The 72,089-nt window shown below is 39.0% G+C and overlaps 2 protein-coding genes across 2 annotated transcripts; one reads left to right on the top strand and one right to left on the bottom strand.

Annotated features, from left to right (window-relative positions):
- Window positions 1-14,397: 14,397 nt before the first annotated feature.
- Window positions 14,398-25,216, top strand: ZNF518B (zinc finger protein 518B). The gene is made up of 2 exons (XM_062492675.1): window positions 14,398-14,505; window positions 21,497-25,216. Exon 2 carries the CDS (start codon window positions 21,699-21,701, stop codon window positions 24,909-24,911), a length of 3,213 nt encoding a protein of 1,070 aa, XP_062348659.1. The 5' UTR covers window positions 14,398-14,505; window positions 21,497-21,698; the 3' UTR covers window positions 24,912-25,216.
- A 3,344-nt stretch (window positions 25,217-28,560) lies between these two features.
- Window positions 28,561-56,901, bottom strand: CLNK (cytokine dependent hematopoietic cell linker). The gene is made up of 16 exons (XM_062493235.1): window positions 56,862-56,901; window positions 53,255-53,289; window positions 50,671-50,833; window positions 48,896-48,972; window positions 48,575-48,617; window positions 46,393-46,421; window positions 46,024-46,043; window positions 44,436-44,564; window positions 41,492-41,519; window positions 38,974-38,992; window positions 37,866-37,929; window positions 36,750-36,790; window positions 34,195-34,328; window positions 33,808-33,885; window positions 33,519-33,674; window positions 28,561-28,689 (listed from the first exon to the last, which is right to left on the bottom strand). Exons 1-16 carry the CDS (start codon window positions 56,884-56,886, stop codon window positions 28,561-28,563), a joined length of 1,170 nt encoding a protein of 389 aa, XP_062349219.1. The 5' UTR covers window positions 56,887-56,901.
- Between the last annotated feature and the right edge of the window lie 15,188 nt (window positions 56,902-72,089).

Here is a 72,089-nt window from a genome sequence, read left to right on the forward strand (position 1 = left end):
ATCTCCTGTTGTTTGTTCTGCATCTGCTGCCTGCTTGCTTTATTTGAGAGTAATGCTGCTGTCTCTTGAACTGCAAAACACAATTATTCTTTTATTCTCTGTATTGCTAATGGCTGCAGAGGCCTCCACTGTATTCTGTTCTCAGCACTTTCTTTCTTGTGCTGGTACTTGCTCCTCACAGAGCTGGTCCCAACTTTGATCATCCCTGCTGCCTTTCTCTGAACCCATTCTAGTCCCCGGGATAGAAGAGTCATAACATCCCAGAATATCCAAGGTGAAGGCACATACGGTTCATATAGAGAAAAAAAATAATGTTTCCTGTTATGTCCTCTATTCCTTTATTTGTCATTTCTAGCATTTGATTTGTTTTTCTGACCTGAGCACTTGACATCCGAGCTGACATTGTAATAGAATTCTCAATTCCAGTAGCAGTCAGAGAGGTTATTATTATATATATATATAAGATTTGCTTGTGTGAATCATCTGTGCTTTAATACTTCTCTCACTCTTGGTTTTGCTCCCAATACTCATGGCCTTTGTTCCAAATAATTCAGTGATGATTTTGAAAATCTTGTTTTGGTTCAGATAATTTTCAGTTGCTCCCTGCTTTATATGTTGGAAGTACATATGCAATTATTTGATGTAATTCAAAGCTTCCTGGCTACTACTCAATTTAAATTCTCCTTCAAATGCATGCCTAATTTGAATAGAAAAGGTTAATATCCCCTCTTTTTATGCTGAGACATATTTCAATTCAACCAAGTTTTCATCACACAAGACAGTCCTAAGACTTCTTCCTTAGATAATATGCAGACCTTTTTAAAAAAGAAAATTCCTAATACTTTTTTCTTCAAAGAGATTTCCATATTTTTTTGTAAAGTTAGATTTATCATCTTTTTTTTTTATGTTTCCACTTTGCTTTTGTCATTGAAAATCCTCCATAACTATCTACTTTCCCTTCAGTAGTAAGTATATTCCATGTGGGATCTACTAAGCATGAAATTTCCCTATTTTCTGGATTCTTGCTTTTTGCAAAATTTGTGTTTTCATCTGACAACCTGCACTTGGTCATGCTGCAGCTTTTATTTTTTAGATTCAGGAATCTGAGGCAGTGCAGAGTTCACAGACCAGTATAACATGCTGCATTGACACTAACTCTCCTGTCATTGCCTATCTTGTGCATTAACGCCTTAAGCATATGGATGTGCAAAACATTCTTTTCTGTCAGTGCCACAGAACTGGAAATTGTAACAAAGGCTTTTTCCCTTTTTGTCCTGTTCTCTTCCATAATGAACACCTTCTGCTCTGACCAAAAATTCACCATTAACTGCTTGGTGATAGTATTAAACATTTATTAAAGAAATCTCTCTGGGGGAAAAGGCTATCAATAATTTTGAAGGCACAACACTGGTATTTCAATATGGAGAAGAAAAAGGCAGATATTTCCTGTCCTGAGGTTGTGGATAGGAGTCAACACACTGAAACAATATTATATCTGATTCAGATTGTATGTGCAATTATATCCTAAAGAGGTAGCAAGAAGGTTTTGGAATTGATTTAATTTTTTTATGACCATATAAAATTTCTTTACTGGCAGTACTCCAGTGGAGGTGCACAGCACTATCAAATGAGTATATTTTTCCATTTAACTGTTTTCAGGCTTTCAGGCCACTTAGAATTCTGATTTAGACAATCCCAAGAGAATTAATTTCGTTTTCTATCTGAGTTTGTTTTTCCTCTTTGTGCTCTTGTAGTAGCATGGAGAAAAATATTGTAATGTTGTGGGTGTTCTGTATAGGCTTATTCATCTACTTCAGTGAGTCTGTTCATTGTGCATCCAAGCACTCATTTGCTAAAATCAGCAGACCCTATCTTGCATATGTCTAGACCCTATCTGGTACAACAGCTAATATGAGAACAAATAAAAATTTAAACAGTTTGTATAGATTCTTAAGAAAATAATTACAATAAATTATCATGAATTTTAAACACGGAAACATATTTGGTAACTGACACTGTCATGAATAGTTTCTTCTTTTGTGCTGACAGATACGATATCTGCAATAGAAGAATTTGTGTGCATGTGCTGCTAGGAGGGACCAGAGGCCTTGGGAACTTGTGGCCTTTTCCTCATGAAAGAAAGTGTTAATTGAAGATCATGCTGGGATTGTGAATATACCACCAAACATACTTTCTACTTGCAAATGGCATGGTAACATTCCTGGAGGTGAACATCAACTAGAACCACATGAGGCTTCTATACTGACCCTTAGTAGAGAAGTAAATTCATCAGAGGAATTTACCATCCCAAGTTTTGGGTTACCTTCCTGGACTGACAGCTGATGTAAAAGGTCACTGATTTGGACACAACCAAGATGTGCTGGTTTCTCACAGGAGGTCTCTCACCTGAAGTTTCATGTAGGTTTGTGAACTTGTGAGAATTATGGTTTCTCTTAGAAATGGTGTACAAAGGTAATAGCTTGACTTTTGTTATTCCACATTTCAGAACTGGTGTGCCTGCCATGACTGTCAGCTGCAGTTTGGGGTCTCTCCCTCTGTATGTGGAGGCTCACTCTCTGAACACATTCATTAAATAATTATTGATGTGGCCACTAGCAGAGTCAACACCAGTGGTATGTTTTTAAAGTCACCTAGTTTTACACAACCTATGTAATAATCCAATTGATTGCACTCTTAAGAAAGATATGTGCATGTTGGGGTAGTAAGAAAAAATGGAGACAGTTCAATTGCTGCTGACCTCAAACCTAGAAAGATGTCTGTGAGAGGAAAGGGCAACACCAAGACATTGGGCTGTTGGGCAGAGGAAACAGCTGGAGTCAAGGATTTCCCTGGGTGGTCTGACAGGGCCACCATGTCTCACGCATGACATAAAACTCCTTTCAAGCTTACAGGTCTTCCCACTGCACTCTACAACATTGTGTGCATTCATCCGTTATGCCAGCATCAAAGGTAATTGAAAACAAAGACGGGAACAGAAACAGCCTCATGTTTATTCTGAAATGTTCAGTTTGTAGTAGGTTGTATCAAGAGAAATTAAGATCAGAGAAGGAAGGTAATTAAATGGCACTTGCACAGCGGGTTGTTTCAGGTCAGTCTCTTCAAAATCTGCCTTTTTGCTCATGTGCTCTTTCATCACTGGCCTATTCCCCACAGTGAGATTAAATGAGGATTTTGACCTGCTTCATCACTTCTGTAAACAAGAAGATTCAACGAGTTTCAGCTTGCTCATTGACACCTGGGGTTTGACCAAAGCCTAGTGAAAATCAATGGAAAGACTTCTATCAGCTGTACTGGATTTTGAATCCTGCCTTTGAAACTTGGAATAAAGATGACAGTGAGAAAGGAATATATTTCTGAGCATAAAAATAACGGATCATGCATCCGTATTTTGTTTTGGTCAGTTGATGACTGACTTTTAAACACAGAATTGAACACAAACCTCATGATGTTTCTAACTGTGTTATGAAGTGTCTTGATAAATATTTGTTACAAAAAAATAGGAATATTAAGTGAATTTAATCTTGATAAAATTGCATTATAGTGGAAAAGTGGAGCCATTTACACTTCTTAATTTTAGTCCTGCAGAAATATAGCTAAAGGTACTAGCAATCCACACAGTATTCTGTGTTATTAAATAAGTCAGTGATGTGTGTTGGACAAGGGTGTTAACGTCCTTTTGAAGAAGTAGATGGGGTCTTGGGACCATTCTGATTTTTTTTTTTTTTTTTAGCAGGACCCTCAGAAACTCTCAGTAAAAACATGAAAACAGACTATAAATTTGCTTCTAGAATAAAAAGTCTTTTTAAAGCTACAAGTCCAAACTCAAGATCTTATCTAGAAAAAGAGTTCATTTTAAGGACTTAATACAATTAATCAATTTTAACTCCAGGCCATGTTTTAGCAATAATAATGCAAATTAAAATGCACCACAGTAAAGTAACAGCATAAGGAGCGTCTCTATTGGAGTTTACTGCGCTGGTTCCCTTTATGTTGAATAGTTTCCAGAAATGGGGATGATTACTGTATTCTCTTGAAAAAAAATGCCTCTCTGCAGTTGTTAGGAAATGTATTCTAGTCTTGGAATTCTAACTGGACTAAATTCCCTGTTGAAAACCTCATTATTTTATGAATTACTTATTCCAACTAAAAATAGCACAAAAGATGCCTGTTGAGACACAAAATTGACTTCAAAAAGCTAAATAAGCTCATTAGATGCATTCAAAATATTACCTGCATCCATTATCTGCTCAAAGTAAGTTAACTGACTTAAATTTAAAACCAGAAATCCTTTCTACAACAGTGCACATTTTTTCCAGTGGTGATAACAAGACTGACCACGTGTAAAAAAACCCAACAAAACAGAATACATATATATTTCTTTCTTTCTCCATCATAAACTGTTTCCTTCCAATGTATCTCATAAAAGCTGCAAAAGAAATGAAGTGTGTTAATCCTCAAACAGAAGCCCCCAGGTGTCTAATACTCTGCCAGCACAGTTCTCCCAACACAGTTCCTCTCCAGAGCTGTTCTCTGAACTGCCCAGACTGATGCCATCAAAACTAGTCACAGGCAGCTAAATGGTGAAGCCTAAAAGTCTTGCCCAGTTACTTGTGTAGGCTCCCACAGATCACCAGGTATCTCTGGCCTTTTGAGATTGTGCACAGAACTAAAGAGGTTTAAAGGTCCAAAGGGAAGAGACTAACTTTAGGTATGTGAAATTGAAAGTGGTTATAGTAAAGAGGCTTATTTTTTTGCTTCACCTCAAATAATTTATCACCATACTTCTGGGTACGTGTAAAATAAAAATATCTAGATGCAGTGTATAGGGAGCAAGCGTGAACTTTTTATTAGATCTTACTTTTGATAAACAGAGAGATGATAATCCAGAGTTTATAGCATTCAGTGTACCTGAATACTATACTATTCAGTTAATACTATTCAGTTGTACCTGAAAAAAGTTGTTTATCAGATATGTGAGCATCCAAGATTTTTGAGGCTCTGTTTTGGAGCTGCCTGGTAATGTGGTACAATGTTTCCTCTCACTACACTTATGACTATGTCAGAAGATCAAGGAGTTTGGTAAGATTTCTTTTGTGATTGTACAAATATGAAGCATTTCCTCTCTGTTCCTTAATATTAGATTGGAGAGAGTGAATCATTAACGTAAAAGAGCAAAGAGACTCTTTGAATGGAAATGAAATGTTAGTTCACCACAAAGAGAGTTCAATGGACACTTGTGACTCATTGAAGGGGTATTTAAAATGCATTTATTGCTAAAGATGCCACAGCAGCAGGAAACTTAAAAACCAGATGTCTTAAGTATAGAAAATTTGCGACTCTGCAGCATTATCTAAAATTCAGGTTTTTTTGCTTCAAAAGTAATAGGCTTGCTGGAAGACTGTCCTAAAAGCTACATTGTTCTCTTAAATTGCATAGGTGCAGCACTGGCATCCTTTATCAGATGTCAGAGACACTTCACAGCACCTACAGGCTCAGGAAAAAATGTAAGCCAAAAGCTATAAAAAAATTTAATCTTTTCATCTCTTTCTCGGATTAATTGAAGAAAATTAATTAAGAAATTCAAAGATGTCCCTTAAATGTGATTTTGATCCAAAATGAGGCAGTTTTGATACCACATCATGTCTCAGGGTTGTACTGAAGGACTCATAAAGCACATCTCATGCCATTCATGGTGTTCTGTGCTGACAGAGCAGCTCCAGTGCTTTGGGATGTTGAGCAGCAGAAATAAAATGCTGCTCTCAGGCTTGACGGAAACACATATTTACTAATTCTAGAACTTTGACAATGATTAAAAACATTTCCTTCTACTAATTCTTCACCCTTACTTTTTCAGAAATTAAAATCCATAGATACAAAAGTAAATCACAAGCGATCATGATGTTTTGGATTTCTGAGTTATCGGAGGAAAAAACAAATAAAAAGTGGCCCTGACTCCTATTTTTCCCTTCCTCACTATTCTAAAGAAAGAGGCACTCACTGGGAAGTCTGGATTTGCATCATTACTGAATATTTTTTTAATATGAAACTAGGATCCTTTTAGAAAAAGTCACACAATAAATTTCATTTAAATAAAGGAATGCCATTTTAAACCTCTATAGCTCAGTGGGGTTTAACTACATACAGATTAAACAAGGACAGTCTTCTGCCCCTCTCTAATTTCCTCATAGATGGCAAAACAAAATTTCAGAGAATGGGTAGTTATCTGAAAAAAACACTTGTAGTAGTTGAAATATCTAGAGAAATCTAAGGCAATGAAATTTGAAATCTGAAAGGGCTGAAGACAGTATTAAGACATGTTAATGGGATTTGGCTAAGCACTATTTTTCTGCTTTCTGTGTAAAATGCATTACTCTATTTCAGATTTTTCCTGCTATACTGATTTACAGGACACATCTTTACCATGAATGCATTCTACTGCCTGACGAAGACTGTTACTCTATCCCTAGATAGTTTCAAGTATTTTTTAAGGAATAGCTGTGAGCCACAAAAATAAGTGATGAGGGAGAGCTGTTACTTGTAACTGTGTGTTTTAAATCTGATTGAATATTAATTTTTCCTTTTGCTCACTTCATATTTCCTCCCTGTTCTCTTTTAGGCAGCTGTAAGGTACCCTGGAATGCTCATCACTGCCCATTCCTAACTGGGGGTGCCACTGGAGATGTGCTGGCTGATGGCCACAGTCCCCAGGGCTTTTCTTAGCTCAGCCACCAGCAGGGAACATGGTGCCAGGAGGGCCTCCAGCTCACCTCTGGTGTCTTTCTTGAAGGTAATCATTACTCCCTGCCCTTCAAAAAAGTGCCCAAGCTACCCCCGAATGAGTGGCTGCTCAAAGCCTGTCTGTTGAAAAGCCATTGCAGGAGTTCCAGTCTCCAGAAGTTCAGAACCTTGTCCCAGTTTCTGCCCTGACCACACTCTCAGAGGGCTCTTCTTCAGCTTGACTTTCAGCTGTTGTCCGGAGTGAAGGATCAAGTGATTGCACAGCCCACAGCCTTCACCCCATGCTTAAATCTATTTCCCAAATCAAACAATTTGATAAACGAGCTGAGGTCTAAACGAGAGTGTCTCCTGTAAGACTGCAAAACCAGGCTGCCCGGTTTACCTCAGCCCAGGCGGCCGCAGCGCACTGCTCGCTGGCAGCGCATCCAAGAGCGCCTGGCTCCGAACACGGGGGCGAGGCTCGTGTGCGTGCTTTGGGGGGAACAGGTCCTGTCTGTGGGGTGAGCCCACCGACGAACGGGGCCGTAGGTGGAAATTACTAGAAATGCCGCAGCAAGAGAGGGCAGAAGAACGCGAGGGACGCGTGTTTTCTCCTCCGCGGGGCCCCGAGCGCGATTCCCTCGGGACAGGACGGGACAGGACGGGACCGACGGGACAGGACGGGACAGGACGGGGCAGGACGGGACAGGACGGGACCGAACGGGACAGGACGGGACCGAACGGGACCGAACGGGACAGGACGGGACAGGACGGGACCGAACGGGACAGGACGGGACCGAACGGGACAGGACGGGACAGGACGGGACCGAACGGGACAGGACGGGACCGAACGGGACAGGACGGGACAGGACGGGACCGAACGGGACAGGACGGGACCGAACGGGACCGAACGGGACAGGACGGGACAGGACGGGACCGAACGGGACAGGACGGGACCGAACGGGACCGAACGGGACAGGACGGGACAGGACGGGACCGAACGGGACAGGACGGGACCGAACGGGACCGAACGGGACAGGACGGGACAGGACGGGACAGGACGGGACCGAACGGGACAGGACGGGACCGAACGGGACCGAACGGGACAGGACGGGACAGGACGGGACCGAACGGGACAGGACGGGACCGAACGGGACCGAACGGGACAGGACGGGACAGGACGGGACCGAACGGGACAGGACGGGACCGAACGGGACCGAACGGGACAGGACGGGACAGGACGGGACCGAACGGGACAGGACGGGACCGAACGGGACCGAACGGGACAGGACGGGACAGGACGGGACCGAACGGGACCGAACGGGACAGGACGGGACAGGACGGGACCGACGGGAGCCGGGTGCGCAGCGGGGCGGCGGCCGCTGGAGGGCAGCAGAGGCCGCGCAAAACCAACTCCTGTGCCCGCCAACGGCCCCCGCTCTTCCTCCACTCCAGCAAAGCAGCGACGGGAAGAGATCCGACCCCAGCAGCAACCTGCACCCAAAGAAACCTCCAGAACGCCTCATGTATTGTACGCACTTTGCTCAGCCACTTGAAGAGGGAACATATCAAACGGCATCAAGAACAGCCATAGAAACGCACAGCAACAACTCGGCTGGCTCCTTCAGTTTCAAAGTCCGAGCCCGCAATAAGCGTGGCTGGGAAACTCGGAACTGACATTTCTGCTCTTGCCGTTTTAAATCCTGACTACTGTTATTGTGTGCACGTTTTGGAAAACAAAGACTGTGTTTTTCTAGGTGCTCTGAATGCTTACAAAGTGGTATATTTTTACCCTGGAAGCCAAAATGTTCCTAAAATATAATTTAGCTGTACAAAGTGCATTCCCCGAGTTTAGTAGACTGTACTGTTGCATTATTGCAGCCTAGAGAGTGAAAAAAACATATCCACTCGGCTATAGTTTTATCAGTTTTATAGTTTTGTCCTGAAAGGGGACAGGAGAAGATGTTACAGAAAGGTACTGCAATGGCTCAGAAAGAAATTCTGTTTGTCTCAAAAAAGTACCCTTCTTCATTTTCAACTTGTCACTGCTGTTTTTCCAGCACATTGCATTTTTACTTTTCCGAGGGGATTGTTGGAAATTATATAACTTTCCTAATAATTTTTCCGATTAATTGTTTAAATGAATCATAAGAAGTCTCATTTTCCACTCTGTCATATGCCACTTAGCAAATGCTGGGAGAGAGGGATTAAAAAAGGAAGATTTGGTAAGGAGGGAATACTTCTGCTCAGGATGTCAGTGTGGCAAAACTCCATTCATTATGCCTAATGTTGTTTATCTTCTACCTGTTTTGAGGAAGCAGCACCCTTATGTAGGGACAACACATTCCCACTCATATTTGAGCCTCCTGCTGGGAGAGGGAGCGATCATGGAAGCACAGCCTTGGGATAAACTGTGCGTGTGCGAAGCCCTTTGATATACTGGGGCAGGCAGTGAGCCCCTGCCTATCCTCATGGTCTGCGAGGCTGAACTGAGTCTGACAGAGCCTGTATCCTCATGTGCCTCTGTTTCCTGGGATGAACTAAGCCTGACAGAGCCCCTGTCCCCATGTGCCTCTATTTCCTGGGATGAACTAAGCCTGACAGAGCCTGTGTCTGTGCCACCAGCTGGTGTTACTGAGGTAATGAAATAAATCCACTCTTTGTGCTTCAGCTGGGGCATGGAGATCACCCTCGTTACTTCTGTGCATTGATTCATACAACCAGGTTTGCCGCAAGCTGCTCTAGTGGCAACACAGTTTGGGAAAATTACTGAAACTTTAACTTTCATTAAAACAACTGGAATCAACCTTGATATGCTTCAGTGATTTCAGACCTGGGCTAGAGATATATTGCTGAAACTGGACACTAGAAATGCAGAATTGAGGAACCACAAGGACATTTTGCAGAACCCTGAGATAAACATGAAACTAACAAAGACAATTCAGCAATTGTACTGAAACCCTCTCTACATGGAAAAAAGATAATAAAAAGACTTAAGATATGAGCTAATTAGCATGAGGAGAAACAAATCAATCAACAACCAATAGAAGAAAGAATAATAATTAATGAAGAAAATTATATAAATTATAGCCAAAGAATATTAATTTCTTCGTTTGCTAAAAAATGTACAAATAGCTAAAAGTTTCGAAAGTGCTTATGCATGTTCAGGGAAAGATTGTTGTAATAAAGATTGTTGTAATAAAGTAATGCCTGCAGTCTAGTATTAAAAACAGTGTTAGAGACTTTGATTTATGCCAACATCTCTGGTAACAGAAGGGCTTGTGAACTGAGTAACACACAAAGCTGTTCCAAGAGAAGCACCTAGAGCACCTGATTTATCTTCTAGCTCATTTACTCCTCCTCTTTATTTTCTTTTTTGGTGAACCTTCTCTAAACACAGCTGCTTTATAATTTTGTAGTCGAGATTGAAAGCTGAAGGAGCTGGGCTTGTTCAGCCTCAAGAAGAGACAACTGACCAGAGACCTCATCATTATCTGTAGGTATCTGAAGGGAGGCTTCATGAAGAGATGGAGCCAGGCTCTTCCCAGTGGTGCCAAGCAACAGGACAAGAGGCAATGAAGAGAAACGAATTGCCCCCGAATATTGTGGAAGAACTTCTCTACTGTGCAGGTGACTGAACACTGGCAGAGAGGTTGTGGAGTCTCCCTCATTGGAGATCTTCAAGAACCTGTGCCATGTGCTCTGGGATGGCCCTGCTTGAGCAGGGAGGTTGGACTTGATGATCCACTGTGATCCCTCCCAGTCTCTCCCAGTCTGTGATTGTGATCTGTCTACCTGTGGTTCTCATAGATCCACACGCAACAATCAGCACTTCATATCAGATAATTTTGTTAGAGGATGGAAAGGAATGCAGGATGGCAACAGGTCAAGCAGTGGCAACTGAGACGCCCTTGTGAATTCTTGGTGACAGGACCAATTTCATGGACAGCAACGCTGCAAAGGATGCAGGAAGTTAAAGAGGCTTTTGTTTGGATGCAGGAACTTAAAGAGGCTTCTTGTTTGGATGCTGCTTCTGTTTGCCAGCTAGCAGCACTGCTATCAGGTTTCCTACTTGGGTAACAAGCCTTGGCATTACCAAGTGCTTTAGGAGCCTCAGCAGGAAAGCTCACAAAAGCCAACCAGCACTGCAGGTGGCTGAGTCACAGGACAAGTCGAGAAGGAACAAAAGACCAGGCAAGAGCTAGGAATTCGGAGATCACCAAAGACAGCTTGCAAATGGCAAAGGAAAGGGGACAGATACAGTGGAAATTGCAGGGAATTACTCCCTGTTTGTTCTAAGTGGTTCAGGGCTGGATCTTAAGGAAGAAAGAGGCGCTAAGATCTGATCTGATCCGTCCAACTCTGTCTGCAAAGAAGATAGCGTTCATGTGACATGGAGGGGTAATCCAGTCGCTTTGAATGCAAGGTTAGAAAATTCAGGGGAGGGACTGAATTTATGTACCTGTAAAACACTGAGGAAGAAGCGAATTGTCTCTCAAATATGCCATAACAAAGCTTTTTCTGGATGACATTGTTTCATTTGGCCTTTTTAAAACACTGAATCATCTATTTGCATTTGTTAGAGGAAATTGCCATTCTAACCTCTGAGATGGCTAGCTACACATAGCTAAGAAAGAGGTTAAAGTACTTAATCAGTGTCGAGTATCAGATAACTAATTCCATTTTACTGATACAAAGCATATTTACTGCAGTCTGGACTTTCTCAGAAACAGATAGATGAGATAAGAAAATCTGTTGGTTAGCAAACTGTTTCTTGAATTATTGGGTAAAATATTATAATCTTGTATTTTAGGAATGTTCCTAATTTTTCTGGTTTTGGAAAAAATGATCTGTTAAGTGTAGTTCACTTCTATGAAAGTTTGCAACAATTGGTGCTGACCAAGAGAGCCCAGGAAACAAAATATAGAATTACAAGAATAAATATTTATTCATGTGCATGAGGTGTCCCAGCCAAACTGGGTCATCCTGAATATGGTTTTACACAGGGTTCCTACACCCTTCAACCAGACCAGTACAACATGATTTTGACTAAGACCCACACTGCTGATTTCTAGTAATTTAAAATTTTGCCAGGCAATGTATTTCTGCAGCATTCTTGCTGCTTGTCTATTGATCCAGATGTCCCTGGGGTCAGTTTTGCCAGATAACTCTGGAAGGGTTTCCAAGACACATTACAGTGACTAGAATTCTGGCTTTATCTGGGTTTTCCATGGGCATCCTGTATCTTTCGTGGACAGTTCTATGCTTCCAAGAAGCGAAGTCCTTATTTCCAGGGCTGGGCTGATTAGTATGTTTTACTTGAGTATGAACAAACTCAAAGTCTCTACTAAAATTCCACTATCTCATTCCATTTCACTGTATTATGTGAGCTAATACATAGCAAAAAAGTGAATACATGTTCATATTACAAAGACTGATTTAACGGTTGGGGAATTACACTTTCATAACACTACATAATCACCTTTGCAGAATAGCTGACACCAGTCAGTAATTGCAAATTGTCCCTGGTGGCTTTCATGGGAACCACACACACAGCTTCCAACTGCAACTGCTCACAAATACAATGAACACTCATGATTTTTAGCTCTTTGTTAGATCAATCATTCTTTTTACCTTTCACTGAACCTTTTCCACTATTATTTTGTCCTTCCTGAGTTGAGGGAACTTAGGAACTCAAAAGAGCTTTTAAAATGTGTTAAATCATGAATTTACACAGCAGCATTAAACTGCTTTGTTCTCTGTATTTTTTTCAAATCTCAGCATAAAGCTTACTTTTATCAACTTGATTAAGCCCAGAAGTGAGATTTTCATAGAAATTTTTTCTAAGGCCAGGATTTTGCTCCTGTACAGTACCAGTCAGCTTAGAGTTAATGTCTTTTTATTTGAAGTCAGGATGTTTTTCCTCACTGTCTATCACCTTTATCTATCAAAAATCCAATCTGCCCTTTTACTGTCTAGTTACTTGGCTGCATAAGTCCTTCCACAGATCTTTAGTGGTTTTTTGTCCTCAGGTCCCTCAATAGCTTGGTAAGATCAGAAGGCTGCCACTTGAGTGCCCAGCTCCCTTTTCAAGTCACTTGTATGTTGGCAAGATTGATAGAGCCGTGCACCCACCATCCCTGTGCTACAAGGACCACACACTCACTCCACCCTTAACCAGCTATTCATTGCCAACATATTTGGTCTTACGCCATTACAGTTTAGTTTCTTTGACAGCCTTTGTCAAAAGCCTTCTAGAAATCCCAATCAGACAGCAAACATTTTTTCACAAGTTTAAAGATATTCAGTAGACTACAGTGTTCCAAACTGCCATTGAGAGTGCTTTCTTACACTGCTAATCAAAAGGTGTAACAGACTCTTGAAGACAAGGTCTCATTTTGGAACTAAAAAAATTATATTTGAGAGGATTCTTTTCCCTGAGATTTCCCTGTATACAGGGACCTGAAGAGCCTATCCCAAAATCCAAGATCCCTGAGGATCTATGTCCACGCCTAGACAAGATCAAGCACTCTCAAATCATTCCGGTAGTGAACAGACTGGAAAATGCGTCAGAGCAACAAAGAGCTCAACTTTGAAGACACGTACGAAAAAGCTTCATTTCAAAGACCTCATCTGGCAAGACTTCGGGCCCTGTGTTAGATACGGTTTGTTTTTAAAATGGAGCGATTTGATATTGCATCAACATCAAAGGTATTTTATAGGGCAACATGCAGCCAGCTAAGTCCTCTTTTTCTCCCTTCAAATTTTGCTAGTAACACTTTATTTCAAAAGACATCTGGACTTCATAGGAAATACGAAAACACACAACTGCAGTACTTTACTGAGCGATGCCCGTGAAATGTGTGCCCAACACCATACCCTCGTAAACCACAACGGAACGGGACGCAGAGGTCGCTGGGACCAGCAGCGCATCCTTCGGCCTGTTGTGCCAGCGTGGACGGGCGGCCGGCGGGTGACAACCGGGCTGTGCAGCCCCGCAGGGCCGGCGGCCCGGGGCTCCGCCCGCGGCGCTCCCCACCCGGCGCCCCGCCGCCGCGGGCAGGTGTCGCCGCTCGGTAGAGCTCTACGCGCGGCGGGCGGGGCGCCGTGAGGTCAGTTCCGCCGCTGGGCGGCCCGGCCCGGCCCGGCGGCTCGCTCGCCCTCCCTGCCGGAATGAGCGCCGTAGGGCGGGGCGGCAGCGGCCGCGCAGGACGCGGGGCGGCGCTGCGTTCCTCCCGTGTCCGGAGACAACGGGAGCGGCGGCGGCCGGCGGGGTCGGCGCCGAGGGAGGCCGCCCTTCCTTCGTCCCCCTCGTCCCGCTCCGCGCCGGGCGGGCCCGCGGCTCCCGGCGCCCTCCCTGCCCTCCCGCGCGGGGCCGCGGGGCCGGAGCGGGCGCGGCGCGCGGTGCTGCCCCCTGCGGGCCGGCGGCGGCAGTGCGCGGCGGGCGGAGGGAGCGCGGCCCGCGCTGCGCCTTCCTCCGCCAGCGCCGCCCCCGCGGCGCCGCGCTCGGGGCCCGCGCACGGCCGGGCTGCGAGCCCCGGGGAGCGAGCCCCGGGCTGAGAGCCCCGGGGAGCGAGCCCCGGGGAGCCTCCCTGCCCTGCGCGGGCGGCGCCGCGGCGGCCTGGGTGGGCTGCGTGCCCAAGAAGAGGAGGTTTTTGGTGCTTGCGGTCTCGTGGGCGCCGTCAGGCCGCTTTGGACTCGTCTGGACTGAAGCCGTTGCCCAGGTTTGTCGTCTCGGTCATCCCCCTGAAGAAAAGGAGCTCTCGGGTTAGTAACTGTACTCATGAGCAAAATAGAACATCCTGGGTTTTGTGTGCAAATGAGGTTCTTTTGAGTATTTGGGCATAAGATTGGCTTAATTGAATCCCATATTGAATGTTGTTGCAAGACAATCTATCATTGAAAAGTGTTGCATTGGACACTTAAAATAATTTTGACGTATAAACCGATTTTCTTCTAAATAAATAATTCAGCGTTATCGTAGATGTAGCCAAAATGTCCTGCAATGTACATTTAATTTAAAAAGTCTGTTTTATTTTTGGGAAGACTAATGGTGTTTTACAAGATTTTTCTAGCAGTCTGTTGTGCATTGTTACTGCAGTAGATGGTTACAGTCAAAGCTATTTTCTTGCACATACAAACAGCATGTGGCTAGTTTTAGCAGGAATGAAATATGTGGAAATCAATTTTAACATCTACATGAGTGCTTTGAGATCTGGGCATGAAGGGGTATGTGTTTTTAATGGGACTCTTCTCCCTCTTCTCCCATTTTCTTCAGTGCCATACTTTGCTGCATTTCCTACAGGCCTTAGAACTCAAGAGTAGGCTTATGCTTTATACTAGTTAGTGTGCTCTGGATATACAGAAAGGCTTTGAAAAACCTTTGTAAATTACGAAATGAGCAGCACAGGTTTTAAAAAATTGATCATACATGTAATCATAACTCTCTAAACGTCTCTGAGCACTCTCTAGAATACTGCTTTTGAAGCAGTAGTTATTTGGTGATGCCTTGTTTAGCTTACTGCAGGAAGACCACCAAGCAGTTGAATGATATGACAGAAGTGTGTATCTTTCAGATACAAATAAAGCTAGGCCTTGTTCCCAGAGCTGCAGGGAAGCAGACCTCCATTTCAGTAGAATGCTGCATGGTGCATACATGTACCTGCGTCCATACAATGCCAAGAAACGTTAGTGGATGGGACAGTTTTTCACTTATGCATTCAAAAATAGTGATTTCCTTTCAATCGGTGTTTTGCATGACTTTGTAAGAAACGTTTTTAGTGTAATTGATTTTTTTTCTGTAGAGTGAAAAAACTGTATATTTTTTAATAAAAATGAGCTCTAAAAACTTCGTGCATGGTCCTTGCTCTTCTTAATTGTCTGCATTGTCATTCCTCATTAATTTTGCTTTGAAAAACCTCATGTGAATTTCAGCTAAAACCCAAGAACTGTTACGACTGTGTGATTAGCTGTTGTTGTGAGACAGAATGGCTTCTTAAGAAGAAATATTTGTCGACAGAATTTCTTCGGTGTATTTGAATTGTTTGTTTTTAATACAAAATTAATTATTTTAATGAATGCAATATGTAATACTTGAGTGAAACAATTTAGCTCTCTCCCAGTCATTAGGCCTAAAATTAGTGATTGGTAATTGGCAGCTGTGTAGTTGGGTCAGTAGAATAGTTAACTCTGCTGAACAGAGATAGTCAATGTTAAACAGTCAGTAAATATTTTATGTGTATGTTTGTATATGTATATAATTGTAAAAAACAGGCAAGGCAAGGTAATTTTAAGCATGCACAGAGATTTAAATTTTTCATAGTGGCTCAGATTCTATACACTGCATCCTCTTGATGCAATGATGCAGAGTGTCTTCCAATTTTGATTAAACTTCATTTTTTTAGGGATTACTTACATGGTGTTTTCAGTACCGAAACACATCCCGATTATTGGCTGCAGTCTATGATCTTTGTGTGTGAGAGGTGTGTGCTTAGCTGAAGTGAGGACTCATTTATTTGATCACATAGGCTGAATGCATCCTGCTCATCACACCCTTTTCATTGATAGCAGCATGTAGTTTGAAGTAAAGGAGACTAAAGCCCTGGAATATACATATTCTTCTTTGAAGCAATGAACAAATTTTCAAGGTATTTGAAGTAAATAGAAATTTCCAGTCTGAAAGTGGCCACATCAGTGGTTTGTAACCTACTGCAGTGCAAAAACCCTTGTACTGGTTGAATTTGGCATAGTCAGGCTGCAGAGGATGTTGTGTCCTATTTTCCTTTGTTTTAATGGATCTTTGTTTTTTAGCCTTTATGTACGTGGAATATCCACAGTTTGGAAGGCCTTTTAATTCCTGTGGATCTGTTAATCTCTTGTGTCTTGAGCAGCAAAGTTCAAGATATGATAGTGTTGTATAAAAGGTGGAAATGTTTGTTTTGTTGAATGCCTGACCTTTTAATGTCACTGTATTGCTGGTGTTTGGTAGGAGTGAATAGGAAAATTTGGTTTATCGTTCTTGTGATGTCTTTCTTTCCATGTGCTTCTTCTTTTTATTATTTTTTCCCCAAACTAGGGTCTCTAATTTTTTAAAATGTTTCCTGATTTGGGTACTTTGTAGTGTTTCTGAATATTGTAATATTTTTTTTCCTGCATTCATTCCTGTGAAGACAGTGACTGGAATTGATTTTGACACTCTTAGTGTCTGTTATTTCATTTTTCATCCATTCCTTTCCTGTGATTGCCATTGAGACTCTTTGTAGACTTTGAGGTCTTCCTATGATGATATCTTTGTGTTGGTCTCTGTGCATTACATATAACTCAAAAAAATCATCTATCTATCTATCTTTTAATTAAATCTTCTGAAGCATGTTTCTGCCAACCCTTCAAATACCAAAACAAATCTTTAGGGGAATTCCTCCCCTTCCTCACCTCCCCCAGTGGTAAGGAGTGAATGTATGTAATGTTCACCTCCCTGTGTGCATTGATGATCTGATCTTGGCTTTCTGAAGTAACCAGATTGATTTTTTTTTTTTAAATATAAGCATGAAATTACAGTATAATTTTGGGCTTGTTTTAGCCAAAATAAGTAAAAATTGGAGCTGTTTGTCTCAAAACCTTTGTTATTAACTAGTCACTGTTCATGGTACATGGTGAAAAACTAGCTAGGAAGACAGCAGAGATGTTACTTTGACATCAGTTGGCTATTTGGTTCTTTTTTTTTACCTTTTACTTGGTCTGGTTGGGATGGAGTTAAATTTCTTGAAAGCAGCCTGTACAGTGCTGTGCTTTGGATCTGTGGCTGAAACAGTCTTGATAACAGTGGTGTTTTGGTTGTTGCTGAACAATATTTGCACAATGTCAAGGTTTTCTATTTCCCCCCCCACCCCGCCCTACCTCACTCTAGTGAGTAGGCATGGGGTGGGCAAGAGACTGGGAAGGCACAAAGCTGGGACAGCTGCCCAGAATTGGTCTGCAGGATAGTCCATGTCTTAAAATGTTATGCTCAGCCATGAAAACTGGAAGTAGAGGAAGAAGGGCAGAGGGGATTTGCCCTCCTGGGTGCCTGCTGCTCGGAGACTGGCTGCACATTGGTTTGCTTGTGGAAGATGGTGAGTGGTTTCCCTTATGCCACCTCCTTGCTTCTTTGCTTCTGTTAAACTGCCTTTGCCCTGACCCATAAACCTTCTGTGCTGCTTCTCTACTTCACTCTCCTTGCTGCTGATGGAGGAGAGGGTGGGACATCAGCAAGCAGTTCTGTGGCTGCTTGGCTGCTGCCTGAGATCAACCTCGGCACATACGGAATGCAGGCATGCACCAACGCTTGAAACCTGCCTTCTAGCAACATGGTATTTGTCACAGGTCTGCATGAAAGAGTGGTTTTGGGCTTAAACTATGGCAGACTTTCCTACATATAGCTGTTTGAACTAGGAAAATTTGGAAGTATTACTAGCCTGTTCTTCTGATTACCTCTGTTAAATTTTTTCTGGCATAGTCATGGACTGAGAAGCCCAGAACTGGTAAAATCAGGAGTTCTGAAAATGCTGGATTGTGTTTCTTGTGCTTTCTTGCTCTTTAAAGGTTGTGGATTCTTTTTCATGTTCACCCATAAAGTGAAATCCACAGATTTAAAAAAAATGCAAGAAAATTCTCTGGGTTTATACTTTTTTTTGTGGTCAAGGATGTTGATGGCATAAATCCTCTATACTTAGCTTTCAGTTAGTTCACATGGAGGGCAGTTTCAGTATTAATGGATAGATGTTAACAGCAGGGAATGGCAAATACTGATAGAGCTTTCCTGTTTCCTTTCACATGTTACATTACTTCTTTCTTAAAGCTGTATAGAAATGCACAAAGCATCTTTGGTCTGGATCTTGAGCTTATCAAGATCTTTTACCATCTTTCTCCTGAAACAAAACAGTGGCTGTCCTGAACATAGGCCTGCCACCACACTTGTGTGTCAATGGGTTAATCTTATATCTAGAAAGTGGTAGTAGCTAGGGAAGGATGTTCTGTCTCAACTACTGCAAATGTTTTGCTTTTCTTCCCTCTTTAGAATCAGGGTAATAGTGCACATAATGTCATTCACGTTAGAATTGCTTGCAGAAAATTCTCCAGATCATGATACAGCAGTCATGTATACATTCCTCCTTCCTGCAAGGCTGATATTGATTTGTTTTTCACATAGTGTGTATTTTCACAGCTGTCTGCATTGTAATGAGATGAGATTGCTACAGTTATAGAACTACCCACTTAGGCATTTTAGTGTACACCTATCTATCTGCTTTAGATTGAGAAGCTTGTAATGTTGTCTCAAACCAGTTTTCAAACTTATTTTTACTGTTGTTTGTGGTTACATCAGAATACTTTGAAGAGGCCCATCTTTAGGGCAGCATTGCTGTAGCAGTTACGGATGTTGATGGAGTACAAGGAAGATCATGGACTCACTGAGTGGTTTGTGTTGGAAGAGACCTGCCATGAGAAAGAATGCTTTCCACTAGACCAGATTGCTCAGGACTCCTTCCAGCCTGGTCTTGCCAGGGATGGGGCATCCACAGCTTCTCTGCACAGCTTGTTCCAGTGCCTTACCACCGTTACAGCAATATCTAATATATATTCTAATATCTAATTTAAATCTTCCTTTCTTCAGCTTGAAGCCATTCCCCCTTGTAAAAGTCCCTCTCCAGCCTTCTTGAAAGTCCTCTTTTGGTACTGGAAGGTGCTATAAAGTCTCTGTGAAGCCACCTCTAGGCTGAACAACCCCAACTCTCTCAGCTTGTCCTCATAGGAGAAGTGCTTCAGCCCTGTGATCAGCTTTGAATGGCTCCAAAGGAGAGCCATCTTCTTGTGTTGGGGGCCCCAAAGCTGGACGCAGCAGCAGAGTCTCATGAGAGCAGAGTGGGAGAATTGCCTCCTTCGACCTGCTGGCTACCCTGCTTTTGATGCAGCACAGGGTATGGTTGCTTTCTGGGTTGTGAGCCCATAAGATGCAGGAAATCTTCTTGGATCAGATGTTTAGTCCTGTCAAGCCATTGGGAAGATCACAGAATTATTTATGCTGGAAAATAACTACAAGATCAAGTCCAACCTGTAACCTAGCACTGCAGAGTCAACCACTAAATGGTATCCTTGAGCGCCCAGTCTACATGTCTTTTAATATCACCAGGGATGGTAACTCCACCACTTCTATAGGTAACCTGTTCCAATTCCTGACAACCCTTCCAATGAAAAATTCTTACTAGTATTCAATCTAAACATGCTCTGGTGCAACTTGAGGCAATTTCCTCTCTTCCTTCCTCTCCCTTGTTACCTAGGAGAAGAGGCTGACACCCACCTGGCACTTTTTAGGTAGTTACAGAGAGCAATAAGGTCTCCCTGAGCCCTGTTTTCTCCAGGCTTGACACCCCCAGCTCCCTCAGCCACTCCTTGCAAGATTTACTCTCTAGACCTTGCACCAGCTCTGTTGCCCTTCTCTGGACTCACTCAGGCACCTCAATGTCTTTCCAGTACCACAGTTTGATTTCTTGATTAGCATATGATTATTGTGATGGGAAGCTGCTTAAATGAACTCAGCACTGTGCTTTTGGAGTCCAAATCAGGCACTGATCTCTGTAGGTGGACTTGGTGAGGATCTGGACTTCAGAAGCAGAAGCCTTTTGTAGGGTGTATTGAAAAACAGAAATAACCTCATGCAATTGAGTCTGTGATTGCAAATGTGTGCAACAGTATGTCTATAACTAATGATGTTAGAATAAGAAAGGTGTTGTTTGGACTTCATGTATGTCTCAAAAGCCTAATTTGATTATTTTCCAAAAAAATATTGACCTCATAATCTTGCCAAAAACTTAAGGTTTTCTTCCTGTTAAATATAGCAGAGAGACAGAGTGCTGGAACCTGTGGGGCAAATATATTGCGTGTTTTAATTTGGAGTTTTACAGTGATATTACTGATCTCCTTCTGCCTTACGTTGCATTGTTTATCTTGCTTGATTGACATTGTTTTATTAAGATGAAGTGAATTGTTTATATGCTTGTCCACCTATATAGAAGTGACTACACTGTAATATTAATAAAGAGAAAGTAATTAATTTTGCAGCTACAGATTGTTTTGACTTCATTACTTTGAGAACACGTGAAGCATAAAACACATCTTGTTATGAATTAGTGTTCAAGACTGTTTGTATCTGAAGCATTGGCACTGATTAGAAAGGAACTTCCTTCTGTGTGTCAGGAATTTCCATCCTACCTTAAAAATTATTTTATTTAAAAACAAATGAATAGTTCTGTTTTTCTGGTAACCATTGTAGCCACATTCTGTTTCCTTGCTGTTCACATATGAATGGCACTTGGAGTGGTTCATGATATCTTGTCCTGAGTTGTGAGCTATATATGAACTGAAATAATACTCTGCTGCTCAGTTCTGTTATCAAGTATCTTGTTTGGCTTAAAAATACATTTCATAAGTGTAAAATGTTTCCTGACATGGGAGAAATACTGTACACTTTTTAGGTTTTGATGCATAGCAGGTAATTATACAAATTTGGGAACATGTTGAATGAGAGCAAATGTTAAATGATTATTTGATTTGGTATGTTTTAGAGTTATTGCTTGTATGTGTAGAATACAATCAGTGGTATATTAACAGTAGACTTGCACTCTGTAATTCAGCTGTAGTTCACTAATAGTTCAATTACTAGTTCATTATATTTTAGTGATCACTGAATCTTAATTGATTTAATCTTCTGCTTTTTATTCTTTAGTGCTGCAAGCTGATTGACTAAGAACATGGAATATAATATGGGTGCAGCTGCTTGAACATCATTTCTTCCAAAGCTTATATTCTACAGACTGGTAGCCTGAATGATTGATTGATAAGCAACATACACACGACTAGTACCAAGAAAACATTCTGTCTGTTGCTGCTGTGTTTAATGAAAATGGTGCGGAGTTGCTTCTTCTGAAATGCAGTTGAAAAAAATGAGGGAAATTTTACCAAGATTGTACCCTGGCCAAATTAATGATAAAAATAATTCTTTAACTACATCCCCAAAGCAATCTGATGATAAAACAAATCTGTCAAAAGGGGTGGATGACCAAAACTGCTGTTACCAAGGAACTGAGGCTGAGAACAATAAGTTGTCACTGATAAGCTGTATAAAATGCAGAAATGTTCAGAAAATTTCAATGCAAGATATAGAAAAGCGTAAGAAGCTTGAGTGGACTGAAGACAAAAATTTCATCTGCAAGAAGTGCAGTCATATGAAACCACCGGCTTTGGATTTTGTTCCTGAGGGTGCCAATGCTGCAGACTATGAAAAACATGAAAGAAAAACCCCAAGTAAAACCCAGAAAACATTTAAAGTAAAAAATTTTCTGCCAGGTAAATACTACTGTGATAAATGCAGATTTTCAACAAAGGATCCTTTACAGTATAAAAGGCATGTAGGGCAACATGAAGAAATAAAGTTTCTTTGTTCCCACTGTAGTTATGTATCCTACACCAAAGGAGAATTCCAGAGACATTTGGTGAAACACACTGGAACCTTTCCATATCAGTGTGAGTACTGTGAATACGGTGCTGTTAGACATGACTATATAGTTAAACATACAAAAAGAGTACATGAAACACCCAGAAAACGGCTGTCAAATACTCTCATGAACCACAAGCAAAAGAAGCAGAGTCAAAGCACTTTATGTAAAAAGCAGAAATACAATAAAATTCCTCTCCAAGATGAACTTTCAGCTTTGTCTTCAAATATGATTTGTGAGATTCCAGGTAAAGCAACTAAAACAGTCTGCTCATCTCAAAATGCGGAATGTAGCATAAACATGTCATCAGTCCAAGATAAGACAATATTGGAGCCATCTGAAATGAGTGTATGTGAGAATCAGAGTGTGGAGGTTGAGGTTTATTCTCCAAAAACAGAGCCTTTACAACCTGGGATGCCTTTAACAGTAATTGCACCGTCTGAACTTGTAGTTCCTTCCAACTGTTTAGCTCAGATAGTAGAGCTTAAAATAGTGAATGGAGCACAACAGCTGGTTCTTAAACTAATTCCAATGAAAGAAACAACTTACAAACCTGTGAACTGTGCTGAAGAGGAATTTGAGAGTCAAGGTATAGAACAACCTGCAGAAGTGAAAAATCCATCTTCTGTGTGTCAAAACGAGTTACTAACTATGGAAGTGAATGTAAACAAATTGTCCAGTGCTAGTAACCAGCTTAATTTGGATAGTACGTATGACAAGAATTCTGAATGTTTTTTTTCTTCTGATTCTCAACTCTCAGGCTATAGCTCTGTATCTATACAGAGGGAAGATACATCAAAATTATGCTTTCATTTGGTGAAAGGTATTGATGTTCATTCAGGTGTTCTAGAACTTTGTTCTCCATCTCTGGTGATCAACAGTGCTGAGAAAAAAAGTGATCTTAAATCCTCAAGGGGGAAAGTAGATGGAAAAAATAGTGATCTGTATAGTTATGAAGGAGGTGAAGATACATACCATCCAAAATGCGCTTCCATTTCTGAAGGTAAAAGTTCCAAGAATGTTTCAGTAGAAGCTGCTCAGGAGGGCAAAAATTTTTCTGCTGTCCATAAAGAAAAGGATAAATTGTCTGTGAAGAGGGTTGACAAAGAACTTAGGGTTCTACCAGTCAGCTCTACTGAAGCACGTTTAGCTGTAAAGGGTTTTGATAAAAAATCTATTACATCTTCTGAAGCAGGAAAAAACCTCCACGTTACTAAAACTTCACCTTTTGAGGATATGACTTTTGGCTTGAGCAAAGTAAAGAGGACTGAAACCATAAGTCAAAAGAGTGGTCATCTTCTGAAATCACTAGAACCACAGAAGATGGAAAATAAAGGCAGTCCTTTTGAAGGACCTGTTATTTCATCTGTATTTTCTCTTAGCTCTGGGGCTAAAAATGTTCCAGAGGATATCAGATGGGATGACACAACATGCAGGAAGAAATCAGCAGCATTGCTGTGTAGAAAGATTGCTCAACTCATGAATGCTGCTGAGCCCAACATGAAATCTATGCCCTTGAGATGTCAGGCTTCTAGTAAAAAGTTGCTTTTACCTCAAGAAAGTTCAGCAGGTTGTTTCCCTGAAGTGAAGCATCCTGCGACTGTGTCTGAAGTACATGATGGAAGAAGTGTGGTTAGTACTGAAGAACACAGTGAAGATCAGCTCTTTAGATTTGCAAGAACTTCTAAAAACAGGGTAACTAAAAATTCCCATGTTGCTACCCCAATGTTTATCCCCAAAGGGACGATGCTGAGAGTGCTGAATGCTACTAGTAGTCAAAACTCATATGGAGTAGAAAACAGGAGTGAAACATCAGCTGCTGTGCATGGCAATGAAATGTTTCTGCCTCGCCCAGTCCCCATTAGTGTTTCTGAGACACCTAGCAGTAAGTTCCCATGTCTGCCTAATGAGAGTGAACCAAGTGCTGAGTCCCAAGCTATATCACTCAGGCAAAGACCAAAGCGAGAGGCAAGTGCTAAAACTAGCAGCAAGCAAACTGGTGTGCCCTTTCAGAAAAGCAGTGATGTGAGCAAACAAAGCAAGCCCTATTCAAAAGGTCAGCTAAGTCCCAAAAATAAGGCGAAACAAGCAAGTTTCAGAGAACTTCCTAAGAGGAAAACAAGAACTCAGTTGGAAACCACCTCAAGTTCTGATATGTCATACCTGTTGACAGCAAGACGTCTTCGACTTGTTCCACTGAAAATGAATCAGTTGATAAAATGCCCTCGTCGTAATCAGCCAGTTGTGGTACTAAACCACCCTGATGTCGATTCACCAGAGATAATTAATGTCATGAAGACTATTAACAAGTATAAAGGTCAAGTCCTGAAAGTAGTTCTGTCAGAAAGGACAAGAAGTTGTCTTGGTGTCAAACGTTATCGAAAGCGTCTTACTCTTCAGAATGCTGAGACAGGAAACCAAGCAAAAAAGCAGAGCATGCTAAAAATGAAGCTAAAAAAGACCCACAAAAATAACTACCAAGTGGTGGAAACTTCACCAGCTGAAACACTTCAGTGTCTGTTTAAGTGTTGGTTTTGTGGAAGAGTATATATGGACCAAGAAGAATGGATAAGTCATGGCCAGAGACACTTAATAGAGGCAACCAAGGGCTGGGATGTTCTTTCTCTTCAAGCAAAAAAACATTAAGTGAGAGCCTAGGGAAGATTTCCCCTCTTCTTGCTTTTAATGAGTGACACTAATTTGCTTGGAATGGAGGGTGGAAATAACTGCTTTATTTTGCCAAAAGTCCTCTACTGTTAGCCAAGTGAAGAAGAGAGTAGAGGTACAAAGAGATAGAGAAGCTGATAGTGAGGATGAAACGCTACTTTGCACTCTTGTGTTTGAAATTTGTTTTGGAGGTCAGCTTCATCTGTTCCACAGGAGAAATTTGAAGAAGATTTGCTATGCAAACATCTTTCTAGTTACCTTAGGATACTGTGCTATGTGGTTTGTGCTAGGTCTGTGTGGATTAAAATCTTAGATGATGAGATCTTTGTAAATTTAACAGGATTTAGTTTGCTTTATTACAGCATGGTGTTTCAGAGATCGAGCACATGTGTATGGTAATACAGTTTTGGTCCTCTGTGGGCAGCAAGTGTATGTCATAGGTTTTAGTGGCAAATTAGGCACTATGCATTAAAAGTAAAATTTAAAATTTCAGTGAAATAAAAACACTTCTGCTCACTTCAGAGGATGTACAAGGGTGTACATGAAAAATCCATTGAATCAGTTACTCCTGCTAGATCAGACATCACTAAAAAAAAAATAATTTTGTTTAGTACTGAGTCTTTACCTAGACTGTATTGTGTAGATGCGAGGGAGCAGAACACTGTCAGGATTCTGTACCATCAAGCCAGAGATAGCTTCAGGCTTGGGCTGATAGTGAAAAGCAGTTCTCTGTATGGCCTCAAGGCTGTTCTGAAATAGTATTAGCCAAGCATAAACCCTCCACCATCTTGTGTGTGATAGAAACATTTACAGACTTGGTATTTGGTTAGAACTCTAGTTGGTGAATTTATTTACTAGGGAACTTGTTGAAGGCTTTTCATAATGAAAAGTCATGTTGCACAGCTCTGACATTGACAGTGTTGAACCAGATTTTCAGTGCAATCGTTCATCAGGCTTAAGAATTTAGATGTTGTTACAATTTATTTTTTGTAGGCCTCAAATTCATACAAGCATGTGCCTAGTTACAGATTATGTCTGATATGTACTGACTTCAGTGCAGTGTAAACATTGCTCAGTTGCTTAAACACCTCTCTAAATCAGGGCCAAATTACAGATTTTTTAGTAAAAAAGAGGGACAGGATGACACTGAAGTTACTGTTTCTGTATGTGAGCTGTGGATGTTTCTCTTTGTATTGTCAATTTTCAATAATTTTAGAATCATATAGAATGAAGTATATTGAAGCACATACTTAAAATAATGTGTCACAGTTTTAGAAATACAAAAATCAATACTGACTCTAATGCTGGATGTGTGTTCTATGTTTGAACTGGGACTTCTCTGGTAAACTGGTAGTCCCTAACTCTTTTCACTGATGGTGCATTTTTGTAAACAGTTTAGCTGGGAATATTTTTTTATATACTCCAGCAGATTATACATTGTTTTGATAGAATATTTATCATATCTACATTGGAATGTATATATTTTAAAACTACACCTGACTGAGGTTTATTTTCAAAACCACTTACTGCTTTCCCATAGATTTGCAATACAGTGTTAACATCCTTCTGAGAGCTGGTGCTTTAAGTCGGATCTTTTTTCATCCTGTACACATGGAAAATTTTTGTATCATTTATATCACACTCTTCCACAGAACAAACTTTGTTTTTCCCGTTTTGTCAATAATAAGGAAATGACAGTTCTCATTTTGTATTCAAATGGAATTATATTTTTTTAGATGGGTACACTAGAGGGTTTTTTGTTTTTCCGCTTCATATACTTGATGCCAAACCTAACAGTGCTATTTGCATTTTCAGTGGTGAAAATAGTTTCCATTTTAAAATTACAGTGTATCATATACAATAAATACTGAAATGGTTAACACAAAAATCCAGTGGTTAGCATTCCTCCTTTTTTTAAAATTCCTTCAGTCCAGGTTACTGGTTGAATTAATTTTGTTTCCATATAAGTTGCCAGATAAATAGTTTTGAATTTGCTTTGTAAGAGTTGTCACTGGCAAAATCAGAACATTTCTCATGAAGGCTGTACTGGGGGGTGGGGAAGTGTTGCTGCTCAGCTTGTGAACCCTGGGTGTTTTAAGTATACTAGTAATGCTTGTCTTCTGTAAGCAAGTTTACTGTTTACTTTAGTAAACATCTGCAGAGCTCTGTATGTCACTGCCATAATCTGTTATGTAAATTGTTAAGCCTTGAGGTTTGTAAGGTTTTTAATTTAGGGGTTTTTTTTGTTTGTTTTGTTTCAACATGAAAACCTTTTGTAAGTTAAATTGTGTTGTGGTTATGAAATTCTTAAAGCAGATTGTGTCATGCTTTTTTTTAATGAACTCTGCTAAACTACTTTAGCAGCTTCTGTTTTGTTACTTTTATTAGATAAAATTATGTCAGAATAATTTCCTTCAAGTTTAACAGTCTCATCAGTTAAAGAGAAATAATTTACAGTGGATGTTTTCTTCCATTTGGATGCAGCATTGAGAAATAAAAAAGTTGCAAGAAAATAACAACTGCTAAATTATTTTAGAGCTAGTTTGTGTTACTCCGTAGTACGTCATAAATTGGGTTGGAATGTTGTGGTTTTGGGCTAGAGTGGTTTTGTTGTTCCTATTCTATAAGGCTAAAGTAACTGAGGTTCCTTTTTTGGTATATTACAATAACCTCGTCAAAATTCTTAGTGTGGTTAGGAAGATTATCGATGCTGTGCAGAAAAATCCCTTCATATACATATGGAATTGTAGTTTGCCTCCATATACATACAGAATTCAGCTAGGCTTCCAAAACTCAAATTGTATGAATAAATATTTCTGTATTTTTTTCTGGAAAAATAATCACATTCTCATGTTCTTTGCTCATACACACTGGAGCATGTTTTCTTGCTGATTTTGAAGTACATCTACTCTTCCTACTTAAAATTTTTATCTCTACATTTGCACCTGGTATGAATTAGAAATGACTATTTGCATAATGGTCCTATTACGTAAGTGAAGGCTCAGGTATGGAATGCAAGTATCTGCTACTTAAGCTAAATAATAAGTGCTCATTGAATAATAGAATTTAAGTATTTACAGCTAGCTTTAAAATCTCCAATGCCTATAAGCATCAGCTGACTCTAACTTCAGTGGCTGCTGAGCACAGCTTGTTATTGAGCAAACATATGCACACCACATGAAATTGTTAGTGAGAACTCTGACACACAGTGTTTCATGTGTATTTTTAAAAGTAAGAACATTTATTTAATGACTGTGGTATAATGCTGGTATAGTTTTTTAGGTTTTGCTACTTAGTGGGGTTTCAGTGACATTTAGGTAAGCAAGGGCGAGTTTCATTTTCATCTTAAGGTAGAAGGTAGAGTGCAAGATAAGCGAATTGGTCAGTTGTTGTTAAGATACCAGGAGTTGGTCTCAACACCTTCCTGTGAATTAATAAATTGACGTATTATTAACTTGTGTTCTCCAAGTGAAAATGCAACAATCAAACAGTGGAGTAGATCTGAAAAATTCTTCGTTGTGCTGTGGGGAGCTCCTTGCTCAAAAGGTGAATCTGATTCTTGAGACATTTAAGTAAGTGTTCTATTTATATCTATACGGATGAATCAGTGACAATCAGGCAGAAAATGTCAGCATAACTTGAATGGATGCGTGAGGTAGCATTGTTCTCTGTGGTTTCCTGACTGATCCTTTCCGTCAATGAGTGTTATGGGAACGGATTTGTAGAAGTCAATGATCTCTTCCACGGAATTAAATTTCTGGGGGGGGGAAAAGACAGTAATCAGTGACTGAAAATGAAATTGCTACTTGATTTAATCTATAACATTAAAAGACTTGCAAATCACAGTATTAAAAACAGGTAACACTTTGCATGGAATTATGATTAGATGAAAGCAATTCTAAAAGGAAAAGCACCATATTTTGATCCTTATATTTCTTTTTGTGTCTCTGTTGTGTGCAGGACAAAGCAACTTGCTCCTTAGGGCAAAAAAGGAAGTATGTATAAGCCCTGATAATGCAGTATCACCTATAAAAGGTTGAGATGCCCAGATGTGATGGTAGATACTGAGATAATGATGAAGCAAATATAAATTGTTACTAGCTTTTTCCTGCCACAAGTTACACTTAATTAGCACTACATGATGTTTTACACTGCGGGTTCCAATGTACCTTATTAAATGTACCCTTTGTTCTCCCATTCAGTTTATTGAGTTGCTACAGAATCCCTTTGAAGCATGGAACAAGAAGCATCTTGTTCTCTCACGCCCAAAAAATGGTATTCTCTAAGCAACTCCTAAAGTGATAAAGGTCTGGTTCAAGATTGCTGACCTGATCAAACAGCAACAGAAAGCTACCCAAGGTGTTTATTCTCATCTGCCCTAGTGGAAGAATACCATTCCAATGATTAGCAGTCCTTCAGTTTAAATAGTTATCTTCCCTGTGTGCCCCTTCTAAGCTCTCATCACATCACAAGCTCTCATCACATCTATTTTCCTGTTGAGCTAGTCTTTGTACTCATTGGTATTAAACCACCAGAATGGCACACAATAATGACAGCTTACTTTGACGTTAATACTTATCACCTATTTATATAGTATTTACTGTAAGCATGGCTCTTCATTGTACACCTGGTCATGTCTCATGGTAGTGTCTCTCACCCCCACCTGATTCACACCTGTTTTATAACAACAGAATCTGATTAAGGATGTGGTTTGGTGAAACTGTTCCTGTATTGCGATGAAAACTATTTGATCTCAAAGCCAATATGGTAATTTTACAAGGTTTTGTTTTGATGTATTTTACTCACATGCATTTGTTTTACTTCGCTGTTTTGTCTTTGCTCATGTTCAAAGTCACTGTTGCTACTGAAAACTGAGGCAGAACTGTGGTTGGTATTTCATGCCTTATGAAAGTAATCCTTTTTTATTTTTATTATTTTAAGTTAACTCTTTCAGTACCAGTTCTTTTCCTGTTGGGAAGGTGGTATAACTCTGGGCTATGTTGCACATCCTGAACGAGACCGTTCATCCCTGAGCTGTCGTTTAAGCTGGGGAACAGATGTTTATCTTGTAAACATCTCTCATTTGAAGCTACTGGCTGTTTGTTGTGCCCCTCTCCCTGGCAGTAACTGCTGACATAACGCTGTCAGTGGGAGGCATTGTGGAAGTGTTCTCTAAGCTGCTTGGGCTGGCCAGGCCAGTTTGGTGGCTGCTGAAGGTAGGTGTAGCTAATCCAGTTGGCTCCCATGGAAATTAATCAAATGAAATGATGTGACTGCTGTGACTGATAGTTTGAAGGTGAAGGGTAGCTGCAAATGCAGTGGTGAAGATGGAGAAAGTATCTGTGGCTGGAACAAGGAGATCCAGAGATACACATCAGGCTCTGCTCTAAACTTCTTTGTAAAGCAGGCACCAAGTTGAAGAGGAGCCTACTTCTGCCTTTCATTTTTATGCATTTTTCACTGCACTGGGAGTTGAGATTGATATTACAGACATTCTAAAACCATGTGTTTTGTGTGGCAGATCTAGTTTTGAAAAGGAGATAAGAAAAATATGTAAATTTCATGTCATGATCAGCTTTAAATATGAGCAAGGTTTGTAATTCATCATTTTCAGAAGAACTATGCACATGAAAAAAGCCAGTGTTACAGGGATCTCTGGATTTTTAATAGTGAAATTATCTGGAATAGAGAAAGGCAACAGCCAAGTAAAGGGTGCTCAGTGTAGCAGTTTTGATTGTAAATTCATAAATTCCATGTATGCATCATCTGGGGATTTGATCTTTATAGGTTTGAAATTTGGCCTTTAGAAAGCTCAATATAATATATTAAATATGTACATAGGTGTGAATATGTGTGGCTAAATAGCTGGCAAAAGATGTACCTCCACTAAGAGAGTGATTTTCTTTTTTTTTTACCCTTGTATTTGTAATATTGGGGTTTGATACTAATTTGCCTGCATGGAGCTTCAGTTACTTTGACCATAAAAATCTGATGATCAACCCATTTTTCCTCCCCTTACAACCTTATAGAGTTACATGGGAACTAATGATAGAAGTACTTATTAGAGTTAAATGAAATACATTTAAAAAAATAACTGTTAATTTTAAATCTCATTTGATATAATATGTTAACAACTTGTAGGCAGTGTAGTAAAAATCAAAAGTTGCAATAAAATAGGGAAAACTTAGGTGTCAGGAAAAAATGTGTTTTTAATGGATGAAAATAGACTAATTCAAAAGCGAAAACACTGCAGAAAATCTGTTACGACCAAACCTCTGAGTAAGTCACCAGTTGGGGAAAATGCAATAGGTCTGCACATATTCGCTGCTGTTTAGGTTTCTTTCTCTTTGGCTGGTGAAGAGGGAATATTCAGCTAATCTAGATAGAGCAGCTAGGTCTGGCTGCACTGCAAAATGTCGAGTAACAAAGGGTATGCTTACAGAGGAGGAAGCAGAGTGCTCTGGAAAGCATTTTAACGGGTACTAAGAAGTTATGGGCAGCAATTTACTGTAATTCACAGCCTTACAAAATGTTTCCTTTGGGGAAAAGCCTTACATGAGCTGCAAAAATGGAGGTGACGGTTTTCAAGAAAGAGCCTTTTTGGGGAAACCTTTCAGACTGCCTGAGATGGAAGAAGCTCTTCTGAGCAATGTTTGTGCCACTGATTGATTGTTGGTGCATATGTGCTTTGTGCCCAGTTCTGTTTTCCTGTCTACTGCTGAGAATAACACACAGGAGTGGAAGATTGCCATGTTTGTGATTCGCTGGTACAACGAGAAAAAATCCTCAAAGAAGAAGTAGACAGTCATGATTACAGATTTGGCCTGGCAGAGCTACCTCTTGGATGCAGTATTTATGCAGCTATTTATGTTGTAACTAGATGCTTGGAATCCTTATTTTGGAGTTGCACTGTGCAATTTGACTTGTCGGTCCAGACCCACTTTTCAAGATACGTACTGTCTGTGCAGAAGTTGGAAAAACAAAGTCATATATTTTGGTATTTCCTGAGATGGGAGGGATTGTGTTCTCCTTCCTTTTAGTTCAGTAAAAATTGTTCATGTACTGTTCAAGTAATTTTCCAGTTACCTTAATTGTTAAAGCTGTTAACATAATGAAAATTTAGTTCTATGTCTTTATTTTCCAGCGAGAGTACACATATACAACATTATGCTGTAATATACCTTATCTTTGTCATTGTTTCTCTTCTGAGCCTAATTGTATTAGGGCCATTACAGGAAGACTAAACAATGTCAGAGCCATGGAAAACTAAGCTTGCTTTCTCCTAAGCCATACTAAAACTCCAGGAAATCATCTGGGAGTTTCAGTTCAGAAATGCAGCCAGTGCTTTACAGAAGACTGATGGTCACTACATCAGCACCAGGATGGTGGTACCTGAAATACAGTTCTTGATTTGTGCAAACATTCAGCTTCCAAACTGTTCCACTTACAAAATGAAGGATATTTCCCCCCTTTTATCATTAAAACAATGTCCCTGAAGAACAACTTGCCAGGAACCTTGTTCCTCTTGTGAAAGCTCACGAATTCTATCCCATGTTTTCTAATAAAAATTCCAATATAAATTTTTGACCCATCAAATGCCTTAAATCAGCTTCGAATCAGGGTCAATTGTGATTTCAGGTTTTTTGTCTATAGAAAAGGTAAGTTCTGAAAACTATTGATGTGCATGAAAAGGATATAATTGAAGATTCAGCTACAGAGTCTTTGCTGCTTCACCTGAGTTGGATTTGTGTCAGTGATTTACATAGTTAATAACCCATAGGAGGTTGTTGCTTTGGGTTTTTTGCTCTGCAGCTCAGCATTCTTTAAGTTTTATGCTGTATTTTTCTTTTTTTTTGTTTGTTTTGTTTTGGCTTTTTTGTTTGTTTTGTTTTGCAAGTATCACATTTTTATAGAATTGACTTCAAGTTTTAATGTTTTATTTTTTCTTGTGTGAAAGACTTACAGATACAGTGTTTATTTTTTAACCATATATGTAGAATAAGAATTAGACTCTTATTGTGACTGTAATTGAATTTAATTATGTAAAGAATCACTGCTCATCTAAAGGGATTTTCGAATTGAAATTTACCATATCTGAAAGACTGATTACTGGGGACCCACATGATTTAATTGCCTCTGAATATCCATGACAACTGTTGTCTATTGGTTCATAGCACCAGGTCCTGCTGTCAGGTATATGGAACTTATATGTATTTGAAAATGGCTGCTTAAATTATCACAAGTTAAAAATATGCTAAAATAATAAGAATATCAGGAAAGGTAGAACTTCTCTTTCCTTTTTACTTTGCAGATGTTATTTACAATATATAGAAGTATTGTAAGTACTTAGGAAATTTTTACATTGACTTAAATCTGAATTTGAGCATGGTATGCAAAATTTGGTTTTTAATTATGTTGAAGCTGCTTGAAACTTGATACATACTTAAAATGAGGGTATTGTAAAAGAAACTAATGAAACAGCAAGTTTGTTATGTGGGAGAGTTTGTAACTAATGTTTAATATTAAAAACTTGTGAAGTCCAACATAAAAGCTATAGGCTGTAACAGCAGATGGGATTTTACTTACGCACTCTCCTCTGAGCCCTGTTCCCAACGCGTATTGTTGGCTTTCTTCCAGAAAACGTACTTTAATGTTGTATACTCTTCTTCCATAATAAACAACCAAAACGTATGGTTCAGACTTTGATTTCTTTGAACAATCTCTAACCAAGAATGTCTCATCCTATATGATACAGAATTCAATGATGGATTGTATTTTGTTAGTTCAAAACAAAATTTGTAAGCCATTGTGGACAGCTTACAGAAATTTTCCCCCAAGAGTTTACATCCCAGGTTTTGACATAAATCATACTTACAAGGTTTTTCTGTAACAGTATCTTCTCTGCTTTATGGCGATCACATTCTCCAACGTACCATTGACATTTGTTTAAATCCTTAATTTTAAGATAGCATAATCAGTATATAGAAATTAACAACAACTGGCAGAAGCAAAACCAGATTGTATCTATTCTGCATTTAAAGCACATTTAGCACAGTATGTAATTGTAATGCATCTGTATTGTTAGGAAGTGCTTATCAAATTAGACATTTAAGTTCTTATCCAGGGTTTCAAGAATTCATATTAGACTTTAACAAGGGTGCTGAGCACCCACAGTTTTCAGAGGGGGTCAGGGGTTGTGCCATATAGTGTTAATCCCGTTTCCTAAAAACTTGTCTTTTTATGTAGCAAAGCTAGTCTTTACCTTTTCAGTGGGTTGGGTAAGAGATTGCAGTTCCTGTTCTACAAGCAAGGGTTTTGATTTATTTTTGCATGCTGCATATGATGTAGGAGGTGGTGGCTTCTTCACTGTCAAATTAGCTACGCTTAATGTGGAACCTGTAAAAGTAAATTCAGAAGGAAAAAAGTTGCATTCTTAAAAGTTATAATTTAATTTTACACTATGTTTTACTTAGTAATTTTGAGAATAGTACTTTTAATTTGGAGTACTGTGGTATTAACTTTTAAAATTCAGAGCTCAGTTATGAGTGGTCTTGTGCTAATGCAGCATCAGTGATTTCAGATTAATGCCCCCAGAGATTTAACACATTAGTTTCCTGATGGATTTTAATTGACTTCAGTCTGACAGGCTATTGTGCACATAGCAAAATACTAAACTGTTAATAAAACAGCAAATGCTAAATAAAATACTAAATATGGGACAAGGACAATAGTTAATTCTGTTCTGCTTTCATCTTTTGGGTCCCTTTTATTTGTATTGGATCGCAGGTGCTGTTCTGTTGGATCATATTAAAGCCTCTCATTATTCCATTGCCAGCTAGCATTCTTTCTGCCAAGCTGTTGAAATCTCAAATGATTCAGAAGTTCTGCCATGCTGATGAATTCCAGTCTGCTCTGTGACTTGTTTCTATTAACAAATTCAGGACCAAGGGGTGAGATTGCTCTTGCGTTAAGGAGAAGGTGTTGGTCTTTGGCTGTGTGTGCCTGCTCCCTTCAGTGCTGCTGGTGGAGGGGCCTGGAATAGCTGAAACCCTTTCCCCAAAGCAAATGTGATTCACTGTCTGTAGGTTTAGGGCTACCCTTTTCTAGCTAGACCCAGCTCAGCAGGTCTCTGGAGCTAAGGAAGTGCAGGGGTTGGGTCAGGAATAAAAGAAGTCATAATATGCAAGGCTTGGGCTGACTCTGAGGATGCAGCAGAAACAGACTGAGAAAAGCAAGGGCCTCCTTTCCATGTAAAGATCAAATGCAATTTTCAGATATGTGACATGGGGAAAAATTATTAATTGAAGATAAAAAAACACCATATCCTCCTGTACAACAGAAAACAATTTTGTGTGTTTCACGCAATGCTGGTGGGAGAAATGATCTGGTGTCCATTTTAGAAATAAATGAGAAAAATCTGGTTATCAATGGCTTCCATCTTTTCCTTCTGGTTATTGTCACCAGAGACAGTGCTGTTCATCAGGGGGGTATTTCATTGTGCTTTATCTGTTCCTTCTGTATCAGTTTTATTATTGTTATGCTGGTATGTGGCATATGACTATTAAATTTTACTAGGAAGACTTTCTTTTACAGAGGGAAGTGGTTTTCACTGCATTTCAGTGTTCCATTTATATATCTGCTATGTTCTGATGTATAACTGCATTACTTTTGTTTTTAAAACAAGATCCACTGATAGCAGTAGACAAAGAGCCTTCACTATGCAATCATTCTGTTCAGTAATGAAATCTGTTCAAAGGGCCTGGTACCAGACATCAACCTTTTGTTTCTGCAATCACTTTGAGTTGTCAAAATGTGAAATATTGTTCAGCTTATTGGATCATGATTTTTAGCATTTTTGTTCACATTGCATTTTTAGTGGTTATCCTCAGATTTATTTAATTTTTTTTCTTAAGAGACCCCATTGCTAAGACTGTAGTTGCTCTGTGACCTGTGCTGTGTATATTTTGCAGATTTTTTTCTGGTGTGCCTTAAGGTGTGGGACAAAAAGGGCAAAATTCTTTTGCAATGCTTATGTACCAAATTTGGCTTAGATATAACTAAAAACAGTTTGTCAAGGAATTAGATTTAACAAAATTAATATTTGTTCTTAAAATATTTTTAAGCCAAATATAGACTTTAAAGGCAATTGTAAGGTAGCAGAGGAAAGGCTACTTATTTGTTCTCTCCCTGTTGCTTCAGAAGGGCAAGGAATTGACAGAGGAAAAAGGATACTCTGCTGTCCTAGAGACCCTGAAGGAACAAAAGCCCTGATAGGAATGGTAGGAAGTTTCTGAAGTGGCAGCAGCAAACAGAGACCTAGATGAGCTTTACGGATTATGTAAAGAAGGATTTTTAGTAGGTATCCAGAGGAGGGCGTGTGAAATGGCACCACCTCAGCACAAGAAGGGAGCGGCTCAACGGAGGGAGCCCACCAGGATCTGGGAGCTGGGGCCCGTGAAACAAAGCTGGGGGAGGTGGGCTTGGATAGCCTGGCAGTGACCACAGTTAATTTGAATCCTACTTGATCTGAACAAATAATGCAGTCCATACGTTCTTCCTGGTGGTATTTGCTTTTACGGTGAGTTTGTGTTACGCACTCACAGGTTCTTCGCACAGCTATGGGGTTTGTCTTTTTGACAAAAAAGGGCATTTGCAGAGGCAGTTACAGGAGAGTAGAAGTATGCTATGTTGTCAAGGACAGTAGGAAGTGCACTGAAAATCCTCAGTGCAGACATACAAGCATATAAACCTGAATCTGTTTCTTACTCCTTTTTTTCCATGTTTAGTTTGGCTTTCAAAGCAATCTCTGGTTCTTACCTGATCTGCAAATGTTTTTAGAGCTCCATGTACATTGAGGGCTAGGAAAAAGCAATGAATAAAAGTAATGTCAGAAAAATATTTCTTTTAGTGGAAGTGTAAGAGTCAAATTAGAGAGCAAAGCATAGCTGTGGTTCCCTAGAGTACCCCTTCCTCATACTGATGGCAGATTTGGGCCTTCCCAGGTTTTGGGTGGTAATATTGTATTTAATGTCTTTTGACAGATTTCCCTTATTTTCACAAGCCGGTTTTTCAAGTTGCATAGAGTTTTGTTTTTTTTTTTTTTTTCCCCCTCTCCATAAGATTTCCACATTTTAACTGCATGTGTAGTGAAGCACAGTTTGCTTTTGTTCACTGCTAATTTCAGCTGGTGTTCCCAGTGCCTCTATAGGAAGACTCAAGGAGCAGTTGTTCTCTGCCTGTTCTTATTTTCTAGGTGCTTCTGAGTGGCCAGTTAGTATTTTGTTGTGTTAGACTGGGAGAAGTATTGACCAAATAACTTCACATAATAGAAACATAAGAAGAAACAGAATACTAGGGGTCACAAATATGTTCATATTTACTCCATACAATAATTTTATCCTGGAGAAATGCTATTGTTGTAAACAGTGCTACATGATAGATTCTGTATTTGTCTAGGAAAAATTTTAAATCATTCATTATGCTTCTTGCGCTGTCTCCTATGTTTTTGGGTTTTGTTGCCTATTTCAGGAAAAAAGATTACAAGCAATTAGAAAGGAAAGATTTGTATAGGAAAGCCAGGCATGTATTTGTAAATGAAAATAGAAAATGAGGGGGAGAGGAAATGCTGAGGCTGGAGATAGCAGAGCTTCTTTATGCAATATATTTAACACCCTATCGCAGAAATAGTAGCAGAAATGTAATACAGCAGCATGCTATTAAAGATAAAAATGGGCTGTGTAATTACAATAGCTTGAAAGCAATTCCCAAACATGGTTCTTGTCATACATCAGGGTAAAGCACAATATATCACTGCATGACATCTGAAAGTGGTATCATCTTGCTGCTATTGCATAGTGAAGTATAATTTTCTTGGGCAGAATGTTTAGTTCTTGAAGCATCCAGTACAAACTCATGAAATTCTTCTATTCCTACCTGGCTTCAGGAGGATGCTGTTGTGCTTCAAAAGATACTTCAGGTTTCTTCCCCAAAATTGTAACTGTTAGTAAAAAAGATAAGAACTTAATATTTCCTCTTTTTTTTGTGTAACTGACAGCATCTAGTAACTACTGTGAAATGAATTAAGTAAATTCATAGATGAGGGTGAGACAGTTCAATAGAAAACTTTTAAGGGCTGTAATCAGTCTGGCTTGAATGAGTCAGCTAATGATTTCAGTGGGAAACATTTTGACTAGTACTGAATGTTACATGGAGGACTTTACAGGGTTTGCTGGTGCCAAATGTGGCTTAATATAATTGTAAATAATGTGGAATGTTGAACTAGAAGTATGTGGAGTGTTCATAAATCCTTTTTATAGGACAGTATAGGCATTGAATTTATTAATGCAGTCGATTCTATTGCTGAAAATCAAGAAATGGTGCCTTAATCCACAAAAGGGAATGCTAGAGGAAATGATGAACTCAATAACACAAAGTGCAAACAGCATGAAAGCCATGTAACCTGTATCTATGTTCAAAGTGTTTTGGAGTCATGTTTGTCATGGACCTTTGTGCACATGGACAGAGTGAGTGCTTTCGGCCATTTTTTCAAAGCTGAATGTATATCTAAAAAACTGACATGTTTTTAAAACATTGGAGGTTTCAATTTTTACCTTTTTTTTTTTTTTAGCTTTAAAAGCCTAAAACTTTAAGAAAACTTTATTTCAAAATTCACACCCTCAAATAAGGCTAGAGCAGCAAGACTGAGAGAAGGGTGATGTCCTCTGTGCAGATCTCTTTTGGATATCTTTCTCTTGGTGTTTTAGGCACTAACAATCCTATTTTCCCCAAAACCTTAAGCATTTGCTTAGGACAAGTGTGATACCCTGGCTCCCCAAATAGCTGTAGCTAGGGCCAAGTTGAGTTTCCTTTTTTTCCTGCTGCTCATCAGGAACTGTTGAGGTATCTCTAACTCTCTCTGTTTGCAGCAGATGAATACATGAGGAACATCTCTTGTTTCAGCTAGAATTTTAATGATAGAATATTTTAGTTTTGGAATATAAAGGAAAGACAACAAATTATTATCATATTACTGAATACTGACCTTGATCTCTTCCAGGTGCCTATATAAAATGACAACATAGTAAATATTTTTATTTGGATTTGTAACTTGAATTTACCCCAACAGACCCAGCCATATAGCCATTTAAAAATAATTATAGACATCATTCAATCATTAATACCTGATCACTTTGTCAAAAACCTTGGCTGAATACTGATCTCAGTCTGCTAGCAACAATGACAATTGAACTTTTTCAGGGTGTAAGAGAACATGTGGTTTACTGCAAAGATCACCATTTAATGGTGGCTATTGTGTATCAGTTTAACTTACAGTATGGTTTTCCTTCATTGATCTTGTATTAAATTGAGATTGATTATGGTTGACTGGAGAGACACTATCCAAAGATTAAAATCAGTCACTTCTTTTCAGGTTCCTTAACTGACTATAATTATTTCTACTGTCATGTCAGATATTTCATTCAAAATCACTGTATGGAGAGTCTTTATCCAGCATATTATGTTAAAAATATGAATAATAGGTTTCTGAAGATTAGAGTTTGACTCCAAAATTTTCACTGTATTTCTGTATTATCTTGATTCACAGATCAAAGTGATGGGAATATAAATTATTTTGTTTGTTAATTTTAGATGATATTTTAAAATCTAAGACTATAATACATGAATATTGAAGAGAAAAATAGTTTATTCTTTGTAGATGTTGCATTTTGAGCCTTCCTTTTAAGTTACTTCCCCAATAATGTTTACTTATTACTTAATAATTTAAAGTCTTACTTAGGCTGGCAGATTCTAGCCCAAGCTCTTTAAAGCATGGAGAACTGTGAGATGAGACCTGGGGTCTCAGAGCTTTAACAAGCTGGGTGTGCAAACCTCCCAGAATGCAGGTTTCACAGCTTCTCTGGGAAACCTCTTTCAATACCCTCATAATTAATTTTTCTTCCCTATTTCTCATTGAAACCTTTATCATTTCAAGATTGTGGCCTCTTGTACATCCACTGTGCACTCTGTAAAGCACCATGCTCTGCCTTTTTGGCAAACATCTCTCAGACACTGACTGGCAGCTATTGTGTTCCCCAGGGCTGTCCTCTCTCTAGGCAAAGGGAGCCCAGTCCCACCAGACTCATTCCACAGGGCAGGTACTGCATGTCCTGGCTGTCCTGGTGACCCTGTGCTGCTCTCTGCCCTAGCAGCTTCAGCCTTGAGCAGCACTCCAGGTGTTGTCTAATGAGTGATGAGTAGAAGGGAATAGTCCCTTCCCTTGATCTCTTGGCAATGCTTCTGTTGACACAGCTTGACAGGCTGTTGGCCTTTATGGCTACCAGGGGTACACCAGTGACTCATGTTCGGCCTTTGTCCCCAGGTCCTTCCGAGCTGAGCAGAGGGTTTAGTTCATTCTTGGGTAGTATTTTGCCTTTGTCCTTTCCAATTTCAAGAGGCTCTTCAGTACCCTCTCCTGCAGCCTGTCCTGGTTATGGTGAAGGGCAATACTTCTCTCAAAGCTATTGACCTGCTCTTTGGTGTCTGAAACCCTGACGTGGGCACACTGTCTTCTCCTCCAAGTCACATTGAAACTGTTTAGGCCTTCATATCTATATGAATGGGAAGTGATCAAAATTAAATTTTGTCTTTTCCTTGTCATGAGACACGCAATATTTCTCCTTAAGATGTAGACAAACTAAGAGCCTGTTAAGAGCTAAATTATTTGTGCAGCTGTACAGTGACCAGCCAGAAATATTAATTACAGCTGTAAGATATTTATTTTTCTTGGGAGTGCTTTCATATTTGATTTGTAATGAGTCAGTCCAGGACAAGACAAAGTTGTTTTGTTTTAGGTTTTTTTTTTTTTTTTTTGTGCATGTGGTTTTTTTTTTTTGGTTGGTTTTTGAATATTATCTCTTGCCAATATATCACCTTTTTAAGCATGAAGTGTTGATTACAATATTGCTATCAAAGCATGTTATTGTCACCATCTTTCAAACTAAAAAAGCTTCTAACCAAGAAGGGTGAGGTCTGGGGCAGCCTCCCGGTCAGAACTGTGGAGAAGGAAAACTCAATGGATTTAAAAGTCAGACAAGTCTGTGGATTTGTGCTACAACCTGCTGTGGAACGAAAGAGTTGGGATTAACTACTATAGATTCCTTTCTTCTATTCTTCCAATAAATTGCTTGTAAGAATGTATGTGGAATCTGTTTGTCTGAAGGGGAGTGTCTCCTGCTGCTCCCTCTTCACAGGCATCCACATCAGGCAGTTATGGATGCTTTATGTGGATAGTTGGACAGGTAGCTTTTCACTGTACCTATGTTTTTATTTCTGCAAACAAATTCAGAAACTTACCCCATTCATGAAGTAGCAGTATTGAAATTGCAACACATATTAAAGATGGGCACTTTTATGACACAAAGCTAATACTGCTCTTACAGGTTTGGTTTTTTTTTTTTTCGTTTTTTACCTAATAGGCTAAAATACTATTAGAAGGGAGGCTGTGTAGCTGTGGAATGTGTTTGGCTTTTATGGTTCTCATACATACAAAGTTGAATACTTACTTTATTTGATTCCCTAACAGATGAGTGTCTGGAAAAGAAAGAATAATATGCAAGACATTTAATTATGATAAAATAAAAACAACTTTGCGTACATCATCACTGGAAACTAACATCCCTTGACAAGGGAAGGATTTTGCTACTGCTGGAGAAGTTCAGAGGCTGGTTATTTTTTACATTAATTATTTTCAGGAGAAGTATCTTGGACTTCCTTAAAAAAATAGTGTCCACTGAATTCATTATGGTAAAAGACAACTTTGTTAAGGATTTATACTGGGAGGAGAGGAAAAAGGGAGTATCAACTTCAGCCCTTTTAATCTCATGCCAGAAGGTCTTATCACACACTCCAGAGTCAGCTATAAATGGAAGTAAGTTCCTTGAAGACTGAAGAATTTAAAAATTGAAATATGCAGAGCTGAAATGGAGGGTGTAGAGGGAAGGAGGTGCAAACTAGAGAAAGATGAGTGGAGAATGTTCCTCATGGCCCTGATTAAGTATGTGTCAAGGTAGTTTTCTGCCTTCTCCTGACATATCTGATCAGCAGGACTATCATCCTTACCTGGGAAGGGAATATTCTCCCTCCAAAAAAAAACCATATAGACAAGGTATTGGGTCTGACATATTTTGTTAGATGTTTTGGTTATGATATAAGCTTGTGCTTTTTAGCAGCATGTATCTCCTAATAAAAGAGTCAGAGGACCAGATTTTACAGACTTTTTTTTTTTTTTGTTGTTGCTACTTAGCAACATAAGGTGTGAATAAGCATCTAGTAGTTTTTGGAAAGCTCTGAGATTTAGTCCCTGTTTTGCCTATCTCCTGACTGAAAAAATATGACAGTGAGATATTTTGCTAAATCCGCCAGAAGACAAAAGGAAGATCTGGTATAGGAAACCCTAGGAGCTGTTTTTCAACAGTGACAACGGCTCTCTTTTTCATGTCTGTTTTGAAAACATTGATCAGCATGGAGGCCTGAGGCAAGAAATTGGGAAATTATCTGTTTTACTCAAGAAGGCTAGGAGAAAGGAGACAAACTGTTTTGGTTTGGATAGTTGTTTTTGTGTTAGTTTCTTCAATTTCATAGCTTGGTCTCCAGGGCCATTAGTTAATGTGTGAAAACCCATATTCAGGACACTGGGTGTGTGGTAAAGTTCCATGACATTAGAAATGTGCTTGCAGGGCTGGCTCCAGCTCCAAGGGACACAGCCCTTGCATGGCCTGCTTACCATGGGCATATAAAAGTTTCAATCCCACCAGAGCTTCTAAGATACATTCCGGGACCTTGCAGTTGCCCATTTTTAATGAAGCTATTTTTAGGAGTGTATAAATAATGATGTGTTAAATTTTAGAAGTCTTCCAGATTTTGTTGGAAAACAGGACTTGCACTTCTAAATCACATCTGTGGTTGGACAACTTTGCTTACAGTCTAGCAAAGGACTGTAAGCTGCAGTGCCATACTCCTACCCTCTGCAGCTCATATGTATGTTTTCTCCTTACAAAGCTGTAACTGGACTGAGGACAGATGAGAAATATTTTGAGTGAAGTGCTTGTGGGAAATTTGTCAAATGCCTTCCCCAGATATTGTGTGGTCTTATTCTGTGCCTCTTCTGTCTTGCTCATGTGATAAAAACCCCTAGTACAATAGACATGACATGTATTTATATTACAGAATTTGGCTTTATAATAGGACCTTTTAGATCCAAGTGCTCTGCATACTGATATCTGCTGGCAACATGGCTTCTTATAACATTTCTCACAAAGGTTGCAATCTGTGCTGCCCTACTAAGGGAGGGGATCAGCTGTGGGATTTGGAACTTTGCAGCTTTATGTCAGGTCTTGCATCTGAATATAAATCCACTTCATATTAATAAAATGTCTTAGCAACCAACAGCTTTCTGAACCTAATCCTTGGAAAGTATTTCAGCACCATTCAGGGAAAAAACCCTACTCCTATAAACAACCTATAGAGCTCACTCATTAAGAGTATACTTTAAGTAAAAAAAAATATTTCCTTGATTTGTAAGCTTATTTTCCCCCCAAGGAATTTGAAGTGACCTCTGTAAAATGAAGCAAAATTCCATCCTGATGAGTTGAAATTGAAATCATTTTAGGAAGGATAGACAAGACTGACACAGCTTCTGTCTGCTATAGGTTTTTTGTCAAGAGTCATTTGAGCATCATGCTCTGTGGTCCCTGTATTTGTGTCATTCCTCTTCTCAGCATGTGTCCAACACTGTTATGAATGTACATTTAGGTCACACAGCAAGAGCACATCTGACCAGCTATGTGTTGTGTGGAAAAAGCAACCAGACTCATAACCTGGCAAAAGCAGGTTCTGGGTCATACATTTGGGCACAGGTGGTTTGTGCTTCAGGTGGTTCATCCTCACTGCCATGTCAGGATGCTGAATGACCATGGGCATTGTGTGGCTGAGGGGTGCAAAATGGAAAGGGCAAGAAATGATTTGTGGCCTGGATTCATTGGTCTCACGGGCTGAAGCCAGGCTTCTGCCTACAGATGAGTCATTTCTTTTGCTGAATGTAATATCTTTGGGATGTGGAGTGTGTTTCTGTATCGCTGGTGCAGTCTGTTTCCCTATCACTTTATTCACTAACTGTGTTACGTAAATAGCATTTTTGTACTTAAAAGTGGTTGCAAAACCTCTAAACATTATTAAGGAAAAAAAAAGGATAAATCTTAAGCAACATATTAATGAAAATTCTGTCTACTTTGCTACACCTTTACTTTTTTACCATTATTTTGTTGGTTCTTTTTTTTAAAGAAAGCCAGTGTCACATTACACTGAATACCACTTCTCTAAATTATTCACAGCTGTCTAAAGAATAACTTTCTTAAGTAAAAGCAGAGGTATGATGGAAGAAAAATTTTGTGGTTTGAGCAGGGAGAGTGTTTTGATTCTCAGGGAACGAAGATGAGGAATGCACTGTACCTTGTGACTTTTGCTGACACTGGAAAGGTGGGATCTTGGCGGAGTGTGTTCCTCTTGTGAAAGACCTGGCTGCTTATTCTTGGCTCTGGAGGAAGGGCTTGATACTGCTTTGGCAGCATCTTTGGAGGCCTAGAGAAGTCACAGGAGAACTTGAAGAACTATTAGGGAATAAAGGGGGTGCAGGGACTGTGTTTTAAGCACAAGTTGTAGAAGTAAGAGACTGGAATTTTCTGAGAGTGTGTCAATGTATTTGTGCTAAGACAACCTCAGATCCAGGAATCCTTCGGGACCTTTCAATAGCAATAGTAATACTGGATAATATTCTACATTTGCAAGACATTACTGCACTGTGTTGTGTGCCACTAAATACTGCTTTTGTGTGCCTCACCAGGGTGTGCCAAGTACAGCTCTGCAGTGTGGGTATGGGTCTGTATATGGACCAGCCAGGGAACACGCTGCAGTTTCAGACACAGGGAGAAAATGTTCGTCATCCCAGAAAGCTCACAGGTAACAGGGGCCAGGTGTTTTCTGATGGGTGTGGGCACACCCTCTCTCTGCTCTGTGACCAGGCAGTCCCAGCCCAGCTCCAGCTGGGAGCTGTAGCATGGAGAGGTTGGCTGGACAAAACTGGAGGTGCATCCAAGGTGCCTGGCAGAGCTGCCTTCAGCGGTGGGCTCCTGTGGAGGGAGCCTTGTGTTTGTACAGTACATACCCAAATTAAGTCAAGTGAGAGAATTAAGAACCATTCTGGCCACCATAACACAAACAGAAACAAATAGTGAAATTTTGTAGAATAATGGGTTGTGAATGTTCTTGTTCCTGCACTATTATGGTTTTGAATTTGTGAAATTTTACTGCCCTTTTATGCTATTTCATATTTGTTAGGGTCAAATCTAAATATGCAGTGCTAATCATATTTTAAAATTCTTTATAGAAGAATTTCTCTTAGAGTAGCCAGTGTAGGCAATGGAGGAATAAACTTGCCATTCCTAGATGACCTTTTGAAAGGATGTTTTTTAATTATATCAGTTGTTATGTGAGGTTGACCAAATCAAGAGGTGATTATTATTTTATTTGTGGGCATATAATAGAAAAATATATTTGTGGAATAGAGCTTGGTCTAATTTCTGTGGGAGTAAGTGGAGTTATTCCAGTTGATTTCTATACGTGATTTAGACGTGTAGCAAAAAGCACTGGCGAATTGATTTAAGTGAGAATGAAGTCAATATTATCATAATGAACAGAGCCTAAGGTACCAATAAAATTGGTGGAATATTTTTGTCCCCAGCAATTTATATTCTGGGTTGAACCAGATTCAATATTTCTAGGCTTTTGACTTGTCTGTAGGCATGGCCAAGTTGGTTTTGAAGATGCAGATTCATAGCTCCTGCTATGAATGCTTAGAGCTCATGTTTTGTTCTCCTTAATTCCATATCAGAACATGTAAGTCCAAAGAGAGCCAGCAGTAAAAGGATGCTGGCTCACTTCCAGTCACCTCATTACCATGAGCAGCACAGATGGATGTGAGCATTCATTAGCACTGAGTTCCCCGGGGACCACAGGTAAGTGATCTCTGATGTGATCTTACCGTGGGGGAGGTGTAGGCTCCTGGAAAAGAGAGGAAACAAAAACCTCTGTAAGCTTTTTCCCCCACTCCCTTGGTTTGCTAGAGAGAAATGTGAAGAATTTAGATTAAGTAGATGTGCCTGACTAAAAGAGTCAAAGGGTTTCTGTGCTCTACAGCACAAAACATCATGCTATAACATGCCACTTAAGAATCACTGAGGAATAAAAGACATCCTCATGTGAATGCAAGTGAGTGAGTCAATGTAGCACTGCAGATAGGAGTTCTCATTTCCTTTAGCTAGGTGCTAGCAAAATGGCAGCCTGCTTTTAAAACTCCATTAAATGGCAAAATAACCAGTAACAATATGAATTGATGAGGGATTCTGCTTACCTGGTATCCATGTATTTTCATTCTTCCTCCTAAAAAATAATTACAAATAATTCTTAGTAGAGTGCTACCCATATAATTCACAAACGAAGTTACAGCTTTATTCTGGTATTGTTGTTATTATTATGGGCAGTCCAGCCCCATTCCTTGCCTTTCCCTGGCTCTACCTCCAGAACTCTGCTCTTGCTTTCAGAATGAAACATTTGAGGGTTATATTTATTCAGGTATTGTAAATTTAAATATTTTTCAGAGACTTTATATATGTGTGTATATATATATATATCTGTATATGCTTATCAAGTTAGGGATGCATTTTTGTATAGCAATTTATAAAAATACTGAAAACCAATTAAATTTATTATATTTTTTTCAAATATACCAAAATATGACTTATTTAAACATCATACTAATAAAAAGAATCTTATTTTTTGCTATATTGAAATTATTTTCCTAACTTCTGCATTCTGAAATCCTAACTGATGCAAAGGACATACAACATATCTCAAGCTCTCCTTCAAGTAAACCATAACAAATTGCTCTGAATAAAATAATGGTAGCTTAAATGTTTAACGTTTCTAGAAAATACTGCTGAAAAAAGTCTTCTATGCCATTCATGCCATCTTGTGGCAAGGCCCATAATAGCACTGGACATGAGAAAAAGATGTGAAGGTATATTTAAAAACAATGTAGCTATTATCTGAAAATAATAGTGTCCTCTATAAAGCACTGTTTACTCAGAAGGTACTAAATGTATGTATTGTGTTTGCTAACACCAGACTTTAATTTATATTCCTGCACTGGCTTTGGTCATTCTTAACATCAGCACATATCACATGGAGACATGTAAATCCAATTCAAAGGAATTTGAAGCTTTAAATAAACTTCAAACTGTCCTTGTCCACTGATTTCTGCAGATTTTGAAGATGGCTTACTCGAATTTATCTCAATTCAGCTTTTTTTTCCCCCAGGCTACATGGGGATTTGCACACAGAAATCAATCTAACCTTTCATTTTTAAACTATATAGTGCTTACTTTCTCATCATCTGTAGGAATTATTTCTCTCTACATTTTGCATTATAGTGTGAAATAAGAGGGGGAAAAAAGCAAATGCTGTTTTACATGGAATTCTTTGAGTTATTTTTTCTGGCTGCAAATTATAATACTCTGTAAAAATCAGCTGTTACAGGAAACCCAAAAGGGTCACATTTTCTTGGCTTGGCAATTGCAGTCTTTTTGACCATATTACCCTATGGTTCAAAGCTTTAAAAATGGTAAGATAAAAATACCATTTATTTTCAAAGATAATCAGATATTTAATCCTTCAGTAGCAGACTTCATGATGTACTGCTACATCCAAGTAAATGAAATATAAAAAAAGTGTATAGAAACCTACTTTTAAATCATTCTTACAACTGAGTAAGTAAAACTGCCAATTAGAGGATTTAATATTTGTACACTTCATTAGGTTTCCGAAGAATAAGATCATCTCTGATTTCACCACAAGAATCAGAACAAAAATTAAAGGATTTAATTTCTCAAAGGATTTTAAAGCAAATTTAGGGTTAAAGTTAAAGCAGCAGAGAAAAAACATGCTAGGTGATGTCCCACACAATGAGCATATTCTGAGTAGGTGAACATTGTCAGGCAGCCTTTGTAAATAGTCACCCTAGGATGTAAATGCCTTGTGGGAGTTGCTAAAGTTGGCATCACTAGTTAAAAATAGTTATTAGATTATGTTTTACAGTATAGTCATAGAAAAAGCCCAAGAAGGATAGGGAGTGAAAAATAATTACATTATTAGCAATAAAGCACAGCAGGAACTTGCAGCCTTTTGGTGAAAGAGTTCAGGAGACATTGGCTTCTCCCTGCCCCTTATGTCCTTACAATGCAGTGAAAAGGAAAATAAAATCTGATTTTTTAACTGAAGGGCTTTTTTTCTTCCTCCTATAGGAACAGGGAACTCCTGAGAGAAAATATATCTCCTGTAAATAATTACTTCAGTGTTAGACAGTTTAAAGTGTACTGCAAAATTTGCAGGATGATTGTTTTGGAAAGCAGCTGCTGTTCTGAAAACTGTGTCTATTCTATCAAACGTAATCTCTGCCTATGTACAAAAGGTAAATATGGAAGTAACAATTACTATTTCTGTTTTGCAGAAATGGGTAGGGGTTTTTTTTATTATACCTCTTACATTTGGCAGTGTTCCCTCCGGATCAAATGTGCGAATCTGTTAATAAACCAAAACAAAAAACAAACAACAAATGTGATGTTAGCCATCATTCTTGAAGCTGTGGCCAGTAGAAAAGGTGCTGCTCCTGGCTGGGATGCCTCTAAGACTTTGCAGAACCCCAGCATCCATGCAAAGTGAAACAGGAACAGCTCACAGCCACTTGGGCTGCCTGGTGCAAAGGAATGTGACGTGGCTAAGACTTTAGATTGCACTTTGGGGGGTGTTACAGAAAAGGGGAAATCTGCTTGTGATTAAGGTTTAGTGTCTTTACTTACAGCTGAGTATTGAAGGGGCTGAGGTGGGTTCTTGCTCGTTGGGGAAGTGGTACATGAAGGCCTTAAGCAACGTTTATCTGCAAAAGAGGAAGAAAAATCAAACATGAGGAATTCAGTGATATGATGTTTGAAGAAGGAGGGGTTTTAATGTTCAAAATGTGTTTTTCAGGTCAGTTCTCACCTTTGCCTTATTTTTATTTTTTTTATTTTTTTTGCCCCAGAACATAACAACCATTTTAGCAGCTGTATTGAGGATTTAAGCATGACCCTGCTAATAGCTTTATGGCTAACATCCCCACTGTGGTTATAAATAAAAGCCTTCATAAGCTGGTAAGCAGTTAAGGCAGACATTTGACATTAACTCTACTTAGATTACTGAATTTGTTTTTCATTTAAAACTTTGCTCTTGGCAAAGCCATCTTGTTCTGGTTTTGTGAGAGTTGTAGGGACTTTATTCTCTTAAGTAGTATTCTAGTTTTTACTTTAGCTTTTAATAAAAACTGCATCCCTGGTGATCAAAAAGAAATGCTCAGGTTGTATGCTAATGTGTTTTCAGTCATTCGTTTTACATCTCAATGGCACTGGTATTTATCTAGAAAAGATGGCAAAAATATTTGCATTGAATTTTACCCTGTTGAAATATGTTTTCAGTCCTTTCCTCACTCTTGTATCTTGCCACATTATAGGTACTGGGAATAATCTGCAAAAAGCAGATTTTTGTTTAATATGTTTTACCTGAATTCACAAAATAAAAACTGTGTCTTTTGGCTATTTCAGGACAATCTTACATAAACAACAAAAGATGCTGACTGCTAAATGAAAGTTTTTACAACTAACCAAGATAAAACTGTGTTTGGAATTCAATTAGATTTCCAAATAAAATGGATAAATTAGCCTTGGAACATAACTTAGAATATCTGGTTGTTCAGACTGATTGTGATCCTTTCACGCACTGATAAATTTACTCACTTTAAAAGCCATCTATTTGTTTTGACATCAAATAAACTCTCACAAAAACTGAGTAGAAAATGTTTTTGCTAACTTTGATGTGAACTGGAGCAAACTATCTGGTTTATGGTTTCCAATCTTTATCATCTAGGACTCCCCACCATTTTTTAACTATTTAAAACCTCTGGAGTGTTTATATTGGGTTGGAGCAATGCTCCAGCTAGGATGACATTTCACTTCCATAAATTGGATATTAATTGGCTCTGTATGTTTAGGCATTAAATGTGAGTTAGAATAGCTTTAATAAACCAGAAGGTGATTAATGCAGCTACCTTACAAGGTTAGGAATGCTTGAGAAATACACTCAAAGTAATTGCTTATTACTGCTATTTAAAACATCAGAGAACACCTTTGGAAAGAATACTACATTATCATCTGGAGGAAAGTTTAGTGTGTTCTTTAATATGTTTTCCATCTTAAAGGTTTCTAGGCTTAAATAGCAGTGAGATTTTCTGAAATGGCTGTGGGTTTGATCAGCCAGTTTTTTGCATGTTCCATGTGGAATGGGATAATAGAATTTATCCTGTGAAGGTAATATTAAAATTTAAAAGCTGTATTTAATAATTTAGCATAATCTAATGAAAATCAGGGTAACTGTTGAATATGAAGAAGCAGACAAAGCTCTTCTCATGTTTCTGCTTACCAGTGTTATTTTCCAGTTGAACCATTTGGTTAAAAATAAAAATATCTGGACTGAAAACTGCAAGTCTGTGCTGTGCCTATATAACACTAGGTTTTGCTCAGTTTCCACAGACAGAAAATGTTACCTGCATATTCAGATTCTTGTAGAGGTTTGGCAGGAAGGATTCTCAAGGAATGAATGGCCTCCAGCATTGAAGAACTTACAGTCTCATACTCATTTTCTCCCTCCTCCACTGGCTTGGAGGAAAACTGTAAGTCACTCTTGCGCTTCATTGTCAAGTATTTGCTCTGGATAGAAGGAGACATATACAGATAATGCAAATAAATTAAAGTTCAAGATTGATTTCAGTGTGGAAATACATGATTATCATAACCAGATGTTTTGGTGCATGGGAAATTTTCTGATGGAAATGGAAGGGTTGGAAGTAGTTGAGGAAATGGTTTGAGTACATAAATTTTTAATTCAGATTCATGAAATAGCCTTTTGGGAAACAGTTTAAATGTCTCTCTGAATTTTGCCTCCCTGCTCTTGAAAATGTAATGAGAGTGTTTAATTTATGATCATTTCAGACATTTGAAACTACATCTTTTATTATAATATTATCCATGTAGTATTTGTATTGTACTGAATGTTTACATATGTTACTTGCAAGAATATATTAACTAGCTCATCACAAATGTCACTCTTCAAAATAAAAACATACGGTGTTTTGGGGAATTTGTGTTGACAAATGTGCAATCCAAGTGAATGTGATAGTGAGTATTGAGCAGTGGCATCCATGGAAATATGGTGCTGAGACTGACTCAGGATGTCTCTGGATGTGTCTGTACCCTTGTATAGGTTTGTTCAAGGTTGTGTTCTGGAGTGCTGCTCCACCCTTCACCCTCTGTTTTCTCACTGAAACAACTGCTGGCTTCCTTCAGCACAGACCTGACATTGCTGATGAGGAAACTCAGCTGAGGGTACCCCATGCCTCTAGAAGTCATATTTTGTTACCAACAGTGTAGGTGCATCCATGCACTTGGATCTTCTTTGATGTTTCTTTTACTCTCAAATTTAATTTATTCTCAAATTTATTCCCTGGTGCTTATTTTATTCTCATTAGTAATGGGGAATCAATAGCTTCCTGGCATATCTTCTTCTACCAGTTAAGTGCCCTTTCAGTTCATGCTTTTTCTCTTGAGTGCTAAAATTTAAACCATTTTGTTTTCTCTCCAAGGACATTAAAATATTTGATTACTATCCACTATATTTCAAACTTTATTATGCCAATGCCTATAATTATATGTTTTTATTCTTCTCACTAAGAAAATATACTTCTTTAAATCTTTCCTGGATTGTCAACCCACTTGAAAGACTTTGAATCTCATATCCCCAGTGTTACTTTCCTGTGAGCTCACTCCAGACTGTACACATCTTTGTTACAGCATGAGGCAGTACAGTACATGGCAGGGCAAGGTTTGTCTTTGTGACAGTACATAAAAATGTCACCACACCCTAGACAGACCCCTGCAGGGTACCTGGGTTTTCAGGCTCTTCTCTGCACGGCTCTTTCCAGTTCAATAGCAGACTTACTGTCAGCTAGGCTGAGAGTGGTTATTTTTTCAATCAGTTTTGCAAGCACTTTCACTTAGATTAAATGCATTTTCATCTAGACCAGGCATGTACTTGTGAGACTGTCTTAAGGGAAATATCAGAAGCCTAACAAAAATCAATGTATATCACATTTACTGTTTTCTTTCTCACTATTGTAGTCATATTTCTGGTGAAAAGGAAATTACTTTTAGTTTGGGGAGTTGATGAGATGTTCTTCATGTTCACATTAACAATTCTTTACATAATCAGGCCTATTATTTCCAAAAGATGCTTTCAGATGGAATTTGTTTAATAATCTCTCCAGGTGCCAATAAAATTGTCAGGATTTCCTTTCTTTCTTGGAAGAAATTGCATTTATCATTGCTCTTTTCCATAATTTTAGGAACTTGGAACTCTAGAGAATTCCCATAGGTTACAAATTAGGATCTCAGAAATTTCTTAGATAATTCTTTAAGTGTTTTAGCATAAGTAAATAATTTCCTGACCATTCTTTCCCCATTATGCTCTGTGTTGTTTTTGCCTTCTATTTGGTATTAATCCCCTATAGCATCTGATTGTTATTAATCATTCTGTGAAATCTGAAGCAAAGTATTGATTGCATCAAACTTCTTTAGTCATCCTTTGTTTGTCCTACTTGCTTATTAAAACATAGACCTGTGCCTAATTTTCATCTTTCTGTGATTTAAAAGGTATTTATACTCTTTTCTTATGCACCTGAACTGAAACTCAAACCCAGATTTCAGGTACAAGTGGAAAGACATTGAAATATGCACTGTTTGCTTTTCAGCTTTCGTTTGTATTGCTAATATATTTAATCTTGAGATTTATGACTTACATTCGTTTTCAGCTTGATTCCTGCTATTTTTACCTGATCTTATGATAAAGGTATATTTTAGGTTCAGCCCATAAATGGCAAGTGAGCCACTTCTCCAGTCTAGATCCCACTAAAGAAGAGTAAAAGTTCTCATCTATATTTCACAATTCTCATGCCTAATTTTGCACTAAAACCCAGTGATGATTACATTTTTGTTAGTATTATAGCCCAGATGATCTTAACATACATCAGGAAGTGAAAGCAAAGTAAAACTTTAGGAAGAACATGTGGTACTTACAGAATGATGGGTGTTAGCAGGAATAGTTCTCTTTTCTGTATGAAAAGGAGAAAAGCTGTCATCAGGTCCCATTCTGTAGTAAATTATACAGTAGCTAACAACTTATATAAAGCAATAAATGTCTGCCAACTGCAGACTTTAGAGTATTTATTTACAGTATTGTAGAGATACTGAAAACAGGACATGAGCAGGTCCACCCATGAGTTTGTGCACCTATACAATGCATGGGGAAGTAGCTGTGTGGAAATGGGATTCACAATCATGAGCATGTCTAAGCCCGCCCAAGAAAAACACCCAAAAAAGGGTGTGCTTGAACTCCTCTCTCTCTCTCCTGAGTTTTACTTCTTGGTGCAGAACTTTGAGAGCTATGGGACTGCTGGTCTGGAAATCCCTCTGTGAATAGAACCCTGTTTTGTTCTCTTTGTAGCAGAAGAAAATCCCAAATCTGAGACCACTCTAGCTATCAGGCTGTAAACTATTCTTAGTGGTGTTTGTCTGCCCATGAAGCTGTCTCATGGTATAGCCACAAGTATAGCCACAAGAGCATGAGCTACAGGGCCAAAGAACTGGTGGACAGAGGCTCCCAATTTCTGCACTTAACTTGCTTTGCACATTTAACCCAGTGACTCTTTAATGCAAAACAGCCATGGTATGACCTCACCCAGTATGTGCTCAAAAGTAGAGCATTCCTTCTATCATTCTATAAATTCCTTCTATCAAGACCAACCAATAACAAATAATTACAGCATGTTGTAATGTTTAGGAAAAGAGGGAATTGTGCACTGAAGTACTTTTATACTAAGGAAAGAGTTAAAATCAGAACTACTTCTTGTCCAGGCTTGTATCCCATAGCTGAAGGATATCAAGGACAGCCAGCATCCCACAACCTTCCCTTACAGACGTGTTTTGGGAGAAGCAAGTTTCTGCCTAAACACCTTCTTTGCATTTGTTGCTCTCATTCTGTGAGCCTGGCATTGCATGTTTTTGTATACCCCAGCAGATGGCATTGAATGTTCATTTATTCAGTATACGTAGTACTTTAATCTCTGCTTAGAGTATCATTCATGGGCAACAGGGAGGGAGACTTATTCATGCAAACTACTTGTCTGATTTTCCAGTTTAGTTATACTGGTGCTAACCAGCAGTAAACCCAGTTAAAGGTGGTACCAGGATAATAATAAAAAAGGCAGTGTCTTAATTTGCAGCCTTTGTACTTCTGTTCATAAAATAGTGTGCTTGTTTTATCCTCAACAATAAAAAATGAATAACAATGGTAAACGTCAATGCTATTGCCCGTGCATTCCATGGCTTAATGCTAAAAGGGACTGTTTGACACAAGCCTTTGGGGTGATGTATTGCTATCCAATATCATTTTACAATTTGATGTCCGGGTCAGTTTATCATCTCTTCTGTTATGCATGAATCACTGAAGTTCTTTCTTAGGCCTCCTTTGCACTGGACTAGTCAAGGGAGCAGCACTGGTGTTGCTTTTCCATGGGTCTGTCCTCTACATAAGGTAACTGCCCAAATATTTGCTCTGTGCTAGCTGAGGAATGCAAACCAGTGAGAAACCACTCTTCCTGTTATTTAAGAATATAATTTTCATAATGAAGATGAATATTTGACTCTGTCAGCCTTGCTGTACATATCAGGCCTTCAGAATGAGAAGTGCTGTGTGCTGTCCAGGTGTTAGATGGGGCACTGTTAGAGAAGCTAAGAACCCAAGGGGAGACTATTTCTGCTGTTATCTATCTATCTATCTATCTATCTATCTATCTATCTATCTATCTTGTTGGAACATCCAGTCTAGTCTGGGTTGATAAGGGGCTTTAAAGGTCATCTAACCCAACCCACCAGCAATGATCAGAGACATCTTCAAATTTTCTGGCTTTTGCTGCACTGGCTGTTGAACAAGGATGAAAGAGGACAGAATCTTTGTGCCAGGTAGCTGCAATCAGCTGGACCTTCTGGCATAATTTTTTTTCACTACAAGCTAATGATTTAAAGCTGGCACAGGCTAGAGTCTCCTCAAGCTATAGGGACCCATCATGTTTTATTCAGTCTGAAAATTTTTCGTTGCTTTGCTGCATTGCCTATGAAATTGATAAATAGAGAATATCACTTATAATAATAGTAAGGTGTAATATTTATGTGGCATACATGTGGGTGTGTTTCTGCTAGTTAACAGACAATGCCTGCTATCAAAAGACAAAGTGGAAAAAATTATCTTCTCTTTAATTTGCAGTGGAATGAAACAGTGTGTGCATTTTGTGGCAACCTTGACTTTTCATGGTGACCTAAAAAAGTTTTGTTTAAAAGGGTGACAGCTTAGGAATTTGTACATGCAAATCCAACATCAAAAACATAGCCCTTGAAGTGGGAAAGCAGAAGGTAAATCTGTTCCCATTGGATTCTCTGAATCTAGGAATGCACAATGGTTTTTTCAGTCACTGTGGTGTTTCAGCCAGTGGCAGAAAGTGATAAGTTGTGGGTTGTGATTTAATAAACACTGTGATCCTGACAGGGATCCTAACCACTTCAGTGGGAAAAAACCCTCAAGCTGGAAATGCTGAAAGGAGGAACTGTGTAGACATTTTCAGAGTCACTCTTTTACAGTCTTGCCCAAAATTATCATGCAAAACCTTGTCCTGCTCAGGTATACAGGCATCTTCCTTAAGCCTACAGAGGGACTAGATTAACAAGCTTCCTGAATAATATATGTTTAATTAGAGTACCAAGCAAAAGATTAGGCAGGTTTCACTTCAGAGATGTGAAAAAGGCATGTGAATATACATCAGTTATAGCAGGCACTTGGGCTAAGGCCAGCTATCCACAGACAATAAAAGATTTGCAATTAGATGATAGATTGCTGGATTTTATTTTTCCCAGAACTGCTTTTTCCAGCCCTAAATCTAAATTTTCTATATTATGTGGATATTGAATGCATTTAAGCAAACTTCACATAACACTATAAACATATGGTACATCAAATAAATTCATCTGGCTAGTTGTGCCACTTTTTAGTTAGATAATTTAATATGCTTTGCCTTAAATGTCTCAGCTCAGCTACAGTTGTGAAAGGCAGTGTCATTTATGAGCAATTTAAGAAAGTGCAATGTTTTACTTTTGAAACTAATGTAGTTTAAACACATGCTTGCTACTGACCATAATCTGTCATGGAAACAGTTCCTATGTCATTGTATTGTTGTTTTGGAACAGCAAACAAGAAAAAGAGGCGAGACCTTCAAAGGTAGCAGCAGAGGGAAAAAGAAAGTTCCCTCAGTTGCTTTCTAGAAGCCATCAACCAAAGTAATTTTTTCAGTCTGGATCAAGAGAATAACTTATTCCTCACTTTTTACAGTGTATAGCATCATGAAGCAAAACACTTTTTGGGGCATGGTGGAAGTAAACACTTTTTTTGGTCTGCATTAGTGAATATCCTTTTAGTGGGTATCCATCACTTTTAATTTTTTCTACCAGTTTCAATTTAATTTTTATTATATTAAAATGTTGAGATCTGCCACAGACTTTTACTGGCTCTGAGTAAGAAGTAGGCTACATACACATGTTGTAGTACTTTTTTTCCCCAACAGTGAATGAATTTTACCTTTCGCGTGTATATTCGGATTCATTACTTCATGTATGTTTGGGCAAGATCTAAATACATAAAAAAAGAAAAAAGTCCGCTTAATTAAATATTAGACATTGCCATTGTTCTGTGAAACTTCTCAAAGAGTCCAGTTTAAATTAATGAGTAAATGTTGCAAGGATAATAAGTACATTTGAGAAATTACTTGGCAGATTTGGAAATTCAACAATCTTGGGACAAACCTTACATTTTTGTTCACTTACAGCTCCAAATTTGTTGCATACAGCTCTACTCATTTTGCAAACATTCATTTTAGACATAAATATTGTAGCAGTCTTATTGATGCTTTAGCCTATTCAGTGCATTGTTGGAGGGATGAGTTTCCTTAGGGAGGTGGGAGAGCTAAAACTCACTTTGCACATGCAGCTGTGCCGCTCCACATTGCTCCCTTCCCATTCTGCCAAATAAGTATAACACTTTCCCTAGTCCTGATGTGGTATTCTTCCATCCTGCTATTCCTCTGCCATGGAGAATATATGAGACATATTTGGTGTGGAAGAAGCACATTAGCCTTACTCTGGTGTTGGTTCTCTCACCATGACCCTCTTTACCCACTGGACCATAGGTCTGTATCAGTCTGTCCAGCAACATTTATGGATCACTGCAGTAGCAGTACTTAGTATTCAGAAGCAGCATCAAAAGTTGTTTTGCAAGGAAGATTTGGCCAGGAATTACATTAAGAGTGCATTAGTGTACACTCATCTATATCTATATCATCTATATATCACCTATATCTTTATCTATATCTAATCTATCTATCTATATCTATATCTATATCTATATCTATATCTATCTATATCTATATCTATATCTATATCTATATCTATATCTATATCTATACCTATATCTATATCTATATCTATATCTATCTATCTATATATCTATCTATATCATCTATATCTATATCTATATCTAGCTATATATCTAATCTATATATCTATATCTTTTATCTATATCTAAGCATACACCCTTGCAGTTGCCTAAAGTTTGGGAAGTAATACATCAGAAACCTCTGAGTTACAACTAGCTCACTCTTAACAATTACAAAATAAGTTAGGTTAGCAGCAGCTTTTGAACACAGGATGAAACTGAGTAGTTTCCTGTTCAGTGACTAAGCTGTAAACCACAAAAGAGTGTACTAGAGTAGAGTGTGTGATAATAGCATGGACACATCAACATTAAAGCTTTTATTTATATTACTTATCAGTGATTTAAAAAGTAATTTATTTACTTATTTTTTTGGCAAAGCTGTTTTCCTGCTGTTTGAATATGCTGGGTGATATTCTGTTGTTTTTCTGTTGGCTCTGACAGAATTGAACAAAGTTTACTGTTAGAGAGCATCAATCAGTGGGGGAGAAATGCAAGTGCAAGCAGAGCTCCAAAACTAAATTTCAGAACTTGTCAATGCACATATGTAAATGATTACCTTCTTCTCTACCTCAAACATTTTTCATTCTCTGAATATTTTCCTTTGTTTTCAGCTATTTGGAAAAAAGAACAACGGTTTCCTGCCGAGGGAATGAAAAGCTGGAAACTCATTTCCTGTGTCCACTGTTTTGGTTATTTTAGAATAGGGTACTTATTGAATTCAACTGAATAGGAATTAAAACCCAGGGGCGCATATCCAAGATCTCTATTGCTGGTAAAATAGTTGCTAAACACCAGCAGTGTAGTTACCAAAACAACAGAGCTCAGTTCTCTTGGACTCTCTATTTCTGATTGTTCTTGAGCCTCTCTTAGAAACAGAGCTCCTTATTTTACTCAGGTGAAATAATAGTGATTTATAAATCCTTGAAACAAAAACTGAGATAATTTCTTCTTTTGTCTTTTGACTACCAGACATTTCAGTGATTTAAGCAAAAAGAGTTAGGATTATCTCACAAATAATTCCTACAAATGAAAAGATGGTCATGTCCTTTTGGACCTGCCCAGACTCATTTAAATTCATAGAATCCTATAATCAGTGTTGCCAAATCACGTTTCAGTTTTTCTTTACAAACATGCCCCAAAGCCTATTTCAAACAAACAACCACACAAAACAAAACCACACAAACAAAAACCGCCCCCTCCACACACACACTTTAATCAATATTTAAATGCACACATTGCTAATGAATTTTTCCAATGTTAGATAGTTTATCATGGAAATACTGAAGGGCATAAACGCAAAGATGCAAATTTTAGAAGAATGACAAGATATGTTTATTTTCAGCTGTGGATTTAGCAGGAGAGGTATGCTTGAGCAGTTGCTATAGCTATAGAGAATTTTGGTTAAGTGGTTAAATCCGTACTGCAGTGATATGTGTCTGGAGCATGTGGAATATGAACAGGTAACTGATTTCTGTCATCTCAATGCTCTTTATCATTCATGTATAATTTTTTTGTCTTTTAAAAGAACAATTTAATTCCTTGCAAAACTCTTCCTCCAGCTCCCCCAAGGCAATCTATATTACAAATGCAAAATGGTGTTGCATGAGTGTTATACATACAGTGAACATAATTTTTTTGTGTTTGAATTTGCTTCATTCCTCCCTGCCCCTTCCTGTGGTAAATTTCCCAACATGCACCTACAGAGTGACCTTCTGCAGGTTCTCCTTTGCCTGCAGCAGGGAACTGCTTTAGTCTGGTAGTTTTTGTCCCCATGTGAGATGCAGCACCGAGGTTTTACTGGTATCTCTATGAGTCCATCAGAACTACATACATGTAACTAGTAGCATAAATGACTCAGGATTTACCAGAAACTCATCATGGCTGAGATAATGAGGACATTTAGGACCTTTCGAATGTTCTATGTTAATAAAACCTTGCTTAAAAATAAGTATTTTTCACCATTTTTGCTTTAAAGTACTTCTATGCTGTTTTCAAAAATCCTCATGTCTAATTATAGGGCCAAAGCATCTTTCCTTCACAGGATTTTCTTAATTCTCTGGTCAACACTACAGCAACATTGTTTCCTCCTGCAAAACTGTGGGATTTTTTTAAAAAAAATTCAATTTAAGACATTTTCACCTTTTTTTTAACTTAATGTAGAGTTTCATTTAGCTGGGTATGTTCTGTAAGTTTTTCCATTATGTTACTCATACCAGACTGACCAGATATGACTAGATACAAAATCCTAAGTTGTGTGTTTGTGATAGTACAGGCTAGTGGCACAGACAGAGCTACAATACCCATTCCTCTCAAAATTCAAGTTACATTATGTATGGCCAGAAGATATACTGGGGAGAAAAAGTGAGGGTAGACTTCATTTTTGGCAATAGTTGACTCATATTTAAATGCAGACCAATTGTAATGGAGCACCTACAAAAATAGAAATTACGTTTACATTAAAGTCAACTGAATTAATCTTGATTGTTCTGTTGTGATGTTATGATTAATTTATGATGAATTTGTTGTTTGAAAGTGTCTGTTTCAAAGATCTCATAATTTCCAAGAGCCATTAAAATATTAGGTAAATTTCAAGACACTCCATTTGAAAGTTAATTTATTTCACAGCATTTAAGGGGAATGTTACCAAAATAAATTTTAATTGTTAGGAATAAAAGTTGGCTAAGTGCAGATGATTAAGAGACAAAAGTCCATTTCCTCTTATTTAGATTGTCACTCTTTTCTTCTGTTTCAACAGTGAAACAACAAGAAGAAAAGTAGTGATCATATTTACTTGCTCTCCTCTGACTGTAATACTTTGCATGTAGCACTGAAATATTGCCTGATGTTTTGTTCCATCAGTTGCTACATTGCAAAGGCCCTGCTGTATTCATGTCCAATCTTTCTTCATGACAGTCTGTAAATCGCCTAATCTGGCCCAAAATACCCAGAAGCAATTCCTTATTGCTCAAGCATTACTTTGGTTATTTGGTTTTGTTGTTACTTAGTTTTACAGTTATTTGCATATTTATTTGGTTTTGCAGATATGTTTGAGAGCTCCTATCATAGAACAGTCCTCCTCTGACAGATGAGTCACATTTATAAAATTAGTCCGTGTCCAAAGGATGCATAAACTAAGGGAAAATAGGTGGATGCAACTGAAAAATGGGGATGAAACAACAAGCTGAAGGTAAAAGGAGTTTTTCTAGATGGAAAGGAATAAAACTTAGAACACACCACTCTATGCTGACTGTAGACATCTAAAGGGGTTGAGTCCTCAGTTTCAAAAACAGGCACCTCTCAGGTCTGTGGAGAGAGAAAACCAGAGTTGTATTTCATATTTGAATTTCAATTACTACTATTGAAAGAGGTCAGTATTATGTTTTATGGGCTACTTAATACAACAAAAGGATCATGCTATTTAACGCTCTGATTATATCAATCCATAGCTTAAAGATATTTTCTAAATTGTTGCTGGGGTGATTATTAAGGGATGCTCTCATTCAGAAACGATCCTGTTTCCTGAAACAGCTGCTGAAGGTGGTATGTGCACCACACGTGTCAGTGTGATTGGACTTTGGGGCACTTGGCAATCACAAAGCCCTTCAGTTATGTGTTGGTTTGAAAGTGCATTGTACTGTTTGTTTTGTCTTCTGGTAAATGCTTTTACTTAATAGCAGGGTTTGGGTTGGGAGGAAGTTTAGCTACCTCTCCTGTGGCCCAGATTAAGGAAAACCACAGTTGGGAGGGCAGAAGTAACTTTGAAATAGTTTAAATCTAACAACAGTTAACATAATCAAAAATGTCTAAGGAAGTGCATAGAAGAGAGTTCAGTTTTCAAAATGATGCCTGCAAGTAAGAGAGATTGTGAACCTGGCTTGGCTGGGCTAGGTCACTCTTGAAGATAAGCTTGGGTTTCAAAGTTGGCTCAACACAGGTGTGCCTTTCTGCTTTGGGTGCCTGAATATATCCTGCCTGGCTTGAGATGCTGCTCAAGAGGGCTACAGGTCTTTTTTCAGATCTTGAACTTTATTGGCTGGTGTCTGTTGAGTTAGACACCTCAAAACAGGGAGCTGCCTCAAGCTAGCAAAGAGCAGCTGCCTGGAATGAGTCTTGGTGGCTGCTCAGGCTGCAGAAGAGGAGCAGCCAGTGCTTGCAGTACCCAGCTGGGAGCCTTGGGCAGACACTTTCCTTTGAGGAAAAGTGAGGGATAGCTGCCCACCATCTTTTGTATGAAATAATCTAGTAGTCAGAGAAAGTATGTAGCTTTGTACTGTGACCATTGCCGTGTCTTGCTTAGATATTTTTTCTCCACAGAAAAGAAAAGAAGTGCAGGAACCCAGCGTGGGCTCCTGTGCCCCAGCTGGGCACCTGCACCCCTTGGATCTTCCCTTACAGTTTGCTTATATGCTGGTGAAGGAGGGGAGGTTTTCTGCACAATGCCTGGGCCGATGATGAAGGCTTCTCACCAGAATACCCTGCAGTCCTCATCCTGTGAGTGCTACCCACTAAGAGGGCTTGGATCTCCCAAAAGGTAAGCCCAAATATTCCTGTTCCTGAACACTGTAAGTACATGCAGAAGGAAAGTGTGAGAGCTTTGGAGAGGCACAGTTACCTCCCTATGTATGTCAGATATTTTTGCTGTACTGGCTCTGGCTGGGATGGAGTTAATTGTGCTGAGAGCAGTCTGTTGGGTGCTCTGCTGTGGATCTGTGACCCGAGCAGTGTTGACAACAGACTGTTTTGGCTGTTGTTAGCAATGCTTGCACAGCACCAAGGCTTTCTCTGTTTCCTCTTCTGCTCTCCCAGTGAGTAGACTGGGGGCAGGCAGAGGCTGGAAGTGGACAAAGTTTAACCCCAGCTAACCCCGGGGATATCCCACACTGCACAGCATGTCCTCACCAAAAATACTCGAGTGAGGGGGTTTTTGGAAAGCAGCCACTGCTCAGTGATTGCTTTCACACCACTTGTTTTGTTTCAGGTTTGTTTTTCTTTCCTTCACTTACTAAACTGTCTGTGTCAACCCACAGTTTCCTTACTTGCTTTCCATCTTTCCCCAGCCAGGGGTAGCCTGTTGCAGGCACAGCAGCAGGTAGGGATTGCAGGAAAGGAGGAAAGAGCCATTTGACCTTTCAGCTTATCACAGGGGGTTCAGGATCACAGTTTTGACACTGGCATATGAATATCATCCAGGTCCAAGGCAAAGGCCTGACCACTTTTATATGATCCCAACTACTGCCCAAAAATGGAGCTTTTTAGTAATTTTAATTTTTAAAAGTCATTTTTATGAATCAGTAATAAGATCATCCATGGCAACATTGTACTCACTATTGTGACTTACAGTAAATTCTCCATAAAACAGATGCTCTTCTGATTACCACGTTTAAACTATTACAGTCCTCCAAGTGTGCCCTGTCAGAGGACCTTTGTTCTGTTCTTTTTGCCTAAAGTAAGTGCCAGGAACATAAAAATAAATATTAAAGGCTCTGTTATCTTAGCAAAATTACATAATGACCACTTGCAAAACTACTTAGAATTTATGATTGACACAATTGATTCAGATTCTCTTCTTCCTAAAAGAGTGCTCTAGGTTTCCTTAGCAACCTGCAGAATGCTATGTGTAAATACAGATAACCTCACAAAACCACAAGTATTTTGAACAGCAATTAATTACTGTGCTGGTTAAATTCAGATTTTAGAACTGTCAAATAGAAACAAGACCCTGTAGTACCAAACTACAGTACCAAACTGCAAAGTGAACTTGTTGCAAGAATCATATAATCACAGAATGGATTGGATTGGATTGGATTGGATTGGATTGGATGGGATCTTAAAGATGATCTAGTTCCAACCAACCTACTGTGGGCAAGGACAGCTTCCCCCAGAACAGGATGCCCAGGATCCCATCCACCCTGACCTTGAACACTTTCAGAGATTGGGCATCCATAAACACTTAATGTATTTCAGTGCCTCACTACACTTACACTAAAAAATTTCTTCCTAATATCTAATGCAAACCTGCTCTCTTCAGTTTGAAGCCCTTTCCCCTCATCCTGTTCCTACATGCCCTTGTAAAAAGTCTCTCTCCATCTCCCTTGTAGGCTTCCAGCAGGTACTGGACAGCTGCAACAAGGCCACCCCAAAGCCTTCTCTTCTCCAGGCTGAACAATCCCAATCCTCTCTGCCTTTCCTTATGGGAGAGGTTCTCCATCCCTCTGATCATCATGCTGGCCTTCTTTGGGTTCACTGCAGCAGGTCATTGCTCTTCCTGTGCTGAGGACTCCAGAACTGGCTGCAGTGCTCTAGTTCCACATATAAAATTGTAGAAGACATTGAAAGTAGCTTTATCAGGGAATCAAGTCCCTGGTGAATGTTATGAATGCCACTTCTCTAATACTGGTTAGTACAGGTGTTCAGGCTGACAGCTAGGATACACAGAATACACTTTTATTTGTATTACAGTATCATTTTATGTGGAAATGTTGTAATGAATCGTAGCCTGGTGGCTTTGCACTGGATGATAGAAAAAGAGAAAAAGAGCAAGCCACTCTGGCTGAAGTAAAGGGTGATAACTCTACTAGGACATGTTTCAAGTCAAAAGCTTGCAGTCTTTCAGGAGGGGAAAATATTTCACTCAGTCTCAATTGCAAATACTGGCAGAAGCTTCTCCTTTTAAGCCATTGCTGTTCCAGAAGTGATATTTGGTCTTTGTTGTTGTGCATATCACCACGCCTCGCAAAGAAATGCCGGGAAAAGATTCAGTGTTTGGCATGGTTTTCTTTCCACAACTTTTGTACTGAATCAGATAAAACATATTCATACGGCAACAGATTAGTAGGGGTCATTTCAAGCCAAATGCTGCAATATAATCTGAACCACATGGCGAAGATTTCTTGGGGAGGTGTGTAATGAAAACTTTGCCTCTGAATAAAGTGGTATGAACAATGAGCCTGCCCCCTCCTTGCATTACCCTTCCTGTATATTTCCCTGATGGTAGGGAATGATACTTGCACAAGGCAGTATCATAGCTTAATTAATAATATGGACTTGTTTAAGCATAGCACCTCTCATGTCAAGTCCATGCATTTGAGACCAACCTGCTTTTACAGAGTCCACAGCATATTGGAAGGGACTCACAAGAATGATCCAGTTAAACTCCTGGACCACAGGACAACCCAAATTTAGTCAGGTTCCTGTAGTCTGAACTACTGATAAGTTGTCAGGCAGTGGCTGACTCGCTGAAGTGATGTTGTCAGGCAAGACAGGGGTTGTGGGTACCTGAAAGGTAACCACAGCTATTTGGCACTTGGAAGAATGCTGCTGGGAGGCCTGGGTAACTGTAATTACTGTTCATATTACTGTGCTTGCTTGCCAAGCACTTTCTTATCTAAAATAGCAGCTCTGCCATGGTACAGTATAGAGCAGAGAGATTAGGCAAGCAGTGAATTGAAATAGAAGTGCTTATTAAGAAAGAATAGAAATTGTCTCAGTAAGTTTTGCTAAACTCTCCAAAAATCATGTATTCTATGAGAAGATGAGTAAGACTACAAAAGAACCAAATCTATCATGTGAACAGTGTTTTCATGTTTTCCAGTCCAAGAAGGTAAATACTAAATGGAGTGGACATGACTGAGGGAATTCTTCATGCATGCAAAGTGGTTTATAGTAACAAAATTACAGTAAAAAAGAGATGCTTTTGAAGCACTGGTGGTTTGTGGTCATAGAAGTGGAAGTCACTGAATTACAATGCTTCATCTGAATTTGTTCCTGGGATGATATTAACACTTTGTAGAGGTTTAGGGTTGCATCACTATAACTACACTAATTTTTGCATTCCTTGGCTTCTGTGCAAACCCTTGAGATATTTCACATCTAAATCATAGAGGATTTATTCTGGAATGAAGAGCGAAGGTGTGAATGGGCAACAAATGTGTTTTAATCTTCATGGAGATCCTTGTAACAAAAGCAGTCTCAGAAGACACACAGAATTTGGAAACATGCCATCTAAAGATAACTCTACCTACAGTGTGTCTTTCTGAATGTTCACACATATATTTTAAATTATTTTCTCTTTTTACCCTTCCATAAGCAGTACAGCTTGCAGACTTTTTCTGTGTTGGTACCTACCAAGTTATTTTTACTTTTAAAGTTTGTACAGCAGAATATGTTGCTTATCACTGTCCCTGCATCTTGTACTGAAGTGTACAAATCCCTATTCACCTGTGGAAGTCAGAGGGAAAAATATTTAGTCTCTCACTTGTCCTTGAAATCTTGGAGTTACCACTTGCCAGACGTTTTAGGGACTGCTTCATGTGAAAAAGGAAGCTAAAGCCTTCTAGTTTTCCACTATTTCCACTCACCTAGGGAGCACCTAGGAATCCCAGCCTTAATAGTCAGAGGAGCTGAAGGTTTATTGTCTCCCTGTTCCATGGATAAACAACATCCTGGGAGCAAGCAAGAAGCCAGGCAGATGGTATTGTATCTCAGGGGACATGGTGCCAGAGAACCTCAGGGGTGCTGTGAGCTCAGCACTGCCCAGGGTGCTGTCATTGCATGTACAGCTCTTTCTAGCACATACCAGAGGCCAGAGTCTGGCAATCTGCCCCACAGCCCAAGGCAATCATACTGTTCCAGCAGACATTTGACTTAAGTGCCTGGATCAAAACTCCCTCCTTTTTCCCATTATGTTAATGGTTTGCTACTTCTCTGCAACAGCAAATCATAAAACAACCTGAACCTACCTACTGCATATGACAGGCAAGTAACAAGGTAGAACTTGAAGAAAATGCAATTTCTGCTCTTCCTTGCTACCTGCTGTCAGGAAGGAGCTAGCAGGTAAACAGCTTTTAATTTAATTTCTCTCTATCTGAGTCAAGGTGGACTAATCTATATATAAATAAAATAATCTAAGTCCTTGATCCTTCTCTCACAGACACAGAATATAGCCTAAAATATGGCTCTTAGTATCCAGGGAGAATAAAATTACCCTGCCCAGGGTTGGAGAGAAATACATATCTAGTGAAAAGAGCAGGCACTGAAGCACTCCACAGCTACTGTCCTCTAAATCCACATTCTTGGTGTCTGTGAATCCAACAGTGTCCTACTGTATTTACAGGTTGCCAGTGAAATCCAGTTTATGGGAGGATGAAAATGATTGCTCCAAGTGTTATCACAGGAATGGTTTCCACGCTGTACTAGAGGTAAATATAGAGGTAATTCTTTAAAGTAAAATTAAAAGCAAGAAAGTACCTTCATAGCTGTTTCTTTTGTTTATAAACATATTGGTGGAGTTTTTGAATCATCAGCAAAACACACAAAAAATTAATTTTATTTTTTTTCATTTTTAAAATTACCTCATATTCTTTTTTTAGGAAAACAGCCACTGGCATTTCCAAAACACAAAGTTCTTCAGGGAGAACAACAAATCATAAAACAGTGGTTTCTGCAGGGGATTTCTGACTGGAAAACTGTATTTATTAATTATATGTAAATTTCATAATATTTTGATATCTTGATTTAGTAATCTGTAGAACTCACATTGAAAAATCAAATGTAAGAAATGCTTAATTTGGGAGAAAGTGAAGAGACTTTGTTGAATAGATTATATTTGCTTATTTAAACATTCATATCACTCAGATTGGGGTCTTAAATTATAAATTACATGGCTGAATTAACTTGCTGTTGACTTAGTGTCAGCACTCATGTCTGAGGAGAGTAGCTTTTCTCTGGCTGTAGCTAAGTGCCTCTGAAAATAAAAAACCCACCAAAAGTCCTCCACTTCAGAAGAATTCTCCCTTTCTCCCTCTCACTTATCCATCTTGGCATAAAAGCTCATGTTCTTGACCCATCCTGCATTGCAATTGGTGTCTGTTCCTGACTAATCCCAGACTAACCCTCTTCTCGCTTTTGACCACGGTTGTGACCCACTCTGGAGGTATAAGTTCCACAGAAGTCATGGCTGGGGACCTGCTCATGCTGCAGGCTACCCCACCTCGTGTCTTCCTGGGATTTCAGCTCAGCTGCCTGACGGCAGCACGCATGTGCAGAATGTCTGCACAAAAAAGCTTACTGAAGGGGAGACTGGGGGGGAATAGGCCTTGCTGTTTTGAAGCCTTTGTGAATGAGTGCCTGGCTCTGGTAGCTGTCAAAGATGAAAACCAGACGTGTTTCACAGGCAGCATGATGTTACTTTTAGGAAAGATTTTTTTTAAATAATCTTTCAGCTGCAGCCTGATGTTTGATCTTTGTCTCAGTTCTTCTCTTCTTGAAGGCCATTCAACAGAAACACTGTCCAGGAACCACAGACAAACTGTTTTGTAAATAACTGGATTTTCATAAAGGATCAGCACAAATTTGTTAAGAGCAAATAGTTTGTTTGTGGATGCGTGGGGATTAGAAGATGATATAACTTGAACACTCCTCAAATTGTCCATCCTTTGTGCATGAAGTAGTCTTGAAATTAAACTAGGAATGGGGCTTGACTCCACACTGGGCTAGTTAATATCTTCCAGTTAATCATAATAATTTATTTTTTAGTTTTTATATTTCTTTCTTGTATCTTCAGTTGCTGTCAGATATTGCTTAGAGGAGCAGAGGACAAAAATGCTGCTTTTGTGTCTGGAGAGAGTACAGTGATTAGGCTACTTGGTAAAAACCAAGAGTGCTTACTTTATGTCATAACTTTCTCAAAAAATCTGCTTAATTTCTACTACTTCTGCAGTTCACGGCAGAAAATTAATATTAAATCATTCCATCATCAATTTCATCCATAATCTAATAAATGCCAAATAATTTTATGGGAAAATTCCCACAAACTTTCAAAAGGTTTGTTCAGATTCCTCTAATTATTTTCTTTGCAATAGAAGACTGTCCAAAAGCAGGACTGTAAACAGGCTGCTTTCCCAACTTTCCTTTTTCAATAGTGGTACCATTACTACATGCCCTTATTCTAGCATGCTGGAGAATACTTTAGTATGGACATGCTAACATGTGGATGTACATTCCAAACAAATTGAGGAATTCAGCAAAATGAACTAAAGGTTGACAAGAAAAACATAAGACTTTTAAAATAAAGATATCCCTATAGTTCACTGTTCAGATTATGTGCCTAGCAAAACCCAGCTCTGACCTCCAGTCCAAAATTAAACAATGCAAGGTTAAATATCAAGAAAGCGTGTGAAAAATATCTGCAAATAGAAAGTTATGCTGGGAAAGTCAGTCAAATGAGAACTGATAGGCTCCATCACAGGAAAAAAAAATACTTCACCACTTTCTTTGGTGAAGAAAAGAGTTATGCTGGGTTTTTAAGTTCAAAGTTAGTCCATTTACAAGAAATGAAAGTTTCATTCAATATGCATCCAAAATTACCATTGTTGGCATTATTTCTCCCATAACAATATGGGACAGAACCTAGAGAAAGATGTCCAGGAGAGTCAAAAGGAGGGCACCATTTATCCTTTTCTGCCTTGGCTATTGCTACATCAGGCTCAGAGGTTCTTCACTGTCTGTATAATACCCTCATACTTTTAGCTAACCCACTGGCACTGTGGGTTTGCTCCTTGTCCCTGAGGGTGCTCAAAATGATGCCAGCTGGTTTACACTCAAGGCCAAGATCAGTGGCCCTGTACCCAGCTGGCTTTGCTGTGATCATGTGCCCGAAGGGGTGGCTTCAGAAAAGTCCTGTGAAAGACTGGATAATTTTCCATCAAGTTCAACAGGTGTGCTAAAGCCAATACTTGGTCTCAGCCTCAAGCATAATGTTAATTACAACCAAAACCTCTTTGAAAGGGGGATCTACATTCAGTATTTGCCCATGCTAAATTGACCATTGGCACATACCCATCTATTTTTCTGAAGGAAGAAGATTAGGTAAGCCCTTTGTCCATACTTTAGATCAATCTCCAACTTATTCCCATTCATGCCCAGAAATAAAAAACTCATGAAATCAATCTTCCTTTTTTTTTTTTTTTTTTTGCCACTGCTGTGCTTTAACCCATCAGGCAGCTAAATTCACTCACAGGTCTTATCCTAGCCTATTCTGATCTAGAAATAAACTGTGCTTTTTACTATATTTATTTATTCTCTGAGTGGAACTTGGCCTTAACTGTACTTGAGTGAAACCTTTCATAGACCTAACCACCATGCTGATGTTGTCAGCCCACGTCCTAATTCTGTGGGGTTTATCTGACACAACTTAAAGCTATCTCATAAATCTATGCCTTTAGCCTCAACCCCAAATCTGAACCTAAAAAGCAGTTCAGAAGCTTTTGTCACTTCTCATCATTTGCTGCCAGGACCCTGAGAGCACTAATAGTCCCTAAAGGTTCTGACCAGCCAACCCTGGGGCCATTGGCCCAGTCTGTCACCCTGGCCCAGGATCCTCATTTCAGTCCAACAGGGTTCTTAGGCCCTACACAATGAATTCACAGAAATTCCAGGCTCCAGCTCAGCCATGGCTATGCCGGTGTCTGTCCATTTGATGTCTGTCCTGTTGATCGATACCCCAACCCACAGAGGCCTTCCCAGCATGGTTTTGATCCTACTCAGCAACCATGGTGCTATGTGTGACCCTTACTACCCCCATGAGATAAGGTCAGAGCCCTGACCAGCAAACTGACTTCCCATGTTAGCCTTGTTCCTGCCTCACTGCCATGAGTTTGTCTGATCTGCACCCTGGGCTAAATCTGGCTACCACTGCCTGACAAAGCCCTTGCTCTGATAGTTCTATCAATTCCCTTGACTACTGGCTCTGCATCCTTTGGAACAGTTTTTATCCAAGCTCTACCAGTCCAATAAAATTACCATGATATTTAATGCTCTTAATGCTCATTTAATTCCCTCACCTCTGCCCCAGACACTACTGTGTCTCAACAAATCATATCCATTTGTAAAGTCACCTTTGGTAATGTGCATTTGTTGTCCCTATGGGTCTCACTGGAATTTATCAACACAACCATTCTCACTGCTTAGTCTCTGAGAACTTTACACTAACTCTGATTCTAGTAATAATTATAATACAGCCTCAAACCAAGGAACTGAGGTTCCTTGTCCACAGCAGCAGCAGCATTCACTTAACCTCAAATGCTTTTCAGAGACCTGTAATAAACAAGCTCTGGTTACTTTAGGCTTAAACTCCAGTCCTAGATCTGATTGTCCCAAATTTAAACAGTGCTCCATAACCCCATCTCCACACACCACCCATCAACTGTATTCACCCTTCTATTGTCTGTTTTCAAGTCGGCCTTCAGTTCTTTCCACACAGTTATAGTAGCCTGGCAGACACTTGGGGATACTTGGCTGTGCTTGAAATGTTTGGCCAGACTACTGATAAAGGGAAAGTTCATCTTGCCTAGCTTATTGGATTCCTTTGAGTTATTAGCTCCTTGTGGCCCATTTAATGTTTTTAATAATTTGTCCTGAAAATTATTTGATTTCTAAAACTAGAATTAGAATGATATTGCATATAATAAGGGAAGAAAAAGAAAAAAAGACATTCAGGAAATTCCATTTCTCTGCCAAAAACTTGAGACTGATGCCTGCTAAAGCTCTGTTCTCACAGCCGTGGTTCCTGTCTTGCTTTCTCAGAAGTCAGAGATGGCATATGCATCTTAAAAACTTTTAAGTGGTTGTGTGAATTAAAACATGAAATTCTAGACATCCAGATTTTGGAATATAAATGTTTAGCATGTAAAAGAAAGCAGATGGGAAGGAAATCATGAGTGTGTTCCGATCAAAACCATAGGAGCATCAGATGTTCTACCAGTTGCTGGGATGTTGACCTTAATAAAGCTATGACAACTTGTACAAGCTGAGCTCTGCACCACAGGGCAGGGAGAGTCATAATGCCTTTGAACTCTATGTTTTCCACTTCTCCCTAATGCAGACTACAGTTATGGCAGATGTACATGAAGTGCTCAGAATGAAGAATTAGAATGAAAAAGACTATTGCATTGTGGAGGAAAAGAAGGATAGTAACAATTACAAACACGTATTCGCTCTGATAGAGTAAAATAAAAACTAATATTTAGTACAAAAATATAATTTTTGCCTACTCCCCCAGTCATGGACCATCTAGAAAAGCATTTTCTGACATCTTACAGAGAGGCAGGACTTTAAAACTTTCACCATAAACTGGAAAATCCAACACATTTTGATAATAACAGATGGTTATGAAGTGAGTATGGAGCTGTATGCCACTCCTGGGGCTTCATGGCTATTCAGAAGCCACTTGAATTATATGCTCATGGTTAATAACATCAGCAGAGCCACTCCAGTTAATGACAGCATTATAGTTACTCCATGGTTCTCTATTATACTTTA

The sequence above is a fragment of the Cinclus cinclus genome, chromosome 5, assembly GCF_963662255.1.
Source record: "Cinclus cinclus chromosome 5, bCinCin1.1, whole genome shotgun sequence".
In the NCBI taxonomy this organism is placed as follows: Eukaryota; Metazoa; Chordata; class Aves; order Passeriformes; family Cinclidae; genus Cinclus; species Cinclus cinclus.

Bases quoted from the DNA above. Each gene is read 5' to 3' on its own strand.
- ZNF518B (XM_062492675.1), top strand. From the start codon at position 21,699: ATGCAGTTGAAAAAAATGAGGGAAATTTTACCAAGATTGTACCCTGGC.
- CLNK (XM_062493235.1), bottom strand. From the start codon at position 56,886: ATGAATCCGAATATACACGCGAAAG. The intron at 53,290-56,861 runs GTAAAATTCATT...CTTTTCATACAG, and splicing joins TCCGAATATACACGCGAAAG to AAAAGAGAACTATTCCTGCT. The intron at 33,886-34,194 runs GTAAAGACTAGC...CTTAAAATTAAG, and splicing joins TTACCCAACCCACTGAAAAG to GATTTAAACAAATGTCAATG.